General features: G+C 34.2%; 4 protein-coding genes across 15 annotated transcripts in view; 3 read left to right on the plus strand and 1 right to left on the minus strand.

Annotated features, from left to right (window-relative positions):
- Nucleotides 1-3,358, plus strand: part of LOC107920011 (serine/threonine-protein kinase D6PK) — a 3,779-nt gene extending 421 nt beyond the window's left edge. Inside the window, exons 1-3 of one of the 2 annotated variants that reach the window (XM_016849490.2) lie at nucleotides 1-204; nucleotides 583-1,706; nucleotides 2,384-3,358. In XM_016849490.2, the coding sequence (XP_016704979.1) occupies nucleotides 808-1,706; nucleotides 2,384-3,248 (1,764 nt within the window). In that variant the 5' untranslated portion in view covers nucleotides 1-204; nucleotides 583-807 and the 3' untranslated portion in view covers nucleotides 3,249-3,358. The remainder of the gene's footprint in view (nucleotides 205-582; nucleotides 1,707-2,383) is intronic. The other variant, XM_016849489.2, reaches the window with a different exon arrangement.
- Nucleotides 3,359-25,721: 22,363 nt separating this feature from the next.
- Nucleotides 25,722-30,521, plus strand: LOC107920331 (phosphatidylinositol/phosphatidylcholine transfer protein SFH9). 2 transcript variants are annotated; one of them, XM_016849989.2, is made up of 11 exons: nucleotides 25,722-26,153; nucleotides 26,284-26,312; nucleotides 27,182-27,265; nucleotides 27,378-27,431; nucleotides 27,572-27,649; nucleotides 27,807-27,860; nucleotides 28,415-28,474; nucleotides 28,562-28,657; nucleotides 28,942-29,043; nucleotides 29,131-29,211; nucleotides 29,847-30,521. In XM_016849989.2, the coding sequence occupies exons 1-11, from the start codon at nucleotides 26,099-26,101 to the stop codon at nucleotides 30,165-30,167; spliced, it is 1,014 nt and encodes a 337-aa protein (XP_016705478.1). In that variant the 5' UTR covers nucleotides 25,722-26,098; the 3' UTR covers nucleotides 30,168-30,521. The 2 variants fall into 2 exon arrangements, with proteins under 2 accessions (XP_016705478.1, XP_016705479.1); XM_016849990.2 differs by having other exon boundaries at nucleotides 25,759-26,153; nucleotides 27,097-27,265.
- Nucleotides 30,522-30,645: 124 nt separating this feature from the next.
- Nucleotides 30,646-33,496, minus strand: LOC107920332 (WEB family protein At5g55860). The gene is made up of 2 exons (XM_016849991.2): nucleotides 32,633-33,496; nucleotides 30,646-32,472 (listed from the first exon to the last, which is right to left on the minus strand). The coding sequence occupies exons 1-2, from the start codon at nucleotides 32,831-32,833 to the stop codon at nucleotides 30,721-30,723; spliced, it is 1,953 nt and encodes a 650-aa protein (XP_016705480.1). The 5' UTR covers nucleotides 32,834-33,496; the 3' UTR covers nucleotides 30,646-30,720.
- Nucleotides 33,497-70,920: 37,424 nt separating this feature from the next.
- The window catches only part of LOC107920375 (transcription termination factor MTEF1, chloroplastic), a 3,573-nt gene continuing 2,404 nt past the window's right edge, over nucleotides 70,921-72,089 (plus strand). For all 10 annotated transcript variants that reach the window (XR_005922922.1, XR_005922924.1, XR_005922923.1 and 7 more), the window contains exon 1: nucleotides 70,921-71,261. The gene's annotated coding sequence lies outside the window, so the exon portion shown is untranslated. The remainder of the gene's footprint in view (nucleotides 71,262-72,089) is intronic.

Consider the following 72,089-nt stretch of genomic DNA (forward strand, 5'->3'; position numbering starts at 1 on the left):
CTTTTGTATTTTTGAGAGATCTCCATTGAATCTTCTCTACTTTGTTCTTATCTTCTCCTTTTTGGTTCATTGTTTTCTCTTTTTTCCTCTCTTTTGGAGAGAACTTTGAATCGATTACTACATTTTTGCTTGATTTCTTTTACCCCTATTTTTATTTATCTGCCCTTTCTAATCCTGGTAACTGAAAAGGATTGCCATCTCTAGGTAGATTTTTCATTTTTCTTGGTCTTTTTTTTTGTCGCTTGTTGGTGAGATATTGATCTGGTTTTGCATGCAATTCTATGTTTTTATTCACTTTTTATTGCTTTTTTCCTCTTTTTGATTTTCTGTTATCCTTAATATTGGATGAAATGGCAAAGTTCATCTAGGTAAAAATGAATTTCCAATTCCAATTTACTGATTTGGGTTGTTTCTGGTATTTAATCTTGTAAAGGGAGTTCTAATAATCTAGGGTTTGATCTTTATTTCATGTATCACCTAAGTTTTCTGATGTAATGAATCAAGCAACTGGTTGTGGTTTGTGGATTTTTCATATAAAGTATACAATATATTTTGATTATCTTGTGAATATTTTGTCTGCAGGTGTTAGTTTTCTGTTCTTTTAATTGTGCAAATCAGTTTTAGATGATGGTGAAGAAGATGGAAGTAACTAGGATCGCCTGTGGAGGGAACTTTTTGTTGATGATCGGGGGAGCGTAATGGGTTTCTGTGGTCCAATCTATGTAACAAGTTTGCTTTATTTTGACGGGCTCGAAATCTGGTGTTGGAGCTTCCCCGGGAAAGCAGAGGAAACCATCTGGTAGCCAAATGGCCACCAAAGGTGATTCTATTCGGCCTTCACCTATACAAATCTCAAAGACAAGCAAATTGGTGCCAGTTACACCAAAGACAGTACCAAAGGGTACACAGCAAGTTGCATCCGAGCAAGATTGTGTTGGAATGATAGATGAAATAAAGGGTTCGAAAACGTATAAATTAGGGGCCGTTGATTTGTTGACAAAGAAAGTAGATTTGGGTCTATCCTTGAGTCATCCGAAAGAAGTTCCCGGTCATGTTGGTTCTGAAGTTTGTCAGGATGGTGGACTACCAGAAGGTTCTGGTGAAGAAGAAAAGAAAGCATCTGAACATGGAATTAGTTCAGCTTCGGCTAAATCGAGCGATGGGGCCACTGGCCTTGTCAAGACTAGTGGAAGTGCTAAAGTTGGTGATCATCCTGATTATACTGAGAGTGGTAAGAGCAGTATGTGTAGAGGTAGCACAAGCAGTGATGTAAGCAATGAAAGTTCGTATAGCAGCTTAAGTAGCCGAATCAACAGACCTAATAAGACAAACGATATAAGGTGGGAAGCTATACAAGCTGTCCAAGGAAAAGACGGCGTATTGGGTTTGAACCATTTCCGACTATTGAAGAGATTGGGTTGTGGGGATATTGGAAGTGTATACCTTTCAGAATTAAGTGGAACAAGGTGTTACTTTGCAATGAAGGTGATGGACAAAGCATCTTTAGCAAGTCGTAAGAAACTACTTCGAGCTCAAACCGAGCGAGAAATACTACAATCCCTGGACCATCCTTTCCTTCCAACATTGTATACCCATTTCGAGACTGATAAATTTTCATGTTTAGTTATGGAGTTCTGCCCTGGCGGTGATTTGCATACACTACGACAGAGACAACCAGGAAAGCATTTTACTGAACAAGCAGTAAAGTATGCAAATTCCTCCTAGTTATAACATGCATAGAGTTAAATGTCTATTGGAGTTTCCAGAAGACTTAATTAATCATTGGTTTTAGTATTACTTTTAGTATCCTTGCAACATGCTGCATTGTAGGTTTATCTGTTATAACTGATAATAGGTATATGACGCAACATATAGATGAAACCATATAGTTTATTACTATGTTACTCCAACTTTCGTGTCTGGACATGGGTATTGGGATATGACCCTTCAAATACATTGAAAACTTAGAAAAAAATTACATACCCGTATGCAGTATTCACACTCGAGTACGAGTAACATAGGTTCATCTGTGATTTGTGGCTGATATATGACCAATTTGTTTGAATCTCTCTCTCTAGCTGAAGAAATTAATTTATTGTGATTGTTGCGAAGGGTTAGTTTATGACCTTACTGTCCCAGATTGTATTTACTTCTCTTTAACACATTTGTGGATCTGATCAATTGATTCTGATTAAAAGGATGAGTTTTGTATAAGAGAACAACCTTGAATTTCTATTACCCTGTGGTTATAAGGTTGATATTCTAACAGTTGCTGTTTTGCTTAAATCATGTGGCAAAGACCGATTTGTTTCTTTGTAACTCAATGGCAATAAGATGAAACTGAAGTCTGATAGTCATTGCTATGTTTTTCTTTAATATGCAGGTTCTATGTAGCGGAAGTTCTTCTTGCTTTGGAATATCTCCACATGCTTGGTATTGTTTATCGTGATCTCAAGCCGGAAAATGTCCTTGTTCGAGAAGATGGACACATAATGCTTTCGGACTTTGATCTTTCCCTCCGTTGTGCTGTCAGCCCGATACTAGTCAAATCATCATCACACGAGTCAGAACCCTTGAGAAAGAATCCAGTTTATTGCGTACAACCAGCTTGCATTGAGCCCTCATGCATTCAGCCATCATGTGTGGCTCCTACAACATGTTTTTCACCTCGTTTCTTTTCATCAAAATCCAAAAAGGACCGAAAACCCAAGAATGAAATGGGGAAACAAGTCAGTCCATTGCCTGAGCTTATTGCCGAGCCAACCAATGCGCGGTCCATGTCGTTTGTGGGAACCCACGAGTACTTGGCACCTGAAATTATCAAAGGTGAGGGACATGGCAGTGCAGTTGATTGGTGGACCTTTGGGATCTTCTTGTACGAACTATTGTTTGGTAAAACTCCTTTCAAAGGGTCTGGGAACCGGGCAACACTCTTCAACGTTGTAGGGCAGCCCCTGAGATTTCCTGAATCACCCGTCGTAAGCTTTTCAGCCAGAGATTTGATAAGGGGCTTGCTAGTCAAAGAGCCACAGCAGAGATTGGCGTACAAGCGAGGTGCAACGGAGATTAAGCAACATCCTTTCTTTGAAGGTGTAAACTGGGCTTTAATCCGTTGCGCGAGTCCGCCAGAGGTTCCAAAACCAGTTGAGGTTGAGCGGATTCCAGCTCCAACATCATCAGCTGGTAATAAACCTGCTGTTCCTGCAACCAAAGATCAAAATAACTATCTGGAATTTGATTTCTTTTAAATTATTCTTAGAACCATTTTCCTGTTTGTTTTTTTCTTTTTCCATTTCAGCAATGTAGAATTCATGAAATGTTGATGATGATATTATAAAAAGAAGATCAGCCATTGAAAGATCTGTCTTATTTCAGCATATATAATCCCTTAGTGCCAAAAACAGCTTTGCTTCCACATAAAAACTAAAAATGCATTTGATCACACAAGCTTTCTCAAAAGTTGCTACTACAGAAATTGAACTGATTCATTACTGGGAAGCGAAGGAGTAGAGCAAAACCAAAATGCAGAATTTAAAGTATTGGTGGTTATTTTCCACACAAGTTTTGGTTGATGCCATCCAGCACTGGAATAATCACCAAAATTGTATAGGCATTTTGATATTTTCAGTTTAAAAGATAAAAAGTATTCCGTTAATTTTGACTTGAATGATATTATTGACCATATGTATGACATCTATTTACTAATAATGTTTTAGTCTATCTCTTCGCTGTCTGTTTTTGCCTAGCTTCAACTTTTACTCCATTATTATATTCTCCTCCTATTTGTTAACAAAAGCTAAACCACCTCACCGTCACACCATGCTTCAATTTTATAGAAAAAAGAAGTTATTTTTCCTTTTTTAATTTTTAAACTTGTTTTTTTTGTCAAATCATCCTAAAATGAATGAAAAAGTTAATTTTTTTTTAACTTTACTGACGTGGCATACATGTGGATTGCCACGTGGATGACATGTCAGCATTTAATTAATTTTCTAAATTTTAAAAATTTTAAAAATTTATTTTAAAAATTTTTAAAACACTAATATTATTAAAATATTTAATATTTAAAAATTTAATTAAACGTTGACATTTCATCCACGTGACAAAACAAACTTTAATTTTTTTCATCTATTTTGAGTGATTTGACAAAAAAAATACAAATTCAAAGGATAAAAGAGATGAAAATTAAATTAAAGGCTAAAATAACTTTTTTTTAAGTTGGGAGGACAAAAAATGTCACTATACCTTAAATTAATAAAAAACTAAAAAATAATAATACACCTAATGTTAAATTTAGCTTTTAATTTTTTTTGTCACTTTTTATCTATTACTCTATGTACATTTCATAAATAATTCAAGAATTTATAAAAAAAATTCAACAAATTTTAAAAAAAACTCATAATAATTTTTAAAATATAATCCACATCAATAATGAAATGCATGTAGACTGTGAAACGAACTATCATATCAATATCATTACAATTCTAATAGTTTAGTAAAATTTTATCTAAAATAAATAATTTAACTAAAATTTAAAAGTTGATAGTCAAAGTAATCTCCAAAAATAAAATCAATATCAAATTAACAAAATAAATAAATATTAAGAATTAAATTTATCATTATGTTAAAATTATAACCTTATAAAAATAATAAACTTAATTACATTTGTTATACAATATTAAATGTGAGGATAAAAATTACACCATTTAAATCTGTCTTACATGAATATTTGGAAAAAAAATATTAATTTTCATTCAATACAAATTAAGAAAAAATTAATTACATTTTTTTTGTTTTTGAACTGCTGATATTTATATTATGAAGAGAGAATATGAAAATAAATACAGTCTTAAAAGTAGCAAAAAGAAACAAAAAAGATTGACTACCTAAACGGTGCCTTGAGAAAACAAAACTTTAAAGCTGTTCCTAGAAAATCAAAATCACCTAAAATAAAAAATGAACGAACATATGAACCCTTCATCTCCTCTCTTCTTCATCAAACAGCAAAACTCCCTTATCAGCCATTCAAGAGACCTCTTATCTTCCAAAATCTTACTTTCTTGATTTCACAGTCTCTCTTCAGAACACGAGTTCATCGGGCGCACCATCACCTCAAACCCGGACTCGACTTTTCTCTCATACCACTGTGCCTGTTATTTCTCCTTTCTTGATTTACCAGAAACTCTACTGCATGCGGTGCTTCCTCAATCCAAAATCAAGGATGCTCGTATCGTTCTCCATATTTCGCCATCGCATGAGCCACTTTATTAGCTTCCCTCGGTATATGCTTAAAACTCAGTCTTCTAAATCTACGTCCTTTTTCCTTAATCTCTTTAATCAAACTGCGGATGCACTACATTTTAAATTAAAAGTATGTAGACATCGAAGTGAACACAAGTTCTTACTTAAGAAATATTTTTGAATTGGGTAAACTATCAAAATAGTCATTTTTGTTTCCCTCAAGTTAAATTTTAGTCATTTATGTTTGAAATATTATGTTTTAGTCACTTACGTTAACGTGTTGTAACATTTTAGTCACTGAGTTGTTAACTGTGTAATGATAAGCTGACATGCCACGTTAAATCACCATTTCAAACAAAAATTTTAGGTTAAATTATACAATTGATCCTCATATTTTTTTTCGTTTTGAGCAATTTAATTTTTTTTTATTTTTATAACTTTCATTTTTTTCTCTATTTTCCATTCTCTTCTACTTTTCCATCTATTTTCTTCTCTTCCCCCGTCTCTTTTAACGTAAAATAAAATTAAATTAAATTGCTCAAAACGAAAAAAATATAAGAACTAATTGTATGATTTAACCTAAATTTTTTATTTAAAATGATGATTTAAAATATCATATTAGCTTATGTTAACATAATTAATTAAAATATAATATTTCAAATATAAATAATTAAAATATAACCTCAGACAGCAAAAGTATTTGGTAGTTTACCCTTTTGGATTTTGCTTACATTTCCTCCGCTTCAATTGCTTACATTTTGTTATGCTTATACCGAGAACTAAAATGGGGGACGAGGCAACACGTCTTTTGCTTCCACGTGGCAGTCTGTGATATATTTTTAAATTAATTTATTTTCATTGCGTTTAATAATTAAAATATATTAAATTATTTTTAAAAATTAACTGATTTAAGTTGTATAATTATACTTTCAGTTAAAATTTATTTTTAAAATTTAAATTTAAAAATTTTATATTTTAAATAAGTAAAAATATAGTTTTATTGTAAAAAAAATTTTGATTTTAAAATTTTGATTTTAAAATTCAATGAATAATTGAAATTTAAGTAATTATATAAGATAAGAATTTCAAAAATAAAATTTGGAAATTTTGGATATTGCTTTTTCTTTAGAATTTGAGTGAAGAAAATAACATTTCATATATAAAATTTGTTTTTTGTAAAGTAACAAATTTGATTTTTTTTAAATAATAAGAAGTTTGGTTAAAAATTAATACCAATTGGAGTTTCCAAATAAATTTTGTAATCATAAAATGAAGTAATTTTTTTGAAAAAAATATGGAGGAACATACTTTAAATTTCGAAATGAAAGGAAAATTAAATATAAAGAAAAAAAATAAAAGTATTTATAGAATACTTTCAAAAAAAATATTTATAGAATAACTGACTCTTCTCAAAATAATTGTGATAAATATAAATTTTCTTTATCTCAATATATGTCCTTTGTAGTTTTTAACTTTAACTATTTAAATCTAATTGACTAAAAAATATTTATAATACATAATTTGCAAAATTGTTGAAAAAATCACGTAAGAAAATATAAGTCCAAATCAAATTTGGTAATAATAAAGAATAGATGATGTTACATTAAAAATAAATAAATTTGATAGCATATTTTTTAAATAATTAAAAAGATAATTCTAAATTTTGAAATGAAATTGATTATGTATTTTTTAAAAGGTTAAATTTAGCCATTAATCTTATATTTTTTTGTCAATTTGGCTCTTATTCATTTTTTTTAACTAAATTTGACCTTCAACCTTTTAAAAGTAGTCAAATTTGACAATCAACTTTTCGAAAAAGAATCGAAATGATGTATTTTAATGAGAATACTAACTAAAACATTAAAATTTTAAATATGCAAGCATGCATGACAATCCACACGTATTTTATGCTTTTTTTTGAATTTTTATGAAATTTTTATGTTTTTTAATTTTGATTTATTTTTTTATTTTTATAAATTTTATTTGCATAACATATAAGACATATGGTATGATGTTAGCATAATGTGCACATTGATTACCACGCGAGTTACCATGCTAACAACATGGTAAAATCTATAACTTAATAGATTTTATATTTTTAATTTGAAATTTTGGTAAATATTTGAAAATTAAGTAGATAAAATTTGAAAATGTTCAATTCTATGTTTTTGAAACATTTTAATGCTACTTTTCAAATTATTTGCTCATGTGTCATTTAAAGAGGTCATTTAGGTAGTCATATACCTTGTTATATATATATATATGTATGTAAATATATATATTACATTTACAATAAAATCGACTTATTCTAGCTTAAAATCTGATGAGTGAATTTAAAAAAAAAAATTGGGGTGTGTTTGGATAAAAAAATTTTAAATTTGATCTATGTTTTTAAAACTTAAAAATTAAATTTTCTGTCAAATAGACTTTTGAAGATATATGTACTTTGTAGATCGGAGATCAGAAAAAAATTTTCTATTTATTTATTTTTTATGAAAAATATTTTTTCTATTATTAAATGGACTAATCCTTAAATTTCAACATAGATAACATTTAAGTGTTTGTTTTTCTAAAATAAAGAAGCTTGAAAAGCCTAGATTATAGTAACTGTAGAACTGCCCTCCAATTCCCATGCATCCTGGTGCAATAAGCTCATAACAGTGTCAGGAGGATCTTCAAACATTTTGGCAAAGAAATCAGCAACTTTATTTAGATTCCGATTTGTATGAGAAAAGATTCAGCTACCAGTTACGATTAGATAAAGCTTGAATCTAATCTAATTTCAGTCTCACCATTTGATGAAGCTACAAATTGTTTGAATTGGTAAGGCATTGTCGCTTTCAGCCTCCATCTTCCGAAATCTCTTTGACCAGGCCAATTGAAGCCCCTCTACAAGTGTTCTCGTTTCCGCCTAGAAAACAGTGGTTCCCGACGACGAATCCCTTAGCACGTCCGTTGAACTGTCCCAGTTAACTTTTATCCAACCAGCGTTGGGCTGTCTCCAGTGAGTTGAATCCACCAGATCCAAAACTGTTGTACTCGAAAAACTTCTGGCCTATAACACATTGGTCATCAAAATATCCCTACTATCATTAAAATTAAAATCATTTCAACTTTTCCAAAGCATCCAACAGATAATAGGAAATAAAGAGCTCCAATCGGTGCTCTCAATATTAAACGAGCCGGCGTTGTTTAGATTCCAAACTAATTAGTCCTGAGCTACAAAGCACAGTCGAACATAGAGAATATTACGCCTTATACCAGAAAGCAAACGGACAGTCAAGTAACACATGAAGACAAGCCGTCAATATCTTCCCAAACGAGGGTTTTTGCAATTTCAGTTCTCAACTCATTCATCAGCAGCTATGATGAATTTCTATTTTTCTTTCAAATTTTGTTTTAAGTTTTTCTCATTCTTTATTCGAAGAAGGGTATACGAAACACTTTAATGAAGTCAAAAATTTGTTTAAAAGGTCGAAATTAAAATTTAATTTTTATGATAGTAAAAATATAATTTTACTATTTTAATAGTTTATATCTTTATAATTTTTAAAAAATTAAATTAAAATTTTATCGAAGGGACTCAAGTGAAATTTTATTTTTACTAATTTAAAATTTTAAAAATTTTAAAAAATCTAAATGAAAATTTTTACATTCTATGAGTGCCCTGTAAACACTACACCTTTCCAATTTTGTTTTCATCAATATCTAGCTTTTTAGTTTATCCTGTTTTTTGGGTTAAAAAGTGTAGTTTTAAAAGTAATCCAAATATTTTATATAATATTTATATTGAGTTTATTTTAAACATATATCATTATATATTAAAATTTATAATGATTATATTTTAATAATATTTAAAATATAACTTTTATATTCAAACTAAATTTTACAAATAATTAATATTAATTTCTTTAAAATATTTAAAATTTATATTTCATGTATCAAAATATTAACAATTAGTCACATTAAATTATATTTTATATTCTTACTAAAATATTATAATATTAATGATTTTAAACATTATTTAAATGCATATTTTTATTTTACAACATCATATCTAAATAAATATTTTATTTTCTAAAAATATTTTTAAAAAAATATTAAACACTTAAATCTTAAATTAAACTTTTCAACAACATTTTCTTCACTTTCCAAAAACAAGAAGAAAGTAATCTTTTATCTAAAGCAGTGTTTGGGGAGTTGAGAGGAAGCTTTTTCGATTTCATGAGCGGTGATTGTGGGTGTTAATTGGATTTTTGTTTAGCTTTTGTGCTTTCAATATTATTGGTTTGGATTGTTGATCAATTTTGCTTGATTCTTAGGGTTTATGCTTCACTATTGATTATTTAGAGTGTTGATTGCTAAGTATGTTGTAAGGTTGCATGGGTCTATGAGTATCTGCCATGATAGTTCAGTAAGCATGAATTATCTATAATTCCATGGTATTGTTTTTATTAAATGTATGTAGTTCATGTAAGGGAAATATTGTCGAGTTTAGGTGAAGTTAGAAAGGGAAAATGGGATGATTCTATTAAATACCGTCATACGGTGTTGTTGTGTGCACCCATGATGAGCAAAGCTCCATGCCTTGAGGAGGGGATATTGCGGTGTTCGAGCATCAAGGTATAAGATGGTGAATAGACGAATGAATGGAATGCAAAGATGAAAGCAGATAAAAGATCATGGCTAGGCTATGTGTCCGATCAGAGGCTATACACCTAAAAATAAGTAAGACCATAGTTGAAAGATGCTATGGTATCACGATATAATTGAGTAAGACTATGGTTGAACGATGCTATGACATCATGATAAAAATGACTAAGATCATAGTTGAAAGACGCTATGGCATCCTAGCAGCCCGTCGGGACGATAAACATGAGTTAGATTATGTAAGAACATAGCTAAAACACATTATGGCATTATAGACAGTCTGATGGGAAATTAAACATGAGATAGTCCGATAGGACATTAAACATGGGATAGTTCGACAAGATATTAAACACAAGATAGTCTGACAGGACACTAAACATAGAGCGGTCATCTAGGATGGTAAACACGGGGTTATATCATGAAAGGTCATAGTTGAAAGACGCTATGGTATCGTAAATAGTCTGCCAGGACGATAAACATGGAGATCCTGAAGTGAAGAACCATAGTTAGACTATGACAACCAATGGAGTCCGCCAGGACATTAAACATGAGGGTATATTGTGTAAGTCCATAACACAACTATGGCAGCTTAAAGAGAGTTTGCCAAGCCAGTAAACACGAATGGAAAATTAGAACAGAAATCATGGGGTAACCCACAGACAAGGAAAAAGAGTTGAAAGGAAAATGCAAGTATGGATATGCAACAAATGAGCAACGGGTCGAAGGAATCCGCCAATTAATAGGAACATAATGAAAAATAAGAAATGACTACTAGAATAGTAGTCATGCAAACCAATAGGGCATAAGGACGTTAACCAACAGGAAGTATTCACGGGAGTTGACATACTAGTAAAGCCTAAGGTACGGGCGAACAAAAGTTGGTATAACCAAGGATCATAGATGAGGATCCACCATTAAGGAACGCTGAGGGTGTTTTGAGAAACCCTAAAGGTTATTGGCTTTTCATACATACGCCAATTAGTTCATAAGAAAAAGAAGGGTGAATTAGAACCCATCGATAAAGAAGGATACACTATATGACAAAAACGTTTGTTAAGACCATTCCTCTTTAAGGGAAACCATTAAGGATGTATCAGCCAAATGGCTAATTAGGTGGGGATGCTGATTGAAAAAGAAACCATGAACCCAAAGGGCCTTTAGTGATAGTTGGCTGATTTTGAATGCCAAAATGGTAAGAGTTTTGAACCCAGAGGTATCTCAATAGATGGGGTGACAGTGAGCCCATTAAGACTAGGATAATGTTAAGAGTTTGCCATGGACTATTCAAATTAGGAATTATTGCTAAAGGAAATATACTAAAGATCCTTTAGGAGGTAGGCTAGATGACCGCATTAATAGGGCATGAGGGTGAAAGGAATAGAACCACTTAGACATAAGTAAAAGAAAATGATAGAGTTCGCGGAGATGATGAATCATTAAGAGGAACTGCCAAGTAAGGTTGATAGAATGACTGGGGGATAATAACTCAATGATTTATTCGCCAATGAATAGGATCAGGAATAAGATAAAGTCTGCTACAACGAGTTTAAGAGAAATTTCCCATAATGATCAAGGAGTTTATTGCATCTAAATATATTTAATTAAACCCCTGCAATATGGGGTCTATTTTCATGTAGAATAGAAACTCACTAAGTCCATTCGAACTTACAACTGTTGGATAAGTGGTTGTAGGAATTATGGAACTCAATGAAGGATTTAAGGAAATCATTGTTGGATTTGAGTCATGCATATAGGGAGGGGGTACCTTTGGGGACTTTGCCAATGAGGTAATGATGTTGTATTTATTTAGGTTCCTTAGCATCCGTGGTTGGGATAGGAATCTTTATTTGGAAACTTGTGTCTTTGATGTAAGTTTAACTTTGTAAATAGGTAATATGATTTGGTTTTAACTTAGTATGAATGATAACCAAGTTCGTTTTCCTAGTTGAAATAAACCTCTACAATTCAACAAGGGTTCTACCTCCTCTTCCTATAAATAGATGGCACCAGTAAGGCTATTTCTTGTTTTGTGTTTGATTCAAATTATTCGAGCCTACACTCGAAGTAGTTCGTGGTACAAGAATAGTGGAGAAGACCGTTTGATTGAAAAACGAGAATAGAAAAGATTCATCTAGCTAAAAACATAATTTCGAATTTAATTTAGGGTTTATTGTTATAAATATCACAAACCAACTCGGTTTTAAAATGTTTTATTTCCACTGTGTAAGAAAATCGTTTTTGAGTTAGATTTTTTCCAAAAAGATTGAGTTGGTTGAGTGAACTTACAAAGGCATCATGGTATTGATTAATTGAGCCTTGTTGCTTTAGAAAGACCAATTTTTCCATTAGATGGAGGAATGAGCTAGGTCTAAATCTCTCTTTTAAACCCCGAGCATAATTGTCCTATGTGAGTAAGTGAAATCCTCCTTTCCTCTATGCAAAGAAATGGTACCAATCAAGAGCCTTCCTTTCCAAGTGTAGCATGACTATTCGCACATTAGCAAAATCATGACTCATTTAGCTTCAAAGTACTATTCCAACTTAAACCACCAACCTTTGAAATTATTCCTATTAAACCTTGGACATTCAAGTTTGTAAGGTCCTTGTGGTGCTTCTATACTGTTAGTGCGAGAAGGTGTTCCCATGCACCCTAGATCCGTTATGGGCGACACAATCATGGCCTCTTTTGGGGGAAGCTAGGTGAGGGACCTCCTAAGACCCCCTTCCCTTTGTCTTGAGTAGTACCAGTGGTAGACACAAAAGATGGGTGTCCCAAATACTACTCAAACAAGGTCTGCAGTTTAGATTTGATCTCCCCTTTGAACTCACCCTTGAGCTCCTTCAAGCCACAGTCAAACTTGGCACCCCACTAAGATAGCTCCACTTGAAGTTGAGCAACTTCTTGTTGAAGATGTCTCATCTCTTTTTGAAGTCAAGTTGTGATTCCTTCATTGTCCATGAAGGATCGAGCAACTCTGATACCTTTGATACAAAAGATTACATAAAAGAGAAAATAACAGAGAAGAGAAAGAAGAAAAAGAGGAGAACGAGAGAGAATGAGTAGGGAAATCCTTAATTGTTTTCATAACTTAATTCTTATTTCATCTTTCTATTTGAAGATGAAATCAACAACAAGTATGGATTGGTTTACAGGCCATTAGTTTACAATTTTATTCCCTCCCCATATGCACTATTTCATTTAAACGATTTACAAATAAAATGCGTTGTTTTTACCCTAACTTAACTTAATCTCCACACACCATTTTGGAAACATTTTAATCAAAACTTTGCGCATTACTACATCAATTCTAACCAAAACTTAACAGAAAAACATTTTCCTCCATATCAGAATATGAAAACCTAAAGTCTGATAAATAAATATTACATAAATACTAAGAAATCTTAACATTTTTTTAATTGTTCTATTTCTTCATTCATGCACATTAGGAATTCTGCGAAAATGTGACATGAATTAGTGAAAAGTTGAAGAGTGTTTTGGGAAACACAGTTTTTTGCCTATTCTATTAAGGCGCCAAATTGCTATTTTGAGGGTGTGATAGATGCCTAAATCTCAACTTATTTGTGATAATATTTCCTTTGAATTATTTTATTTAAGTTCTTAATTATATTATTTAGACTTATATTTTTTTTATTATGGATTTAGGGGAACAATTAGAGAAAAATGAGTTTAAACTTCATTTTTTTGCATGTTTTTATGGATTGGGCTTCCAACACTACACTACTTTAGTATTTTGGCCATAACTTGATCTACATAACACATTTTTGGGCCCATAATATACAGTTTCGAAGGAAATTGAAAGTTCTAACCAAAGTTATTCCACAACTTAAGCCCAAAAAATGTTGAAAATATGTCCAAAAATAGCCTAAAAGTTTGACGATAAATCTGTCAAAATTCTTCTTTATTTAATTAAGTGCACTTTTGTATTTTCTCCATTATGTGATTTTTCCCTATAAATAGACATTATTAGGTTAATAGCTAGATATAGTTGCTCTTAGTATTATTTTTCTTTTGTTTTCTTTATTTTATGGGTTACTTCTTTTCTAGTCAAAGGGATTTCAAAGTTTGATTCAAATAGTTTGTGAGATCTAATTGTTCTTAATCTTTTCTTTATTCTTTAGTATTTGCACGTCTTCTGATTTAGTTATAAATATTTAGTTTTGTTGAATATAAGGTCTATGTTTGATTGCTTAGAATATTTGATTTGTTAATTAGAATAATTGAATCGTAATTATTTGATTTATTCTAATATTAGTGACAAACAACATAGTTGGATATAAGCTAGGTATGCAATCTATATTGTGTGGGCATGTAATATAACTTAAATAAACCATGTTGTGTGTGTTTGCTGGTTAGGATTAAGTCTCTTTCGTTCTTAATGCTACTTGTAACATCTCATTTTTTAGTGGTGTCAGAAACAGTTGTTTCAGGGACCACAATTCTGACAAATTAGTCAGTAAATATTATTTATTTAATATTTACAAGTATTTATTAGTGACATATAAAAATTTGGTTAAAATTTTAACGTTTAGTTAATTAATTAAGCAAAAAGGATTAAATCGTAAATGCCACAAAAGTTAGTTTCTATTAATTAAATGTGTTAAACAGCTTTAGAAATTTAACTTGAGGGCCTTAGGTGGTAAATTTACCTATTTCTTTATTAGTGGATGGTTTTGGCATTGTTTTATAAGAAAATATGTTTAATTTTTAAAGGGTAAAATAGTAAATTAGTAAATAAATAAAATTAAAGTAAAATACATGACGAAATAACCATCATCTTTTTCATCCCTCTTACTCAAAAACTGATGCACCATTGTTGATAAGCTAGAAGTTTCGGCCAAGGTTGTTTTCAATGCATGATTAAGAATCTCAGCGATCAGGGGACGTACGAGGAAAAAGAAAAATTTACCGATTAGTCCTTGATAGTTGAATCACTTCAACAAGTAAGTTCATGCTACTTTTGTAGTTATAATTTTGTCATAAAATGTTGTTATTTATAGTTATATAAATTTCTGAAATTTGAATTGGATAATGTTGAAAAGAAGAAAAGTCTGAAATAATTCTGATGGACTAAGTAAAAGTCTCATATACGATATTTCTGTTTGATTTTCGACCTGGCTGAGCTTCAACATTTGTTGTGGACTTAGATATGCTTGTGACATAGGTTTAGGCTGGACTGGTAATCTGTTTCCGTTTTAAAGGTTTAGCTTGGACTGGTAACCTTACATGTATTTATAGCCCTGACTAGGCTATTTTTCTGTGTTGTCACTAGTTTAGCTCGGATGGGTAACCTAACACATATACTTATGTATATGATTAGCTAGAACGAGTATCATATGTTTTTTGCACTTGTGAATTGAGTTTTTTTACCAAGTTTCATCGAAAATAAAGGATGTACAGTGTGAAATTGTTTTATTAAAATGGATGAAATACGAACTTTGAATATCCATATGTTTGTTATTTATTAACCCGGAATTGTTGAACTATGTTGTGATAAGGTTAATACTTTAAATGGTTATATGTAGTTAACTATTAAATGAGTAAGGTAAGTTATTGAATTCAACTGTATGAACTTACTAAGTACTTAAAATACTTATTTCTGTTATTATTTTCTCTAGATTTTGGATACCTGAAGCGTGTTGATCGGATCAATGGAGCTCACACCTATCATCTTCTGACTCGGTAAATTTTGAAGTTTCAAACTGTGGTTACTTGTGACATGTATATAGGATACTTATTTTTCAAATGTTGAACATGTTTTGGTACTTTAGTTGTAAGTGCATTTATATGCAAATTTGATGTATGGATTACATATTTGGCTTTTTGGTAATCTGTTGATATAAGTCATGTTAGAATGGTATTTTGGATGATTATGTGGTAACAAGTTTTGGTGTGTTTAATGTTAGTTAGGATGCTAGAATAGATGAATTGAATGGTTAATAAATTTTTATTATATGTGGTGTCACTGAGGGCACATCGGTTAGTCACCTAGGTTGGATGATTTCGTATGATTTGGGCATGATTTAATGTATTTTGAATAGGTAAAAATGATTGGAAATGGTTTGGCTTGGTACCTAAGAAATGAATGATGTTATGCCTTATTTTGGAAGCCATTTTAGGTGCACACACCCTGGGACACGGGCTGTCACACGACCGTGTGACCTTATTTTCAAATCACACACGGCCTGACGACACGTCCATGTGACCCTATTTTCGAATTGAACATGGTTTGACCATACGGTCATTGTTTGTAACAACCTGTTTTCCAGTGGTGTTGGAACAATGGTTTCAGGATCACAAATTTTGACATGTCAATCTGTAAATATTAATTATTTAATATTTACGAGGTCATTAGTATCGTGTTAAATTTTGGTCCAGTAATTTTAATGTTTAGATAGTTAATTAAATAAAAATGACTAAATTGTAAATACTACAAAAATCAATCAATATTGAGTATTATTAGTTAATAGGGTTAAATAGTTAAATGTGGGGAAGCATAATGACAAATATACCATTAATATTGGTAGTGGATAGCATTAGGTAGTTTGGTAAGAAATTTTAATTAAAATAAGGTTAACATAATAATAATAAAACAAAAGCAAAATAAAAGTAGGGGGTTGTTATCTTCTTTATTTTTTTTTCTTTGGTTTGGCTAAAACACCATTTTCTTTAAGGCTTGGGAGCTTGATTTTTATTATTTTTGAATGCATGTAACCTTAATCCTTACTCGTTTCTTGTAATTTTTATATTTTTGTGATCGTTGTATTGATATCTAGCTAGTTTAGGGACTAATTTGTGAAGTTTTTAAAGTTTAGAAAAATTACCATTGATGTTCTTGAAGTATTCTTGATGTTTATTCTTGAGCATGAAACTTCATGATAATTTTGATCTAATTTGTAAAGTGATTTTTAGTAATTTTCATGATTAGGGATTAAATTGAAAATAAATTAAAATAGACATCATTTTTATTGATAAATTCATAATTATATGGCTATTTTAGAATGGTTAAAAATTGGGTTCAATGGGTTTAAAGTTTAATTATGTGAAATAAGCTTGTTTTGGTCTTAAGGAGCATATTGAATAAAATGTAAATGATTGGGGTCTAATGTGCAAAATTGTAAATAGGAAGTTATATGTATTAAATTGAATATTATATGAAATTGACGCTAATAATTGAAATAAAGTATATCATAGATCAAGAACAAGTAGATAACTGAGGAAAAGGGAAAGTAGCTAAATAGTCTTTGAATCTTTGTCGTTATTGCAGTTTAGCCCTGGTAAGTTCGTTTGGTTTATTTTGATATAAATTAGAATATAAATTGAATGAGGTATTGACTGTTGAAATGAATTTTTTATTGTTAATTTAATATGAATTGAGGTATTAAATTGCTTGGATCTGTGTTTTACAAAAATAACTCTTGAGCCGGATGAACGTAGGATAGAGTACGATTGGCATGCCAATAGGTTATAGTGCGTGCTGTTTGGGATTGGTTTGAGATAAGATGACGATTCATGTTTATTTCCTGTTCACTAAATATATCAAAGTTTAACATTTATTGACGACTATTGTGTTATATTTACAGTGTTTTTGGCGTGTTACCGGTGGCGGATGTAAAGTCTTCGGGCTTGGCACTTGATGTCGATGCATGTTATAGAAGGGATGTTAGCCTACGGGCTAGGCACTTGGTGCCGAGGCGTCTTACCCGTTAGATTGGCTCGTTAGAGCATTTGGTGTGTTTCAGATTGATAACTGTGTACTCATATCTGTATCGTTCATCGGGAAATGTTTCTTGTGTTAAATGTCTTGTTATTAAATTGTTGAATGATTATTTATGAATCTCTTGATAGCATTGTGGCTTGGTAGTGAATGATATTGTACTTGCTTATGTACAAAATCACATGTTATGGATTATGGTTGACAGGAGACTCTGACTTTTAATCTTGTTATTAAAATTTTTATATTTAATTCGGTAAGCTTTATCGTTTTAACCCTTGAACTTACTAAGCTCTACTAAAGCTTACTTGTGTTCTTTTCTGTTCCTTGTAGATAACGTTTTGTGGAGTCGGGCGATCGAATCAACTTAAAGATCACACTATCCAGATACATTTTGGTAGATTTTGATATGTTTATTTTGGGTTATATGGCATGTAATATATGGTTTTGTATATGTTTAGATACTTATTACAAATGTTATGTTCTAAGCTTGGTGCAAGCTTACTTATGTATGTGCCTTTAATCTTGGTGCGAAAGTATAAAGTTGTTTTGGTCATGTGATATAAACCTTATTTAAGTGTTTGAATCATGGTATGAATGAATGGAATGATTAAGAAAAATGATAAGTTTGACATGATTTTTATATATGAACTTATGAATTTGAATGTAAATTAGTTGATGTGTCATGTGAATTGAGGTTGATAATTGAATTGTGGTGTCAATGAGGACACATTGGTTAGACACTTAGGTTGATTGTTTTGGCATGTTTTAGGCTTGTTTAAATGTGTTTTTGAAGTATGGAAATGGTTGATTTTGATTTGGCTCGGAACTTAAGTGTTGGACGAAAGTTTTGCCTTGTTTTGGAAGATTTTAAAGATGCACACGACTTAGGCTATGCCACACGACCATGTGTCTTATTAATTTTTAGGTGCAACATTTTTCACACGGTCACAGTTAGTTACATGGTCTGGCCACACGAGTGTGTGGGGAAGCCACACGGCCATGTGTGAAGCCACAAGGCCTGGGTTATTCCACACGGCCGTGTGACCCCTATTTCTAAAATTTTTAAACTTTCGCATGTTTTTCTATTTTGTTTAAAATTAGTCCCTGATTGTTCCCAAACTATTTTTAGGGTTTCGTAAGCTCAGTTTAATACCCGTAAGTGTATTTTTACCCCGATTTTTATAAGCTATTGAGTGTTATCATTTATTTTATATTTTTGTTTCTGTTTGATGATAAATGTCCTAATTTGTACTATAACGCTCCGTAACCCCAATTCGGTGACGGAGATAGGTTAAAGTGTTACAATGTTCTTGTGCCACACGGCCTGGGCACACGGTCGTATGACTCCTGTTTTCAGTTTTCCTACATTTTTTTGTTTTGTTTGAAATTAGTCTCTGATTATTTTTAAATTAATTTTTAGGTTTCGTAAGCTCGATATAAGGTCCGTAACTGTATATATGCTATTAATAATGATTAGTTATGAATATTTGATATTTAAATTAATATTTGAATGATTTTATGGTGTTATTTGATTTGATATGTGTCGTAATACTCCGTAACCCTAATCTGGCGACGAAGACGAGTTAGGGGTGTTACAGTACCGATAAGCTAAATCCTAGGTGTGAAATTGTAGGGTTGTTTATTGGTAAGGAAAATAATTTCAACATTCTTTCTTTTGGTTATTGAAAAGGTAATTAGAGATTAGTTGTTAGGTGCGAAGTTGTGATACATGCACAGATGGGGTGAAATTTATTAAATTCCAATTACTAAAGCAGCCAATTTTCAAGCTTGGGAAATCAGTAAACTTGTGATGACTTTTTGGATGGGATCCTATCATTTCTGGGTTGAGATGTCATCATAACGTTTGAAGATCTATCTCTTAGCTTTAAAACGTATTTTGAATCATTCGATTTTAAGTTCGGGAACTCAAGTTATTCTTTCCTCCGTGCAACAAAATTCTTTGATGTCTAACCGATTTTGGATTCATAATGCTCTTAGGTTTTCTTTGTTAGTTTGATTCTAATATATTCTGATTGATTGATATCGACACTTTTTAAAAGACTCACAAGATTAATTCTTACCTTATTGAGAATTTGATTTTTCTTTCTGAGTGCATAACAGTGGGGTTTGCTTAATTTTTCTTTTATTGAGTGTTGTGTTCTTTTCAAGCTTTCATAATGATTCGCAATACTATGATTGGGAAATTGAGAAGGGATCAAGAGGTTTGAAATGCTCAAGATCAGCAACATGACACTATTTTAGACCCGATCAACAAAATGTTAGAATGTCTAAGTACAAAAATTGAGCGTCAGAATCATAAATTGGGAGATAAGATTGATCAGCCTCATCTTCGTGCCAATAATGCTCGACGTGTATCTCGTGCAAATGATGAGACTTTGGTTCATAATGACTGTAGACAATATTTTTTAGCCAAACCAAAGTTAAACATTCCACCATTTCGAGGGAAGTATGATCCCGAAGCATATTGTGAGTGGGAATCAAAAATTGAACTTATGTTTCGTTACTATTAATGCCCGGAAGAGGAAAAAGTTCAATTGGTGACCCTTGGATTTTCAGATTATGCATTGATTTGGTGGATTCAACTTGGAATTGATCGTCAAAGAAACCGTGAAAGGGTAATTGAAACATGGGACGAGTTCCTTCTCATTACTATAGAGAGGTCTCAACGAGACTTCAATGCCTTGTTCAAGGTAATGGATCTGTTGATGAGTACTTTAAGGAGATGGAGATGCTTATGCAAAGAGCAAATATAAGAGAGGATGAAGAAACTACCATGGTGTGATTTGTAGATGGCTTGAACGTTTCAATAGTCAATGCTCTTAATCTTCAAACCTATATTGATCTTGAGGAGATGGTACACAAGGCAATTGAGATTGAACAACTATTTCAGCAATATCAATTTCGTCCATTTGGCGCACCACACTATTATTGAGGTACAAGTTCAAATTCTACTTTCAACAATTCAAAACCTTCTTATGCTATTAATAAGTTGCTGCTAGAAATGTTGAGATTAAACCTTTTGAGTGGAAAAGTAGGGCTCCTACAAAGCATTCTTCTACATGCTTTAAGCAGCCCATTTCTACTAATTTTTCACCAAAACAACAAAGAGCTCGTGACATTGAATGTTTTACGTGTAAAGGGAGTGGACACTATAGTCGTGATTGTGCCAACACGAGAATTTTGTTGATCAAAGAAGATGGCGAACTTTGTGAACCAAAAAAAAATGATAATGAAAATTCTTTCCTTGAACCTATAAAGTTAGATGAAATAGAAATGTCATCATGTTCTCCTACTAAGATATATTGTACTGAATTGAATATTCATAACACTTGTGAGGGGGATATGGGAAGTGAAGAAAAATCATGTGAAAAGATAGAGAGAAAAGAGACCTTTAGTGATAAAAGTATACTTAATGGTCCAAATTTGGTGAGTGAAAATCTAGGAGGTAAAATTGGAGAGTTCTCAAGTGGAAAAAAAGAGAGAAAGAAAAGCTAGAAAATACTCATACAAAAGTGAGGAATGATTATGTTTTAACTAAATCTAACTTAAATTTGTTTAGTGGTGTTTCTTCATTACAGGACTTCAAGGATCCATTGACAGACTTTCAATTATATTACTCTACCATCAATAGACGATTTTACTTGTGGGAAAAAGGTAAGTCGAATATTGATAATTCTCCACAAGTGCTACAAGGTAAAGAATGTAAGAAAACAATAGAAATTAATTTAAGAAGGCATACCTTGAATGTTTTTGATAAGTATGCTACTGATTTTGTTTGTCAAATACTTCCTTACAACATATTTTTTCGTTGGTCAAATTTAATTAAACATTGGTCTAAAAGGTCAATTGATTTGATGGGTTTATCTACCTTTGTAAAGGTTAAAAATAGTAATTCTATTGCATCAAATAGTTTTGTTAAAGCATTTTATATATTTCTTCTTGCAATAAAATTTTCTATCTTGACCTTTAACGATGAATTTTTACATAATAATATTAATTATTTTTATTTTTATAATTATGTGAAATTCTTGACTTATTGTTAGAAATTCTTATGGATAACCATGCATATTCAAAAAAAGTTACAGGTTATTTTTTACTTGAATACTCATATGCCTAGTATTTCTTTATCTAATGATGATGGTTTGTTTTTTAAGGAGAGATACTTGATCGATGTTGATTTGGTATATCAAAATCATACATTTGATCCTGGAGATAGTTTTGGTGCACAAGAAAGCTGAGGTAAGTATTTTATTCATTTTATTTTTATTTATTCTAATCCCCTTTCTTTTTGTGCAACTAAAGATTCAGGGACGAATCTTCTTAAGGAAGGGGGAATGATGCGAGTCTCAAGGCACAATTTTAGACCCATGAATGTCATGGGTTCACACTACCTCAAGGCCCAACAATAATGTCAAAGGCTAAGCAAATCAAATCAAGATCCGATCAAAGAAAATATTCGAGGATGAATCTTTTTTAGGAAAGGGAGAATGATACATGCATGAATGGGGTGAAATTTATTAGATTCCAATCACTAAAACTGTCAATTTTCAGGCTTGGGAAATCAGTAGACTTGCAATGACTTTTTGGATATGATCTTGACATTTTTGGGTTTATATGTCTTCATGACGTTTGAAGATGTACGTCTTAAATTTGAAACGCATTTTGAATCACTCGATTTTAATTTCAGGAGCTCAAGTTATGACCGTTTTAGTGAAGACTGCGCGAGCAAAATTTCTGAACGAGATTATGACGGGAATTACGAGTTTCAGGCTTTTAATTCGAGTTTAAGTCATATTGGGTTTGGGTTTTAGGTTTAATTTTTATTATATATGAGCCCGATATTGTATTTATCATCTTTTATTATTTTATCATTTTATTTTGAATTTTTGATAATTATTAAGTATTCTAAGTTATTTAGGAGTTTTATGTTAATAAGAAAGTTTAGTTTAAAACTACTTCTTGTTTAGATTAAATTAGAGTTCTAGTATACTTAAGAGTTTTATTTAGATGTATTTAGCTAGCCTATATATAAGCCTTTGCATTGTACACAATTTAGACAATTCATTATTATTCTATTTCTCTTTTAAGTTAATAAATTCTCTCTGGGTTTTTCTTTTCAAGAATTTCTCTTGAGTTTCTTTTAGAAGAGTTTTAACAATCTTTTTAGATTGTGAGGATCATCTTCAAACTTTTTCTTGCCAAGGTTTCTATCTTGGAGGGGAAATTAGAGCCGCTTGAAGGGGATTGTGGATTCTTCGTGTTTCCAAGGCTTCTTAGGACTTCTACACGCCAAGTTCTATCTTTTTATTTATATTCTTTATTTGCTTCCTTAATCTTTGATTTTTTATTTTATTTTAGTTATTTATTTTAATTGTTTTATCTGACTTTGACAAACTTTACGATCTGCTTCCGCGTTCATCCATATTATCCTTTATCAAGTTGACAACTATAACTAATTTAATAAAGAACACTGAAATTATCTTTGTATCAATGATCAAACTCACGAATCAAATTTGAGATTTTACCTTTGACTAGACTCTCATTATATTTATTTTCCTATATTTTATTTTGCAATTTCTTTTTACACTATTTTAATTTTAATTTTAGTTTCTTTTAATTTTTAAACCCCATTTTATTTTTAATTTATTTGTTTTTATTAAAGAAGTAAAATTATTATTGGTCTTTGTTGATTCGACCTTACTCATAGCTATCTACTAAAATTATATTTTTGAGTGAATTTGTATTTTTATGGGTATAGTCAACCTTACACGGTGGAGGTTAGAATGGTCATTCAGTATTTTTGCTAAACGAAACTTAGATGTGTTATTCCATTTATTACTAATCCCATAAACCAAACTAAGGAATAAGAAAAGCAACTGAATCAGTCGTGATTTGATTCACTATTATAGTCAACCAAATATATTGTTAGTGGAGGAGAATGATCTAATTAATGTATAAAAATTAAGTTATAACTTGATAAATGAAATAAACTTAAATCGCATCTTATATTGCAAATTTATACTCTCTAAAAAAAATCTCGTAAACATAAAAAAAAAAACCTTTTAAACTTCTATGTTATCACATATTTCACAACCGGATGTAGAACCGAAAGGAAAACCAGCCAACTCTCAAATTGTATGACAAAAATCACTTTCTATGGATAAAAAAATTATCAGCAAAATGTAAGTTTATAAAATATAGGAATGGAAATTGATTAAAATTGGTTTTAATTTATTTGTGTAATGTTTATTTTAAATTGAAATCTAAAAATCTCATGGAATTTTGATGAGTGTGAGCTTAGCATCTATTCTCCTCTAGTAACTGTTCAATTCCCACTAACCTCTCTTGTTGGGAGAATCAGAACATTTTTAATTTGCACCTATCAAACATGGCACAAATTGAAGCTTCAGAGAAACTTCCTACACAAAAGGTTAAGAAACAATAGCATTGTTTTATCCCCATTTATATTACTTGGTTTTTTCATATCCCTCAAACATATGCGTTCCATATTTCTATTCGGCATAGATACATATATATTTTTTTAATTTATATATCAATATTACATTATATTATGTCTAAAACAAATTATTATAAATAAAATTTTTGGTAGAATAAAAAATTATCCATGTTCCTAACAAATCTTTATCATTAATCTCGGATTTCATTTTTAGTCACTAAGCTTATTTTTAGTTTTTTATTTAAATATTTTTTATAAAAGTATTAAAAAATAAAAATTATTATTATAATAATATTTGTTATTTTTTAAAGAAAAAAAAGATAAACTACACAGATAGTCATTCAACTATAAAATTTTTCATTTTAGACACTTAAAATAAAAAGAAAGTTTGCAATTTAAGCACCTACGATACATAATTCGGTCATTTTGGTCACTTCCATTAAAATCAGCAAGCTGATGCGGTAGCTAAAAAATCGATATAATAACAAATTTAGCTCTCAACTTTTAAATATTATATTGATTTAATCATAATTTTAAAAAATTAACCCTCAAAGTATAAAAATATTATATTAAATGAAATAAACATAATTATATTAATAATAAATAAAATAAAAACCTCCCACTCCAGTGGACCTCCCCACCACCATCCCGTCCCCCCTAAACTTATTACTATAATTATATTTATTTCATATCAATATAAAAATCCTCCATGGGACGGGAGGTGGGGTGAAGGCAGGACATTTTTTATTTTTGTGTAAAACCAACAAATTCATGAATAATATCTTTAAAATATGAAATTGAAAATTCTTTTGTGTGTATGTGCGGGTGAAATAAGTTCAGCAATCCAAATGATATTAGGTTGTGGTATAGAAATACAACTCGAATGGGAAGGCGAATAATACTAGCAGCCCAAACTGACATCATCTCTAGGGAACTTGGTCTTTAGAAATAGAAACATCCACATACTTTAAAGGTCAAACATTTCGTCCTTTCAGCCTTACAACTCTTAAACAAATAGCTATGACTTTTAAATTTTAAGAAATAATTACTTATATATTTCTAATTTTTGTTTCAATTTATATAATTATTTTAATTATTATGGCAAGCTGATGAATCATGGTCATCATTCGACCTCCCAACCGACTATTGATTCAAAATTGGAAGGTGACACATCAATGGCTAATTAAGTGGCATTATTATAAATGGGTCAAATCAATAATACAATCAAATTAGATCTTCACTTTTCCATTTATGTACCAAAAAACCTTTTATAATCTAACCATTTAATTCATTTATTTAAATATGAATCAAAGAATCAAGGTTTTGTTTTATAATATTTTTAGATTGAGGGAATTCCATATGGGAAACTCAAAATAGTTTAAATTATATTTATTATTAATAAACAAACTTAACTATGTTGTTTCCCACATTTAATTCAAAATAATATAATTTTTATTAAAAAACTATAATTTTCATCATTTTTTAACACAAATAACTTTCCTTTATTATTATTATTATTATATATTTTTAATATTAATTCTAATATTTATTACGTGTGAATCCAGCAGTAGCTACCCCTCTTTAATATGATCATTGAGTTTCTTTTTTCTTAAACTAAAAAATGAATTTTTATTTTTATTTTTTTAATTACTTCAAATTCAATTTCTTTTCCATTTCATAAAGCTATGGTTGCTTTTTAACAATTATGTTCTGAAGCAGCTGACAACAAAAACTCCGAGATTTCATTAGTTTCAATTTTATTTTATTTTTGTTTTTTCTGTCTGAAAAAAAAAACAGAGCTTTCTCCTTTCTTATTTTTCTCTCTTTTGATGATTCTTAAGCATAAATTTTCTAACTTTAAGCTATAAAGAGAGCAAGAAGGGGAAATCAAGTAGAACTAGAGCTTTATTTAGTTGAAGGTTCAGTTTTTGCTGACGAAAAATTTTCTTCTTTATATTCCCTTTTTGTTAATTTGTGAGAAAGGATAGACAAAATGAGCAATACTCATCAGGAAGCTATAAAGCAATTTCTGTCTTTGATGGGAAATGGTGAGATTTAAGTATATAATAAGATTGATTTTTTTTATCTTCCCTTTCTTGGGTTTCTCTTCCTTTGATCTGCAAATCACTAACAATTTTTCTTTCTGCTAATTTTATTTTTGTAAAATTGGACTTACAGTTGACGAGAAATTGAACGACACATTTCAGGTTAGTTTTTTTTTTGTGTGTGTGTGGGGGGGGGGGAATTCTTTTATTTGTCTTTGTACTTGGATGCTGAGATAAGGGGCTGACGATAAGAAATAGGAACTCATATATAACTTTAGTAATAATTTGCCAAGTTTTTCTAGTAACTAGGTTTTGTGCTGTGGACTTGATCCGATTGCTTGCCTTTTTGCAATTTCATTGTTTAGGAGGTTCATGTTCTTTGCTGGTTCTGATCTATCTCTTGCTTGATTTATCTCAGTTAAATGTTCTTTGTTCTCTGAAATTGTAGTAGATTTGATTTGGAGCTTTGTCTGTTGTAACTGTTTTACTAGTTTCCATGGTCGATGTTGCTCTGATTCATTTTTCTTGATATACACGACACATTTTGGACATAGTAAATGGGGTGTGATCCCTCAAAACCCTCTAAATAAATGGAAAAAACTTGGAAAAATTAATATACACGTGGCAGGTTTGAAACACTCATCCTACTCTGGGTAAGTTGCATAGTTGTGGAAATTGGTAGCTTAGTTGGTACTTGCTAGTTTAAATCTTTTTGAATTGTAAGATCATCGTTAAGGATTTGCGGATTTGATATTAACCATACAATCTGTAGATGAAAATTTTACAAGTGCCACACAATATCTAGAGCCATATGTATTGGTATAGATAAACAAAATGCAGATGATATGATTTTCCTTCCCAGTAAGCCTACTTTGTATAGATATTTGAGCTGTTATGAAGAAGTTTTGTTTATATGTACCTGTTTTTATGGACTTGTGTGGATCAGATGGATGAATACAGCATTTTAAATCCGTCTTTTATGCTATGATCTGCCAAAAGTTTAGTTTAAAGTTGAATCCCTTGGTCTGCAGAACATGCACCATGGGTATCCAACTGAAACTCTAGCGCGGTTTCTGAAAGCGAGAGATTGGGATGTTCCGAAAGCCTATAAAATGGTGAGATTCCTCGGATGCACTTAAGCAGTAATAAAATTTGGGGACCAAAGATTTCTTCTTATTTTTTTCCCCATTTTCCAATTTATTAATTCCTAGTTTGTGCCTGCTCCAGTTAATTGATTGCTTACAATGGAGAATACAGAATGAGATTGACAACATATTATCAGTGAGTTTTTCTGATTATAAACTAATTGATTCCTATTTTTTATCAGCTTATACTGCAAAACCATGCTGTTGAAACAGCATGATTTATTGTGGAAATTGGCAATCTTTGAGATAATTGATTTACTTTGTTTGATTATATAGAAACCAATTATTCCCGCTGACTTATATAGAGCAGTGCGAGATTCTCAGCTTGTAGGATTATCTGGTTACTCGAAAGAGGTATTTACTCTTTTCATTAGGAATTATCTTGATATTCGTATTTATTTTGATTGCCCTGCTAGTGGATTTTGTGACTCATATTTGTTTGGAAATTTTTTGTTACATTCGAAAGTGGTTCCATGGTGATTAACTGGCTTATGCCTTTCGACATTTCCAGGGTCTTCCTGTCATTGCTATCGGTGTTGGGCTTAGCACATATGATAAAGCATCCGTAAGGGCATTTGAACTGTTTAACTTTAAACTCTGCACTGAGACTATAGAATCTGGTTTGATGCTTAAAACTGCTTTGAAATAAATCTTCCGAAGACTTGCTATTGAGCTTTTAAGTGGCAATATGATTCTTTGAAACATTATCTTGGTATAACTTATTAGAAGAACAGAAGTTATATTCTTTTTCTGAAATGCACTAGATTCAACTGTTTAATTCAGGGCATCAGATACTTGAAGTTCACTATTTTCTCCCAGAAATTGACTGTTGCCATACAATGATTCCACACTCAATTTTCTTCTTGCGGACTTGTTCCATTAATAAGTTGTGCCATGGTGGAAAGCATCTTTTTGCTATGTTGCTTTGACTCTTTATTTTTCTTGAAGTCTTCATTTTCAACACATATCTGAAAGTGGGTATATACAGATATCTGACACTCACACCCAAGTCCGAATAACATAGTCTTTTTGCACTTCCAGATGCATGTGTATACTTCAGCTTGCTGTGTATGGAGTTATTTCGGTGATACTTAAATTTGTAAATCTTTTGTGTTCTAGGTGAATTACTATGTACAGTCACACATTCAAATGAATGAATATAGAGATCGTGTAGTATTGGTGAGTATGGACTGTGTCAATTTGATGTTTCTTGCTTTACTTACGTACCTACTTTTTATATTGTCTAACATATTGCTTTTATTACAGCCTGCGGCCACACAGAAGTATGGAAAACATATTAGCACATGTTTGAAGGTATTAGATATGACTGGCTTGAAGCTTTCGGCATTAAACCAAATAAAGGTATGTTTTTAGTATCATATCACACGTGCTCCTTACCATCTCTTTAGCTTAATTTCTCTTTCTCAACCTAGCATCATTAACCATCAACTTAATCGCTTATTTGATTTCAATGTAATTAGATCAATGTTAGTGATTTATCTATTCCTATTTTAATAGCATTACACATAAGTCTAAATGTTGCTCCTAAGTAAATAAATGAAAATGACCAAGAATTTCTGCTCATTACTGTGCCAACTCTCCTCTATGTAATACTGGTCGGTCTCACTGGTTGCTTGCTGATGCAGCTACTGACTACTATATCAACAATTGATGACTTAAATTATCCAGAGAAGACGGAGACATATTATATTGTCAATGCACCATACATATTTTCGGCATGTTGGAAGGTTTTTATATTTTGTAACTTTCTTCATCTCTCAGCTTACTTCTACAAAAAAAGTAGAATTCTAATGCTTTTCTGGAAATGTTGACAGGCTGTAAAACCTCTGTTGCAAGAAAGGACGAAGAGGAAAATTCAGGTGCTTCAAGGTTGCGGAAGGGACGAGTTACTCAAAGTAAGAAAAACACATCCTTGCATGTTTGTAAGACTCTTTTGAAAGCATATTTTCGTTTTAAAATGTCAGCAATACTTGTCCTTTCAGATGCACTTTCCATTTTTATTTTTGGTGCAAAACCTCAGCCCAGGAATAGGTAAAGGGGCTGCAAAATGTTGGGACTTGAATCTCTAATCGGCTGAATACCACCTCTTATTGGTGGTTGTATGAACTAAGAAAGCTAAGTTTCGGGTTTCATATATGCCTTTTCCTTGCACTCATGTTGAAATCACCACTTCGATTCGCAAGTCCACTATTTCATATCAAGCTCCCATAATGTGAAGGGTATTGTAGTTTGTCTTTAGTTTGCATTCAATCATATTCGACTATTAGTCCTTTCAATTTTACAAAAGTTCTTTTGAACTCACTTTTCTTTCCCCCGACCCAACTAAACTTCCTTTTGTAATTTTGAATTCTATTTCAATATGATGTATGAAAAGATAGCTTGATTGAATTACTTCTCTCGGTAGTTCCTCTTAATGAATATGGATAATTCAAATAACTTCACCACTCAATTGGTTTTCTCGTGTGATTTTGCGGAGCAAGCCGTTTTGTTTGTTCTTACTACATATGATATGTTCATTCTGACCATGCAGGTAATGGATTATTCATCCCTGCCACATTTTTGTCGAAAAGAGGGTTCCGGATCATCACGGAACAGAAGCAATGGAACCATAGATAATTGTTTCTCATTAGACCACTCCTACCATCAACAACTTTACAATTACATAAGGCATCAAGCTAATCTTATAGAGAGTGGTAGGCCAATCAAACAGGGATCAGTTCACGTAGAATTTCCCGAGCCAGATCCAGAAGATACCAAGATTGCAAAGACCATCGAATCTGAGTTTCAGAGGCTTGCAGACCAAAATGGTATTTGCAACTCCCTAAATGGGCTTAAAGTAAATGGTGACTAGATCCTACGATACTACTGATTTCATAAATTGTTGCCAATATGTTACTTGAGAGTCAGCACTTAGACCGGAAAAGGTTAAATCAACATTAGAATGAGAGGCTTTTTGGTCTTTCAATTATCAAATGTAATAGCAGAGCTTTCTTGCATCGGGTTGAATCCGGTGCTGTTTTAGCAGACAGCGACTAATTTGATGTAACTCAATATGCCACCTTCTCAGGGTGGATAATAGCTCATTATTTTACCAAATTTTCTGTAGGATGCATGGCATTGCTTCTGGAATAATTTTCTTGTCAGCGTTCTCTGAATATTTGCTCAAACATAGTTGCTTTAATGGGGAAATTGCTGCTTTGAGGAAGCACCCATTCTTACATTTGATAGTTCAAAAGTTATCTTACATGGTACATTCAGTTCTGATAAATATTTGAAAGCTTTCAGGAAGGCTAATTAGATGCAGAATTAACCGAAAGGGAGCTAGGTCAATAAACTATTCAGTGTCAATTCTGATATTTTTAGCCGAGCCGATCTATTGATGGAGATCTGGTTGACTGCAATGTTCACACAGACTTCTCACCAGGCCAATATGATGGAGATCCGCTGTCGATTTGGTTGTTTCTTTGATTCAATATACTGACTGGCTTTTCGAAGATGGATGACTTCGATTTTTCTAACTTTTGAACCTGAACAATTTTGTCCGGTGGGTTCTGTTTTTGTTTTCTGCCATGCTGTGGGGATGATTCTGGTAGAATCTGTGCTGTTACTTTGGCTGCTTTCTTCTGTTCCCTTTCACGCCATCTTTGGAGCTCTCCTTCCACTGCCATCTTCGCTGCTTCAGCCACCTCTGCCCTCTTCAAAGCATCCATGTTTGCGGCCTTCACGTCTTCAATCTCTTTCTGAATCGCCTCAATCCTCTCGAGAGCCTCATTTTCACTAGCCTTTACTGCTTCTACCCGAGCCATGGCAGCCTTTACTTTCATTTCAGCTATATTATTCGACTCCTCAGCCGTATGGCTCAAAGACTCGAATTCTTCCCTAGAGATGGTGATATCAGCTCCACATTCTGGGGTTGAAGCACGGGCAGCATTTATTCTCTCGGAAAGCATCTTTATCTGATCAAGTGCCCGTGTCTCAGCTTCTTTTGCAGCTTCATTTTCTTCAGAAACATTTCTCAACTTCTTATCTGCTTCCTTGAGCCTAACTCTTGAGGCTTCAGCTTCCAACTTCAACTTCTCAGTTTCCTTCTTCATCTCTTCTGCTTCTCGTTGTGTGCCTTCCGTTTCAACAGATAGCTGTTGGAGGGTTGAAATCATTTCTTCGTAGGCTCCTCTTGTTTTGGATTCCTCTGCAAGGAAAACTTCAAGATCATATTTACTTCTCCGAAGCTTGACATGCAGATTCCCTGCAATGGACTCTGTTTCCGCTTCCTTCTCCTTCAGTTCCGAATGCTCTTTCTTCACATTCTCTAGTTCGACCTTAAGAGACTCCACCAAATTCCTCAACAAGTTTTCCTTGTTAATGACTTTTTGCTGTGATCCTTTAGCACCATCGAGCTCTGAAGTAACAGCTTGCACGGACTCCAGATCAGAAGCCTTCGCATTTTTAATCTGTTTCTGCAAATCCGCAATCTGATAGACAGTTTCGCACAGTTTTGCCTCAAGATTTCTTGCAAGTTCAATGTCAGATTCGTTCTTTAAAGCAAGCAACCTCTTTGTGGACTCTTCAAGCTTAGCTTTATATAATTGCCTCTGGGTATCCTTTTCGGCATATGTTTTAGCTTGTTCTTTCTGTATTTCAAGAGATGCAAGCTTAACATTTCCGATCGATTCCTGTACAGCTGAAATCTCCCTGGAGAGTGCTCCAACCTTTTCAATGTTAACATTAACTGCGTGTTCAGCTTCTCCTGCTCGGTTGAAAGCAGCAATTTTTGCTTCTAAGGATGCATCACGTTCCTTGCGAGCCTTGCTCAGTTCTTGTTTTGCAGCATAAAGTTCGGTAATCACGGTTGTGTATTGTTCATTCGCAGTCTCCAAGTCTTGGCTCCTAGCACCATTGGTTCCAGGGAGATCACCGGAATTTGTTTCTTCAAACTGCTTTGCCTGATCCTTTGCAGCTTCTGTAGCCTTGATCACAGAATTCTTTGATTCGTTGGCAGTTTTGAGTTTGTGAGTCAGTTCCTCGACTGTTGTTTGAGCCCTTTCGAGATCTTCAAGTGCTTGAGACTTAGTTGTCTCGGCATTTTCGAGGCGCCCCTTAAATTTGTTCAATACGTTTTGAGCCAGGCGAAGCTGAGTCTCTTTTGCCAACACTCTCTGCAGCTCAACGACAAATACATCCGAAAAAGATAAGATTTAAATGTTACCGAACACGCAGTTCCCCTGCAATCAGTCCTTGAAGATAGAATCACGTAGTTCATACTTAGGCAATGGAAATACTAATAAATATCATATCCGAGTCTCGAAAATTTAATACCTCTGCAGGGCGAGCTTTTGCTGCTTTCATGGTGGGGTTTTCCCCAGAGAAAGTAGCTTCACTGAAACGAGTGACAGCATCTTTAACTGTTGTAAAAGGTGCACTCGTGTCTACTTCTCCGACCTCCACTTTTGGAGAGACGGTGGCACTTGAGCGTCCCATTGCGACCATTGCGTTTTGCTTGTTTATTCTCTCTGGCATGAATCAGGTAAAGGAAACTGTACTCTTAAACAAACTGTGTTTCTCCTATATGGCCTACTGATTCTTCGGCATTATTACAAATCTCCGCTTTGACGTGTCGATAGAACAAGTTGTCAATCTGCCGGTAAAAGTCCTCGGAAAATTCAAAGGGCTGTCAGGTTCAGAAGCAAAATGAGGGAGCTTATTGTATAAATCTGCCCTACATTAAGCAAATAATACCTTAATATAAGCTTCATGTCATGTTTACAATAAACAACTAATACGCATGGAAATGCTGTCATATTTGTGTCTTTTCGTCTTTGTATAAATCATCAAGATTTCGACATAAAATAACCTTGTCAATAATGTCAAGTCCTTAAAAGCTTTAATGTTTTTCCCCAGAAATTCAAGCCAACAAAACCCTATTTGAGCATCAAAGAAAGATATTTTCTTTCAAAATTTTCTATAATTCAACAACATTACAAAATTGACATCTCAAGAAATGTCACCTTATTTAAAAAAGCTCATCAAAAGGTCAAAAATTAATCAATCTTCAAATCCTCATGATCATCTTGTTTGATCTTCATACTTTTCATTCTTTCATTAAAATACCCTTTTAATCTTTCAATTAAGAGACCAAAACCCACCAAGAAAAATTCCAAACTTCGACAATAATCTCCCAAGAAATTTCTCCGATCAGTGAGGGGCGAACACTGTTTCCTTGTATTGAAAGAGGTAGACAAGTGAGGGTTAGCTTTGCACTTTAGGACAGTAATGCCTTACAATGAAAGGATGGTTTTGTCTGAAACATACAAGCAAGATTAGAAAAGAAATGGTGAAGGCCATGTTAATGTCTTTGCCTGATGACAATAGTGACAAATGTCAAAAGAATTTTGGTTATGATCCCAAATCCAAATGATTGTAGTTACTCTTTTTAGTTCCGAAATTCGTGTATTTAGTTTTATATTTTTATAAAAGAATTAATATTTTATGTATTCACATGTTTAAAAACTGATACAAATGCATGGATTAAGATATGGAGTATATTCATGTTATGATACCCAAAAAGAAAAAAATACAAATAGACGGAAAATATCAAAATATCAGTGATACCTTTTCTCATATCCAAACACGAATATCTCTTCTGCTTGGCTTGCTTGCCAGGAAATGCCAATAAACAAACACGGTTGCAGTAAAGATTGGAGCAGACGATGAATCATAGGTGGTGTTTTATCCAAGGCACTCCATTATTGAATTTCTTGCCAAGAAAGTATGGCAGCAGAAAAATAGTGCAGCCAGCAACCCATAGATGGTTGTCGAAAGCTTCGCAAAAGGATGAAATATCTATCAATTATTCCAAAAAAATTATATAAAAGAAGGCATCGATCCATCAGGAAAGAGACGTTGAGGAACAAATGAGTTTAAAGAAAGCCGGGCTTGAATGTGGTTGCGAACATAGATAGAAAAAAAGCTTTAGGAGGACCAACAAGCTAAAGAACTGTATATGGTCGGGCTACTCGTTCAAACACGAAGGTTCGCTTGAAATTTGAGAAAATTAGGACAAAATATTATACTAAAAAAATAGGCTTCAACAAAAAATTAGGTCATTTTAAAATATGAGTCAAGCTTAAGCCTTAAATTTTCAAGACCAACCCAACCCATTTTAAAGTTAGTAATGTTTTAGGTTATGTTATTTTTATATATTATGTAATTTATAACACATAAAAATTAAATCTATAATAACATATAATACTACTAGTATGATGTAAAAATTGTTAGGGTGTCTATATGTAAAACTTTAATAAATAAAAATATATAAAATTATTAAATATTAAATTAATAATATTATAAATATATTTTTAAATAATATGGGTAGATTTAAAATGGGCTTATGTTATCCATTTATAAATATGGATATGCTTGGGCAAAATTTTAGACTCATATTTTAGGTCGGGCCGGACTGGGCTTAGGCAAACATAAGGTGTGCTAATATAATGCATAAGCCCAACCCATGAACACTTTTAAATAAAATCAACCTATTTTATCATTCCCCATACTGTTGGTAATAATAGTCATCAAATTATTGCCTCCAAATCAACTACACTTTTAGACGTGACTTTCACATGCTCTAAAAGTTCCACCATGCAATTAAGATTTCAACCATCCACCTATATATATATATATGGTTGTTGATGTACTAACGTAAGTGAGTAATTTTATGTGAGGGTCAAAAAAATTATAAAAGTTTGAAGTTTAAAACCACAATTGTGTGACATGTTATCTAGTGTTGTCAATAATTGGTATCAGAATCTTAGTGAAGAAGTGTTAATTTTTATTATTAGAGATTATTCGTGGTTCCTCGGTTATAGTATATAAGTGTAGTTGAATGAAACTATATGTCTAGGAAAGATTTGGGAATGGGAATTTATGTAGAAATCGCAATACAAGATTGCTGAATGCAAACCGTTATGTGCGAAACTCTAGGCCTTAAAGAGGGAACACTACGATGTTCAAGCATCAAGGTTAGGAATGGGCAAATGGATAGGGAAAATGGATTGCCTGCTAGATACTGTCATACGGGGTTGCTGAGTGCAAATCGTGATGTGCGAAGCTCCGAGCCTTGCAGAAGGGACATTTTGGCTTTCGATCATTAAGGCTAAATGAGAAATGGAATGATATCGACTGGTCCTTCAGGGTGACACTATGACAACAGTAATTAGGTTTCTTATAGCAACACCACGACGGTGGTCAGTAGGATTTATGGGGCGACACCGCGACGGCAATAAGGTCTTATGAGGCGATAGCTCAAAAGAGGTCTAATGTGTAATACTATAGTTCGGCTATGAAAACCAATATAGTCCACCGGGACAGTAAACATGAGGTATTCCGTTGGGACAGTAAACATGGGGACATCCACAAAGACATTAAATATGGGATTTTAGGTGTAAGACTGTAACTCGACTATGGCAACCAACAGAGTCCACTAGAACATTCACATGAGACCATACTAAGTGAGACCATAGCTCGACCATGGCATCATGTATAGACCGCCAAAAAAGGATGAACTCAAAAGTTGACATGAAAAGGTAATGGAGGTCAAGGTACGACTCGGCCAGAAGAGAGCGCGTGAATGGGGAAAATCAAATATTCCTAAACATGTAAGAATAAGGAAAAATGGGTAGAAAAGTTTGATGTGGTAGGTAAACCTCTTAAAGAGGATTTATGGTGTCAAGTTATGGAGAATTCACGAGTACGAGGCTACAGATTTTTGGTGAATAACCTTGAAATGGAAGATATAAATATATGATTGAGCAGAACCTAAAGGTCCACAGATAAAGGTCAGCCAAAGCCAGACAAGTTCGCCAAAGCCCATACAGAGGTTAAGTCACTCAGGCTAATAGAAGAAGGAGGTCGCCAGGGACTAACTTGGGAGGACAGTTCGTCAAAAACAATAGAGGTTAAGAATCCGAAACTCGAGGAAGTAAATGAAAGACAACTAACAATAGACATTGGAATTCACATCCAAGGTTGTGAAGAAAAAAGAAAGTTGGGTTGAGGTGGAATCAGTCCTGTATCACTAAAAGACTGTTACCTTAAAGGACTACGTGTATGTCTCAGATAGAGAATGAGTTCGCAATGGTAAACTACGAAAAATGGGGGCATTGATCTCGTAGGTGAAATCTACGGAAGGTTAAGAGTATACAAGGTGTTTAAATTCTCTACTTTAAATTTTTATCTCTTAGAAATTTTGAAACATGATTGCTACCTTATTTCATCGAATCCCGCTAAGTTCATCAGAACTTGCTATTGTACTGCCTTGGCTACAAGGTTAAAAATTAATATAAAGGTTGTATGAGAGGACTAAGCCAGACTCCGCCAAATTAAGGAAAAAGAGAGTGATAGCTATAACGTGCGTATAGAGGGGCACTCCTAGAGGCTACACCTCGGAGGTTTAGTCAAAGTCATGGAATTTTAAAGTTTTAAATTCAAAATTTTAAATATGGTTGTAAGGCAGTAACTTTTAGAATATGTATATGATACTATAGTTTAATGTGTATATTAAACAGTTGAAAATGAAATAAGATTTGATTCAGATATGTTAGCCAAATATTCAAGTCTTTCTATCATCTAGTACTTGGACTTGGTGATCGAGTCGAGCCTAGGGTGTTAAAATCCAGGGGCATTTTTGTCCAAAATTTTGGGTTGTAATCAAATATTAAAAGTTACTTTTGGTTGAGAACTGAAGAGAGGTTGTTCACTTTACTTTCTTTTCATCTTTTTAGCTTTCTAGTTAGCTTTTTCCTTTCTAGGGTTTAGTTTCAAGCTTTTTCTAGTTTTAATGTTAGCTAGTTAGTTAGTTTTTACTATAGCTTGGTTTTATTTACACTTTAGTACTCCAACTCTCTTTGTATTTTCAGTTTAATCCATAGTCATTAATATAGCTCAACTCCATTTTCTTTTCTTAGATAAAAATATGAACTTTAGTGTTATTTTTAACCACCATTGTTCTCACATTCATCTTCTCCAAGCAACTATCAAGAAAATTTTAAGATTTCTTTAACCGTCTTTTTGTGCTTATTTTAATGCATGATTTGAATGTATATTAGGTTGTTGCTTGTATGGAAATGATAATGAGTAGCTAAATTTATGGTGGTTGGTTGATGGAAATGTTGTTTGGTTAGTTATTTGTATAAGGACTGAATTGAATAAACTTTAAAACTTAGAGTTGGCACCTTTAAGGGAACATATAGATAGGTGATCGAGAGGAGATCTTATTGAGCATCAACTCGTTTATCACGAGTTAGTTTAATGAAATCAAGAGATAAACCAGACTAAATTGTCTAATTTGGTAAAATGATGACCGGAAGGTAAATTTGAGCTAATTAGAAGTTTAAGCTTCTTAGATCCCTAACTAAAAGACCAATCGGCAACATAGAAGTCAACCAACCACTGTCGTTTATTAAATTGTTAAGTTCATAGTTTTATGGTTTTACAATTTGGTCCTTGTTAGTGTTAGGTAGTTCCCCTTAGCTTTATTAACTCTAATAATGAATTACCGTAAAATAGAAATTAACGAGTAGTTAGCTAGACTTTTTTGTTGTATGCTTGTCAATGAGGAATCACTTAGTCCCCAAACTCTTTTGGGTTTAATCCTTGGAATACTCGAGTATTTATTGTAACACTATAAATATTACAACTCGACCTGTCACACTTGCAGTACACCATTACATAGTCGTTACAATTGACTATTAGTTTCATTATATGCATCTAGTAATTAATGTGTATGTAGTAAATTCATGTATCTTAGATAAATACATTCATGCAACTAGATTTCTTAAACTCATCCATTTAAACATACCGATTACATACACATATTCATGACATCACATTATCCTCCTAAATTTGTTTTAAAGAAGAAAAACCCAAAAACGTAAATTTATTTTTTTTAATTAAAATTTCTTGTTGCAATTATTGCCTTAGTTTCATGCAAATCTTATTCCTTTTCTTTTTGACATTCACAGTTTGGATCTTTTTGTGAGTTATTTTCATATTTTCCTGCATTTTCTTAGACATTATCACACTAATAGATCATTCAATTGTAATTCTAATTCACCCTTTTTCTTTTTTTCTTCAATAAATCTGGGTTTTCCTTTGAAAATTTCCTAGTATCAAAAGGTTTTTATGATGATGGAGCGTTTTAATTTGAAGAGAAAGAAAAACGAAGTGAAAACTCTCTGGGACTGAAATTTAATGACATGTTGTGGAGAAAATCTTTTAAGAAACCTGTTATTGTTTGTGGAGAAAATCTTTTAAGAAGATATTTTTTATTTAAACTTATTCGTTTATCAAGTTGCATAATTGGGATTCATTGACATTGTAAATTGCAGATGAAAATCGGATTCCTTGAATTTGTAGCTGTTAATTGATTGCATCATTGTGTAGCTTAAATGCAGTGTTTGAAATTAGATTCACGATCACTAAAGAGGAATGCTTTTCTCATGATGTTAAGTATGAAGGAGATAATATTCATGTGTCATTCGTCGTCATTAAAGTTAATTCGGGTTGGCCTTCCACTCATGAGGGTGTTGATCTGGTGGTAAGCTTCCTCTTTCTTTATTACATTCGATTCCATATGTTTTGTTTTGATCTGGATAAGTTGGATTCCAAGAATGGGGTCATAAAAGCTTATACTTACCAAAGTCTCATCGAGTGTTGTAATATTGATCAGGTGAAGGGACCTTCAGGTGATCAGATTCACGTTACTCGTGACAGGATAAGTGAGAAATTCTCGTTTCTTGCTAATAAATGTTAGAGTAGTTACTAAAATAGTTAAAACTGTTATAGTCAAGAACGGTTGTTAGCTGTTAGTTGACTGTTAGTATGTTAACATCAGTTACGTTAGTTACGTTATGCAATTTTCTATAAATGCATGGTCTCTGCATGCATTGAATAAGATGAAGAGAAGATTATTTCTTTCTCTTTGTGTTTTGTTCAATAGTTTAACATGGTATCAGAGGTCAATTGATTCCTGGTGTTTTTCACTTGAATATTGCTGATCATAAGCAGTATGGCTTCCGGTTCTGTTGATGGCGTTGTCGATAGTAAGTTCTTTTCTACAAAAAAGATTAGCGTTTTTCTTGATGATAGCAACTATTTGCTATGGCGACAGCAGGTACTCTTGGCAGTAAAAGCACATAGGCTTCAACGCTTCTTGGATGAGCATCAAGATCCTCCCAATTAGTTTCTTTCTGATGGCAGTGGTGATCGTTGTGAGAATCCGGAGTTTGTGCACTTTGAGCAACAGGACAGTGCGCTTGCATCATGGTTACTATCTTCTATCAGTTCATCTGTTCTCCCTCACCTTATAGGCATGGATACAAGTGCGAAGATCTGGAAGGCCGTTGTCACGCTGTATGGCAGTAAAACAACTTCCAAGTTGATGTTTTGTCGACGGACGTTGCACTCCCAGCGCAAGGGTGAGCTGAGTATGAAAGAATTCTTGGTCAAGATAAAAGGATGTTGCGATCATCTTGCTAGCTGTGGTGAGATTATTAGTGAGCATGAACACATCACTGCAATATTAAATGGTCTTTCTCCCGACTATGAGTCTGTTGTTACTATTGTTACGTCAAGCCAGGTGCCGTACACAGTTCAAGGAGTTACATCCATGCTTCTGGATGCTGAAGCTCGGCAACAGCTTGTGAGTACTGAAGTCTCTAGTTCTGCAAACATGGTGTCTCATCAATCGTCCGATTCTACAGGTTCAAATGGTTCGGTTCCTGTCTATCAACCTACGTCTACAGTTCGAGGGCAAATGTCAGGGCGTAGGCGAGGCCGTTCTTCTCATTCAAAGATTCAATGTCAGTTGTGTGGGAAGCCTGGTCATCTTGTTGATCGCTGTTATCATAGGTTTGACTCGTCCTACAAGAGTAACAACTACAGGCCTCCTCCACAAGCAAATGTTTGCATGGTTGGGTCAAGTCCTTCAGGTACACCCTGGTTCCCCTCACAACCTCAATGGAGTTCACCAGGTTGGTGTTTTCCCACTCAACCATCATCTGTTTGGAATAATCCGTTTGTTGGTAGCCCTTCACAACAGGTTCCAATGCCTTCTTCTGGTGCGACAACAGCCCTACCTCAGGCATATGTAGCAACACCTGACACTATAGCTGATAATTCCTGGTACCCAGACTCAGGTGCCACACATCATTTAACAAATTCAGCTAGTTCTATTGGTGATAGTGAATCATTTAAAGGACCAGGTAAGGTGTTTGTTGGAAATGGATCAGCTTTACCTGTTTTGTCTACTGGAAAATCATTCTTACTTACACACTCTCGACCTTTGTACATGCGATCCTTGTTGCTCGTTCCTGGAATTACTAAGAACCTCTTATCTGTATCCAAGTTTGCTAAAGACAATCAGGTCATGTTTGAATTTTTTCCTAATCAGTGCCAGGTGCGTGATTTGAAGACAAGGAAGGTTTTACTTCGAGGCTCCATTCAGCATGGGTTGTACAGACTTCATATTAATCAGCCTACTAGAGCTCCTGTTCTGTCCAAGTCTGCTCAGTGCTTCTCAACTAGTGTCAGACTTCCTCTTAGTGTCTGGCACTATCGCTTAGGACACCCATGTCGGGCTAAACTTACAAAAGAACTTATACGATGTAATGTACAGTTTTCTGATAACAATAAATTTGTTGATTGTGTTGCATGTCATCTTGGTAAGGAATGTAAGCTTCCATTTCAAAAATCAAACACTACATATACATCTCCTCTTCAACTGGTTGTGGCAGATGTTTGGGGACCAGCTCCAGTTACTTCTAATGGTTTTCGGTATTATGTTGCCTTCACTGATGCCTATTCTCGGTATACCTGGCTGTATTTTCTGAAGAACAAATCAGATGTTTAAACTGTGTTTCCACAGTTTCATCGACAAATTGAGAGAATACTTGGTACAAAACTCAAGTTTTTACAAACGGATGGGGGAGGGGAGTTTCAGGCATTGAAAAATTATTTGAGTCAACAGGGTATTGTGCATCGTCTCGCTTGTCCTTACACGTCTGCTCAGAATGGTCTTGTTGAACGAAAACATCGACAGATTGTTGAAATAGGTCTTTCTATGTTAGCTCATGCTTCAATGCCCTTGACATTTTGGAATGAAGCTTTCTGCAGTGCTGTGATCTTGATCAACAGGTTACCCTCTCATCCTCTGGGTGATGTTTCACCATATGAAATGCTGTTTCAGGAAAAACCCGATTACACTTACTTCAGAATTTTTGGGTGTTTATGCTTTCCCAACCTGCGACCGTTTACCAAAACAAAGTTACAATTTAGGTCAATACCCTGTGTTTTTCTAGGATACTCTTCCTTCCATAAAGGTTACAAATGTAGGGATCCCAATGGTAGAGTGTATGTTACCTGTCATGTCACTTTCAATTTCCTTACAAAGCTGCTTTGTCAACAGTCACATCACCTACATCTAGTCAACACGTTAGTGCTAAACTCTTAGTCTTACCTTCCCCTAATGAACCGTGTCCTAGCAATCTACCTACACCTCCACCTAACAATCTACCTACACCTCCACCCATCACGTCAACTACATCTACTACACCGACTTCTTCACAATCAATGTCCAACACACCGTCTACCTCTCATAATATAATACACAGTCAACCTACTCCCTCTATGTCACCTATGCCATTGTCCCCTGAACAACAAGCACACCCTTCTCAAATTAACACCCACAACATGGTTACCAGAAGCAAGGCTCGAATTTTTAAGCCGAAAGCATACCTGAGCACATCAAGTTCGTTATCAAAAGATGATCCTTCTGACATTCATACAGCAATGACGTTTGAGTGTTGGCAGACAACAGTTTACAATGAGTTACAAGCCTTGGCTCGCAATAATACATGGACCCTGTGTTCTCTTCCAGAGAATCGAATAGCAGTAGGGTGCAAGTGGTTGTTTAAAGTTAAAAGAAAGTCTGACGGATCTGTTGACTGATATAAGGCTCGGTTAGTCGCAAAAGGGTTTTCTCAACATGCCGGGGTTGATTTTCGTAATACATATAGTCCGGTAGTTCGTGCTTCTACCATTCGCACTGTTCTTTCACTTGCACTTATGCAGGGGTGGCCTCTATGTCAAGTCGACATCAACAATGCCTTCCTTAATGGCGAGCTCACTGAAGAAATATACATGGAACAACCGCCTGGCTTTGAAGTTTCAGGAGTTGCTGGTCAAAAATTGGTGTGCAAGCTTAATAAAGCATTGTATGGTCTGAGACAAGCACCTCGCGCCTGGTTCCAGACTCTTAAGGAATACCTAGTAACACGACTTGGTTTTCTTATGTCCAAAGCTGACTCCTCTCTATTCATACGAGTTTCTGAAGGGAAGTATCTTCTTCTTATGGTATATGTCGATGATATTGTGATCACTGGTAGTCATGAACAAGATATAGAAGATGTTGTGCATCGTCTTCACAGCAAGTTTGCCCTTAAGGATATGGGAGCACTTAGTTTTTTTCTGGGCATTGATGTTCAGAGGACATCCCAAGGACTGATGCTGAGTCAGAAAAAATATGTTACTGAACTCCTTGAGAAAACCGGAATGCATGGGGCTGCATTCACACCGACACCTATGGTAAACCTGCCCAAGCTAGTAGCTTCAGATGGCAGTCCTCCTTTCCCTGATGTGCACCTATATAGAAGTGTTGTGGGTATTCTACAGTATGTTTGCATTACCCGACCTGACTTGTTTTTTTGTACCAATAAACTCAGCCAATACATGAATGCTCCAAGTGAAACTCACTGGAAAGAAGTCAAACGTGTCTTAAGGTATTTTGCTGGCACCATCGATCATGGATTGTATTTTCAAGCAGGACAACGAGAGCTGGTGGCCTATTCTGATGCTGACTGGGCATCATCCATCGAAGATCGGCGTTCTACTTCCGGATATGTGATATATCTTGGTTCAAATCCTGTGGCGTGGTGTTCAAAGAAACAATCGGTGGTGTCCCGATCATCTGCTGAAGCAGAATATCGCAGCCTAGCGAACTGCGTGTCTGAACTATGGTGGATTCAACAGTTGCTGAAAGAAGTTGGAATACCATTGACTAAGGTGCCAATCATCTGGTGCGACAACTCCTCAACAGTATCAGTCACAGAAAATCCCACACATCATGCAAAGATGAAGCATGTTGAGATAGATCATCACTTTGTTCGTGAAAAGGTTCTTGCTGGTTGCTTACAAGTCAATTTTATTCCCTCTGCTCAACAAGTTGCAGATGTCTTCACAAAACCGATCACCCTAAAGCTATTTTCATCCTTCAGACGTGCACTTCAGGTTCTGACGTCAAGGGAACTTTGTGATCGAAGAAACAAACAAGCTGGGGGAATGTTAGAGTAGTTACTAAAATAGTTAAAACTGTTATAGTCAAGAACGGTTGTTAGCTGTTAGTCGACTGTTAGTCTGTTAACGTCAGTTACGTTAGTTACGTTATGCAATTTTCTATAAATGCATGGTCTCTGCATGCATTGAATAAGATGAAGAGAAGATTATTTCTTTCTCTTTGTGTTTTGTTCAATAGTTTAACAATAAAAAGGGAGTCTATCGATTCTGATTCAGAAATAAATCTCCTAATCAAGAAACAGTGGATTTCGATGTACATGAAAGCCATTTATCGTACTATGATCGCCATGCAAAAGACGGTAACCTGCACTGTTATTCTCATGCTAGAACATTTGGAGCCCTTGTTCGAACAATTATCAAAGTTATAGGAAGCTCTTTTTAACATTCAGTTCGAACAGCACTGGTTGGAGGTACTGGCGGATCGTCAGTCCACATGTACATATTCGCTTTAACTGGACTGAATATCTATCTCATGAATGCTTTGTAGTTGTGTCCTCACCCTTCAATTTATTTTTATTTTTATTTTTTTGCGCAGTAAATGAAGGAATGAGTCAAAAAGCAGTTCACAAGGCCTTATATGAAGCGGCAGCACTAATTGGAGCCAGTCTTCTGCAAGTTTTCCTACTCCGACGCCTATTTGACTGGAAGCTTGCGATGCCCCGGGTTTAGTTTAGCACCGCAAGGCAATGCTTTATTAAGCTGTTTGATTAGTGCAGGTTATTTTCATCTCAGGCAATCAATATACATGCATAGAATCCAATGACATCTTTAGATTTCCCAAGGTTGAGCTTTAGTGATATAAAATTTTTGCTTAAATTGTTTGTGTGATTCGATGTTCATCAGCCTTAATTTGGAGAAAAAAAACATACTTTTCCCTTTTGGCTGAAATTGTTACTCATGCAAATGAAAGACAGGATAGTCGAGTTCATATAGAAAAAAAAATCTAATTTAACTGATACATTAATTCATTCAAAACTGCGTTCACAAATGATGTAAAATTGGTCCATGACACTTAAATGATGTACAACTCATTTTCATTTGATAGTTCCTTAGGTTTTTCTTACACATTACTTACTTCTTCTACCATGACTCTTTTAAAAATATAATATATATATATTCGAACTCGTACCTTTTTTATTACTGTAATTACAATGATTTCAATTGAACTTAAACTCAATTGATGTATCATATTTGATTTTTTTCAATGTAGCAAAATACCCACAATAATTACACCGACTTGATATTGGTTACTCTCAATTGATGGACAGCTATTCCTTCGCATCATCGACAAAGACTGAAAATTTTGTAAGACTCGAAATTAAATTGTAATTTTACTTTTATTAATTTAAAATTTTAAAGAATTTAAATAAAAAAAATTTATTTAAACATGTTATGTGATGTTATTTCGTTTTATGATCTAATGAAAACTACGAAAGAAACTAAGTTTCAACTTCCAGGTCGTCTCCTTTCATTTTGTTTCTTTCATATTTTATGAAATATGAATATCATTTGACTTACACATTTTTCATTGATGATCCTTAGAAATCCGTAGTTGGATTTGAAACCACATGAATCCGACAAGTCATTACAACAAATAACTATAATACAAGCTACATGGGTATACTTTCATAGCTTCATCCTGAGGGCACTATCTGGTGTTGGAACATATGTTGTCAAGTTGCATGATGAAGGTGGTAAAAAACTTTCAACACTAGAAGTTTTTGGAGGTAACTAATTAACATCCATTGATGACCTTCATTATATCAGAAGAGTTATGACTCATAACATTTGAATATAATATAATATAATTTTAAAGGTGAGCGTTGGACCGAATCTAGTAAAAAATCTACGAGTTAGTCAAGTTAACGGGTCCTATTTTATCACCCTAATTCAATTTAAAAAATTTTCGAGTCGAGAAGAGTGAAATGAAATTCGAATTGAGTCAAATCGAATGAATTTATTCAAGCTAAATTAAAAAACATTAAACATGCCAAATTAAAAATATTTGTTATAATATAACTAATTTTATGTTAGAATGCATAAATTTGAAATAATATATATTTGAAAATTCTTTTACAGCAAAATAAGAGCATGACATAAACTTGAATTGGTAATTTGCTTGTTTGAATTTTTTTTGGAATTTTTTTTAAAAAAATTAACCCTTTTATTTATTCTTTAGATTTTTTTAAAAAAAGAAATTTTGAAATTTTAAAAATTATTTTGATTATTTTTTAAATTTTTTGTTGAAAGAGACCAATTTGTTCATTTTCAAAATTGACAAGGACTAAAGAGGTATTTACACCAATATATTAGTCAAGTTATTACAATTATAAAATTCAACTCAACTCGAACCTAATAACCCAACTTACTTATTCTAATTAACCTAAAAAAACCTGAATATGATTAACTCAAAATTAAATTATTTATTTTTTCAAGTGAATCAAATCTTACTTACTCATGTAATATATATATATAGATATAGATGTATGTATGTAAGTTATAGATTATATTGAGAAAAGTTGAAAAGAAAGGAGTTATAAAAATATATGTGTTATATCCTTGTAACGTAAATCACTAATAGCAAAATCTAAAACTTTTTGATAACAAGTTGAATTTGTAGGTTTAATACGTCTAATTTCGGTAATTTTTATTATGAATTTGTAATTTTTATTTAACTTTATCAAGTACGTAGTTGGAGTATCAAAATTCAAAGTTAACAAGTAAATCGAGCTAAATTGAAGTACATGCAATTAAAGGGGGCCAAATTAAAATTTTGGAGAAATTTATGGCTAATCAGATTTTTTATTTCACTTTGTAAAAGCAATATTTAAAAAAAGATATAAAATTTGATTTTATGTGATAGGTTATTAGATGAATTAGGCTAAATTTAGCATATGAATTGTATACAAATACCTTATATTGTGGCTTTGAAAAATACACTTGAAATTGAATAAAAACAATTTATTTATTTTCTCTTTCCTGCGTCTGTAGCAAGTTTGTGAGCAATTTGCCATTTCATTTTATTTTCCTTATTTCTTACACTTTTGGTTCAATTGCTCCCTAGGTCCTTTCTCCTTCCCATCCTCCATCATTACCATTAAATTCCTTCCCATAAATCATCAGAGCATGATTAGTTCCATGCTCAACTAATTTCCTTTTAGCATAAATCAACAGAGCATGATTAGTTCCATGCTCAATTAATTTCTTTTTAGCTTTAGCCTGGTTCTCATTTCGAAAATAAATCGTGAGATATGAACCACACTAAAAATACCTTTCAACATAGTATTCATTATTTCTCCGATATATGGGATAGCCACAATCGTCCCTTAAAGTTGATTCAATTTCAGCTCAAAGTGCATGTTGGGTGGGAGTTGTATTGGAGTACAGTTGGGAAAATGAGACAATCATCTACTGAGTTTGAATTCTCGCGAATAAGTTGGCATGTTCAATTGGAAAAAGCTAGTTGGATTCCGTCAAAGGAGATAGTGATCAAATTTAAACGACCCACGCGGTTGAGGCCATTAATTCGAGTTGATTTTTTCTAGATCGCAACGCTGCCGAGATCTTAAATTGCGGACATGTATTATGTGTTTAGATAATCGGTAAGAGTTGGTTTGCAGGTCGTACTGGAACCAACTACACAAGGAAAAGTTGGCGATTGGGGCATCCTTGATCACTATAACCAACTTATCGTTTGGAAGGGAAAATTCATTTTTCAACCTTCGATTCGATTTCAGAGTGTATCGAGATTGAGGCTAAGCATTAATATATTTGATTCACCGATTTGATTTTATTTCCTTAATTTTATTTTGCAATCATAATTTGTTTTTATTTTATTTTAATTTACTTTATATTTGTTTATTTTATTTTCTTTATCAACTAAACCTCCTTTTTTTATTTATTTTACAGCTTTGCACGCACAAGGCGAGGGCACAACAACTGTCTAGACTCAAAAATATGGTCGCATAAATAGGAAAATTAAGAATCTCAGTCCTTGTAGAATCAACCCTACTACTCTATACTACTATTTTATTAAGTTAGAGCGTAAGAAATTATATTTGGTGGTTTTGATGCCCATCAAATTTTGGCGCCATTGTCGGGGATTGGAAATTATTCTAATTTTCATTTATTTTACTTATGACCAGGTCAGAACCGAGAACCTTAGAGTTTAAACTAGAAATCGAGAAATTAGCTCGAACACTTCGAAAAGAAGCTTTTCGGTGCGGTAAACAACCGCAAGTGAGAGAGGCCAAATACAAAACATTATCTTACACATAAACAATAGACGATACACTCAATGAATAAGAAGAAATGGAAAATCAAACCATTCGACAACTCGCTGCGGCACTAAATGAGAAACAACCGCTATGCATAACTTATCTGATAGGAGAAACACCATTTGAATTAAAGTCGGGCTTAATTCATTTATTGCCAACTTTTCATGGTTTGAAAAACAAGAACCCCCACACTCATCTTAAGGAATTCCACATGGTTTACTTAAGCATAAAACCACAGGGAGTAACTGAAGATCAAATTAAACTCTGAGCTTTCCCTTTTTCGTTAGCCGACTCTACTAGAGAATGACTATTTTATTTACCTCCAGGGTCTGTTAATACATGGTCAGATATGTCTCGGTTGTTTCTTGACAAGTTCTTCCTAGCAACTCGAGCAGCCAAATTAAGGAGAAGTATTGTCGGAATACAAAAAAAGGAGACAAAATCACTTTATGACTATTGGAAGCGATACAAGAAGTTGTGTGCAAGTTACCCACAATATGGCCTAACTGAATAATCGCTTCTTCAATATTTTTATGAGAGGTTACTCCCTATGGAAATGAAGATGGTTGATGTCGCTAATGGAAGGGCACTTATTAACATGACTCCTTAAAGCGCAATGGAATTAATTTTGACCATGGCTACGAATTCTCAACAGTATCGACCAACTACAGAACCCATAAAAAGGGTTCATGAGCTAAGTACTCGATCCTTAATAGGTAAGATTGACGAGCTCACTAATGTAGTTAAAATTTTGATTACAGGAAAAACGAACCCAGCTCGATTGTACGAAATTTGCGCCATGCCTGATCATCCAACCGACTTATGTCTAATTTTACACGAGGACACAACAACATAAGTAGATGTCGTTGGGAACTTTCCAGGGCCACCTCAAAGGAGTTATGATCCACATTCGAACACTTACAATGCAGGGTGGAGAGACCACTCAAATCTGAGCTATGGGTCAAACCCTCGATGCAATCAACTGTATTAACCAAGGTCATATTCGCCTCAACAGGATCAAACCCCAAAGTCATCTTTTGAAACCATAGTAGAGAGGTTAGTTGTTAGCACCAAAAAGTTCCAACAAAAGGCTAAAGCGTACTTCTAAGAAATATATCAGCAAATAAGTAAGCTTGCGCTTACAATTAGTCTTTTGGAGACCCAAGGGAAATTGTCGTCTCAAATTGAGCCAAACCCACGACAAAATGTGAGTGTTGTAACCATAAAAGATGGAACGATTTTAGAGTCAGAATCTGACACGAGTCATGATCACGACTCTGAATGGGAAGAAAAGAAACTTGAACCAACAGCTCCCGTCGGCACCACCCCCATTACCTGGAAATCTCGTTCAATGTAAAAGGGATCGAGAAGAAAAAGAGATCTTTGAGACGTTTCGAAAGATAGAAATTAATATCCTCTTACTCGATGCAATAAAGCAAGTTCCACACTTTGTGAAATTTTTAAAAGAATTATGCACTGGTAAAAAGAAACTTCAAGGTAATGAATGGGTAAATATAGGAGAAAACATCTCTACAGTTCTACAAAAGAAAATCCCGCCCAAGTGTAAGGACCAATGTATGTTTTCTATATCTTGCAAAATAGGTAATGTTGGCATAAATAAAGTTATGTGTGATTTAGGTGCATCTATTAATGTTATGTCTTTATCTATTTTTAAATTACTAAACACGGGTCTTTTGAAAGAAACAGAAGTGGTCTTCAATTGGCAGATAGGTCAGTTCTGTATCCATAAGGGGTGTTGGAAAATGTCATTGTCAAGGTAAATGAACTAATTTTTCTTGCAGATTTTTACATCATCGACATGAAGGATGACAACTCGAAAAATTCCTAGGATATTTTACTCGAAATACCATTTTTAAGCACCTCACGTACAAAAATTGATGTTCGAAGTGGAACTCTAATTACGGAATATGACGGTGAAGTGGTCAAAATTCAATGTTTATGAGGCGATGGGACACCGTAGTACAATGACGAATGTCTCTAGTATTGATATTATTGAACCCTTGACAACGTTACATTTTGAATATAATGAAGAAGATGAATTACAAATTGTACTTTGTAGTAGTTTAGATATCGACACTTTGGAAAAACTAGAGGAATTAGTGGCGATCGAGAAACCAATTCGTGAAGTTTTCATTTTCTTGGAGGCACCACAGTTTCCCAGAAGTCAAGGTAAAAATTTTGAATTGTCTCATTTGTAAACTAAACTTTTGTCTTCCATTTTGCAAGCCCCGGTGTCGAAACCATTTTTAAATTTGAAAAAAGGGGGATCGACTTTGGAAATAAAAAATGGGAGTCGCCACCGATCTTTCATTAAGGTGTGATCGGATCACCTAGAAAATAATTTTAAGTCTGCGAATTTTGAGAAAACAAGTTTGGGAGTCGGTTACACACGAGGATGGGTTAGCACCCTCGCAACGCCCAATATTGGTACCGAATTGATCATTTTATGTCTTAGTGTTGAAACTTTGAAAAGCTTTTAAAATATGATCCTTCCCCTTTCTTATTAGTGTTAATTTTATAAAAGATGCATGGATAAATCGATGTGAATACCAAAGACCTCCTTATCTTAGAGTAATAAAATGACACACCCAATACATTAGGGCATGACATTTTTAGTCCTCGAGAATAAGTTTGTCTTTTGATTTTCAAAACTTGCGTGGTGAGATTTAAAAAGGATATTCAATTGCTTTAAGTCCGATGAAAAATCGAAACCAAATACGTTAGGGCACGATTTCTCAAAGTTCCGAGCATTGAATATTGATCTTATTATTTTTTTTAAAAATCCTCATTTCGAGAAAATGACGCGTCACATCCAATACATTAGGACACGACTTATCGAATTCCCGAGAGTGAGTTTTATGTATTTTGATTAAAGAAAACTTTTGATTATTTAGATTCAACGAGGAGAAATAGAACCCAATACATTAGGGCTCGATTCTCTCGGGGATTCCAAATATCGAATATATGTGTTATTTTGAAAGGCTTTTGTATAAAATAACTTTGACATTTGTAATCTTTTGAATAAATAACAACGATTGCATAATAGTGTACAACGCGAAATGATAATTTGTAAACTAAAGCATGCATTAATGAATAACAAAGATTCGATATATGCGAATAAACAATATCATATATGTAAGAGCATCAATTTTATACCCTACACTATGCATATACTAACATCCATATTAGCAAGCAAAAAGAATTAAAAGATTAATCTAAAAAAATACAAGCGAATTAACTAAAATGTAACAAGCTTTTTTTTTAAATACCAAAAAGGTAACATGAAAGAAGAAAATTTACATATTAAAATAAGTTTAAAATAATATATATGTGAAAGTTTGAAATATTCCAAAATATAGTTAAAAGCAAATAATTTGAAATCAATAGTATTTTATGTACATACATATGTATAATAAAAATAATTTAATATAAGTTATGTACATAAAAAAAATTAAATAGGGATATTATCAGATAAATCTTTAAAGATGAAATATATAAAAATGGCTTTTAAAAGTATATTATAAAATAAAAGTTATTAAAATATATTATAAAAATAATTCATCACAAAGTTAAAATAATAATGTATGATAATAATAAAATAAAAGAATTTAAAATAAGTAACTGAAAATGTAATCAAATATAACAATAATGAAAATAAAAAAATAATAATAAATTAATATTAAACTAATTAATAAAACAATGGGCTGATTTGGAATTAAAGCAGAAATTTTGGGATAAATCTGAAATAAACAAAAGGAAAAGTCTAAATTGCAAAACGCGAATAACATAGGGACTAAAATAGAAAATATTCCTTGCCCACTCAAACGACACGCAGCAAATGGGCTAAAATGAAATAATATCGAAAATATGGGGGAAATTTTGTAAATAAACAAAAAAACGAATTAAATTAAAGAAACAAATCAGGAGGACTAAAGGCGCAAATATCCCCTCCTAGACCAAAACACACAGTTCTAGCCGCATCTGGGTCGGGTCCTCGGGTTGTTGCCTAAACGGTGTCGTTTGGAGACCATAGGATTGGCGTCAACGTCTTAGATTGCTTAAAAACCAAAGAAGAAACCTAAAATATCAGCAGCACTCTTTTCTTTTGAAAAAAAAACTAGGGCAGAGAGGCGCTCCCCCATGCGCTGCTCGAAGAACCAGCCGCTCAGAGACCTTCCGACCTCTCGCCCAACTCCGATAATGGCAGAGTGATCGACAGTTCGGCAATCAGGTATCGCCCACCCTCTAATCTCTTCTTTTTATTTCTTTTCGAACCATCAATCACACGAAACACACAAAAAAGATCAAAAGACGAAAAAATAAAACAAAAGTTTGAATCACCTTTGGTATTTTGAGAATTTTTCTCTGATTTTCTATTTCAAATTTTTGTATCTCTCTGTGTAACCCATTACAAAGGTTCCGCCTTTTTTTTTATAGGCCGGAAAAGGTAAACAAAAATGAAAAAAATACAATTTTTGTTGTCTGCTGCGTTGTTTGCATATCATTTGTAGGTGTACGGGGGCAGAAGTCGACGTGGAGGTACGGAGGCGAAGCGCGTACGTACGGAGGCCTGTCACGTGTGAAGGGGAGGGCCGAAAGCGTGTACGGAGGAGACGCACGTGCGTAGAGGCGCAGCACGCTCGGGGGAGCCTTGGGTTCGACTGCGGCACTGCTGGCTGCTGAAGGCTGGCCTAGGGTTTGTATGCTGCTTTGGTGTTGGTCCGTCGGGCTAGGGTTAGCTAATTAGGCTTAGTGGGTTAGGTTTGTATTGGGTTGAGATTTGGGCTTGGGCTGGTGTTGGGTTTGTATTTCAGGTTAATTTGGGGCTTAATGGGTTTGTTGTATTTTGAGTTTGGGTAAACTAATCGGATCTGCTATTGTAACAAAACTGGACATTTATTTATTTTTTATTTTATTATTTTATGTATGTGGGTCGGGCATAAATTGGGTATTACAGCTGCCCCTCTTTACTCGTTGTCGTGTAACCAGAACGGAGCAAAGACTCTAAAAATGGCCAATTTTGCCCGGTCGTGCTTGGACTTTGGTGCTCATGTTCTTCAAGTAGCTTCATTCCACCTTACTGCTTCTTCAGAGGTATAGGAGTTGCTTCGATCTACTCCACTGCAACATCGGGGAGATAGGATTAGTAGCTTGTAACTTTTGAAAGAATAACATTTGCTATCTCCGGTTGGCAAGACTTGATGCGATCTGCTCTACTGCAACTTCAGAGAGATAAGATCAGTTTCTTCTGTCTATTCCACTGTAATCTCAGAGAGATAAGACTTGATGCGATCTACTCTACTATAACTTCAGAGAGATAAGATCCTTTATTTTAATCCGCTCCACTGTAATCTCAAGGAGATAAGATTACTAGCTTCAATCTGCCCCGTTGTAATCTCAGGGAGATAAGATTTCTGGCTTCGATCTGATGCGATCTACTCTACTGTAACTTCAGTGAGATAAGATCCTTTATTTTAATCTGCTCCACTGTAATCTCAGGGAGATAGGATTGCTAGTTTCAATCTGTTCCGCTGTAATCTCAGAGAGATAAGATTTGATGTGATCTACTCTACTGTAACTTCAGAGAGATAAGATCCCTTATTTTAATCCGCTCCACTGTAATCTCAGGGAGATAGGATTACTAGCTTCAATCTGCTCCACCACTGCCAGGGAGCTAAAACTAGAGGCTTAAATCTGTTTCCCTACTCCTGGGAAAGATGAGATTCGCCGTCTTCGATCTGCTCCGCTACTGCAAGAAGGCAAGATCTACTATATTCACTAATCTGTTCTCTAGGGAACATGACCTATATAATGAACCTAATTATGCCTAATGATTAGGATGGCATGATCAAAATGAGTCAAATACTCCTAACTAGACATGTGTGAATGGTGTTTGTATGAATGCATAATTTTATTCTTCCGAGAATGATCCCGCTTAGGTTGTCATTACTCAAAGTTTATTAGGGCTTTAACACTGATGTGCTACAACACCTTCTTGCTCGGCTGGCGTCTCCAAGAAAACACTTAACCAGATTGCCCCCTCCACTGTAAACCTCCAAGTTGGACCCACTGGGATGCAATAATTTGTACCATCATTCTCCCACTGTAATCCAAGGGTAGAAATATGTGGTTTTTCCTCAATCCTTTCCTATCACAATTCGAGGATATAGGATCTAAATCTCTATGGTTCCTTACACCATTTCTAAGGTGTCATACCAAAGGCTCATAGGCAAATGAAGGTTTTCTTCTCCGAGGAGACCTCTTCCTATTGCCTGGTGATCATTGATCGCTTGTTTATTTAAGCTTTATCACCAACACGGCATCTTGTCAATCAATGCATTTGACAATAAAATCCAAAGAGAAAGTCCAAATTTAGACTTTTCCTTCTCAAATTTTCAACCTTTGAATTTGGTGTATTCTAAACAATAGTCCTGTTTCAGGTTCCTATATTATTTAGAAAAATTTCAGAGTAATATGAAAAACTTCCTTTATGAAAGTTTTATTAGTCCATTAATCATTATTCCAATGCAACATGCTTGCAAAAATGGTCATAGCAATGAATAAGGATAAAGTTAGTTCTAGGCATAACTCAAAATGAATAAATTATCACAAATAGTAAAGAAGGATAATAAAGAAGTTGATTGGAAATGTATATCTTGGAAAAGAAAAGAAATATTCCAAGAACAAAAGATTCAATAATAGGAGAATTGGGTGCCCCAGATACCGCAGCTTGAACTTCTCTGTACAAACTTTCTAAAGGTCATTCTGAGATTTGACATGTGTTTAGGAGATCTACAGTACTTTGTCAATCCTCAAAGATGTCGCATACCCTTCCCTGTTGATTTAGGTATAGCAAGATCGCCACATGCCCCAATCTGATTAGGATTCGAGTTGCTCTGATCATTTCATGCCCCATTCTGATCAATATTTGAGCCGCCCTTTTCGGGTTTTCAACTCAAATCCCCTTTGGTCTCAAGGCGCCCTTTGCAGGTTTTCACCTTGGCCTCTCCATTTTTACTTTTTCATCATCATTCATTTTTTTTAGGAATCAAAGCGCCCTTTGCGGGTTCTCACTTTGATCCCTTTCCTTCAAGTGAAGTATTTCTTGATTGAGTCTGAGTTTACAGGATTTGGCAAGTTTTTTCCATCCATCTCACTTAGAATCAAAGCTCCACCAGAAAATGCCTTCTTTACGACATAAGGGCCCTCCCAATTTGGTATCCATTTTCCTCTGAAGTCTTTTTGTATAGGGAGAATTTTCTTCAACACTAGATCCCCTTCGTGGAATTCTCTGGGACGAACCTTTTTGTTATAGGCTCGCATCATCCGTTTTTGATACATATGACCATGTTTGATGGCTCTCAACCTTTTCCCTTCTATTAAGTTCAACTGGTCATATCGAGACTGAACCCATTCTGCCTCATCTAATTTCAATTTAGCTAATACCCGAAGAGAAGGAATCTCCACTTCAATGGGTAAAACAGCTTCCATCCCATAAACTAGAGAAAAGGGTGTTGCCCCAATAGAGGTCCTAACAGATGTTGGGTAAGCTAAAAGAGAAAATGATAGCTTTTCATGCCAATCCTTGTAGGTTTCTGTCATTTTTCCCACAATTCTCTTAATATTCTTATTGGACGCCTCCACTGTACCATTCATTTTTGGGCGATATGGGGACGAGTTATGGTGACTGATCTTGAACTGACTAAAAACTTCCACTATTGTGTTATTATTCAAATTCAACGCATTATCAGATATGATTCTTTCAGACATTCCAGATCGACAAATGATCTCCTTTTTCAAGAATTTACTAACCGCCAATTTCGTGACATTTGCATATGAAGCAGCTTCCACCCATTTGATAAAGTAATCAATGAGCACAAAGATGAAACGATGCTCATTCAAAGCCTTTGGTGATATCGGCCCAATAACATCCATACCCCACATGGAGAACGGCCGCGGAGCAGTCATAGCATGCAGAGGTGAGGGAAGTACATGTATCTTATCTCCATAAATCTGACATTTATGAGACTTCTTGGCATAGCTAATACAGTTCCCTTCCATAGTAGACCAATAGTATCCAAATCTCATGATCTGTCTGGCCATTGTAAAACCATTTGCATGGGTTCCGTAAATGCCCTCATGGATTTCCTCCAGGATCTTCCTAGCCTCCATGGCATCTACACATCTTAATAGCACTTGATCTTTCCCTCTTTTGTACAACACTTCCCTATCTAAGACATACTCAATGGCTATTCTTCTCAGCATTCTCTTGTCGTTTTATGTCACTTGATCAGGGTATTTTCGATTCTTCGCATACTGTAGTATACTCTAATACCAAGGGTGATCATCTTTTCCCTCTTCTTCAATACTGTAGCAATAAGCCGAAACTTCGTATATGCTCATCTGAATAGGCTTCATGATTTCTAACTTGTTCGCCTTAATCATCGAGGCTAGAGTAGCCAGTGCGTCAGCCATCTGGTTTTCCTCTCGTGGGAGGTAACAGAAAGTGATGGCATCAAACTCGTCAATCAATTCAAGAACCAGTTCTTTATAATTGATCAACTTAGGGTCTCTGGTTTCCCAGTCTCTTTTGAGTTGGTATATCACCAATGCGGAATCTCCATACACTTTAAGCACTTTGATTTTACGTTCAATGGCCGCACGAACACCCATAACACATGCTTCATATTCTGTTGTCTTTGCGGTGATATCAGTTTCGATTTTCACCTCTTTTCCTTTCTCTAGGCTCACAATTTCTAATGATTCCTTATGAGGTAGGATTTGTTTATCCTCTTGTTCCACCATTCTCAACAAGTCCGGAGATACATCACAGTCTTCGTCATTTTCAAAGTCATGAGATCCTTCCAAACACATGTCTTGCTTAAAAAGAGACTCCGTGTTTGAAACAACATCACTCATGTCATTGATATCTGAGGACCTATGGGGATACACCAAAGAAATATACAAAGTATAAATTTATGAATAATTATTGGTACGATCAGGTTATAAAAAAATATTTGGAAGACAATTAATCAAATGGAAAATATTTACTCGCTTGGAAAGAATAAAAGAATAATTGCTCGAAATGAATGCAAAGATGTATTTTATTAGGATAAAGATATTCAGACTTAAGCCTATTTCACAAAGGATTTCTTATCATTCTTAGGCTAAAAACAACAATAATATTTTGAACATTACTCTGAATAAGCTCTAAAGACTACAGGTATTTCTTCCGCAGTCCAATTGTTTAGCTCACTCTCAGGTTCGTAAGGGCAAATCTCCAGCAAGGACCTTCTTTCGGTTGTTTCTATAGCATTGATATAAAATTTTTCCAACATCTCTTCAATGCCTTCCCTTCTGGACACCCCTCACTCAGGGTAAATAAACCCACCCGACACAAAGGATTTAGATATGTGAGGGAAGGTCAAAGGCTCCCACTTGACTTCCTCTCCGATAAACGTGCCCTTCTTCTCTCTTGCCTTTTTTCCACTTCTTTTCTCCTTTGTTTCATATCTGGCTTGTAACCTAAGCCAAAACGATCAAACTTTCCATTCAGCATGGGTGCTTCAACCCTTCCTTGAAGGTACTTTCCCAACCCTTTTCTTGGCGAAGCTCCTCTTCCTACCATCAACTACAGACCCATCTCAGTAGTCTTAGATATCTTTGGTACCGGGATCCTATTTCTTTCAACGATAAACGTTGCGTTTACAAATTTCAAGGACCGGAAAGAACAGTTCACTGCCTCATCATTGGTCTCTACATAAGGTGCATCACTCGTTACCATCGCGATAATATCCTCCTCCGCACTTATTGTTACCAATCAACCCTCTGATATTAGCTTCACCTTCTGATGTAACGATGAAGGTACTTCCCCTACTGAGTGTATCCACGGTTTCCCTAGTAAACAATTGTAGGAAGGCTTAATATCCATTACTAAAAAGTCCACCTCATAAGTAATTGGGCCAATTCTTAATGGTATTTCAATTCTTCCTATAACCCTTCTTTCCGTTCCATCAAATGCCCTTACTATATTCTGGCAGGGTTTCATATGTGAACTGTCCACAGGTAAGTGATTAAGAGTGGACAAAGGCAATACGTTCAATGCAGATCCATTATCGATCAAAACCCCCAATAATGTGTCCCCCTGACATCGGGTAGTAATGTGTAGAGCTTTAGTAGAACCCCTATCTCCAGACAGTATTTCATCATTGTTGAAGAAGATAAAATTGTCAGCACTTATATTGTTGACCAAGCGATCTAATTTATTGACTGAAATGTCCTCGGCCACATATGTTTCGTTTAGTACTTTCATCAGCGCACTTCGATGACTTCTGAACTTAGGAGCAAAGCTAATACAGAAATGCGGGCCGGTTGTTTGTGCAGTTGCTCCACAATACTGTATTCACTGTGTTTCAAAAACTCTTTTTCTTCTTCTTCTTTTATTGGTTCATTAACCAATGATTCAGATTCCACCGCCTTTCTTTTCCTCTATTCCATCGTCGGAGTCTTTTCTCTTGGCAATTCTGCTCGAGTGTCATAACACTTCCCATTACGTGTATAAGAACCCCTTTCATAGTATTCTTTTACCATATTGCCCTCAACTTCTTTTCCTGGGATTGTCACATTGCATCCGTAATTCCATGGGACCATTTTGTCATCCTTATATGTGAAACTTGACGGTTTTGTTATTACAATTTTTGGTGTTACCTGAACCCCAGCCTCGTTACTCTTAGGTCGTGAGATAATGACTACAGGATGATTTATTTTCGGGGTCCCTGTTCCCAACTCTGTCGCGTATATGCTCCTCCTTTCTTCCGCATCTTCATAGAACCTCATCTCCTTATTATCCATCATGCTTTGAACCAAAGCCCTGAATCCTTCACATTCTTGGATTTCGTGCCCTGTTTTATGGTGGAATTCACAATAATTTCTCATCTCATACCCTTCCTCCAAATCTGAAATAACTAACCCTCTTTTTGCCATATCTTTCTATACCCGCTTCAATGGAGTTCTTACTTCAGCGATGTCAGTCTTGACTTCTTCCCCCGTACCTTCGCTCAACATATTCACTCCCTTATCATCATGATTGGGCAATAGACCTTCTGTGCTGGGTGAGTCATCAAATTTGACAACACCCAATTTTATAAGTCCTTCTACAACATTCTTGAAAGTGGTACAATTTTCTATTGAGTGTCCTGAAATCCCCGCATGGTAGTCATATTGTGCGTTCGTGTCATACCATTTTGGTTACGGGGGTTGTAGAGGATTCAAGTAACGATGAGCAACAACATGTGCATTAAATAACTTCTGATACAGCTCTTTATATGTTATTGGAATGGGAGTAAATTGGGGCTTCTCAGTATTTTGCCTCATTCCCAATTCTTGTTTCGATGAGCCTTGTTGATTAGCAAGCATCTTCCCTGGTTGATTCATTGTGATTGATTTAATGTATACGTTCATATTGTTTACTTCACCTTCTCTTTTCTTTGAAGTTGACCTTCGATTATTCTCCCTACCATCTATTTTTCCACTTTTAATAGCATGTTCAATCATTTCGCCATTCATGATTATATCCACAAAGCTCTTCGAGGCACTTCCTAGCATGTGTGTGATAAATGGCGCTTTCAATGTGTTGATGAAAATCATCGTCATTTCTTTTTCCAAGAGTGGTGGCTGAACTTGAACTACAATCTCTCTCCACCTCTGTGCATACTGTCTAAAACTTTCGCTTGATTTCTTTTCCAAGTTCTGCAAAGTAATCCTGTCAGGTATTATTTCAGATACATGGCTGTACTATCTCATAAAAGCCTGCGTCAAATCCCTCCAAGTGCTGATTTTGGCCCGGCTCAACTGGTTATACCACTTAGACACCGCCCCAATAAGGCTATCTTGAAAACAATGTATTAACAGCTGATCATTGTTAATGTACCCAGTCATCCTCCTACAGAACATTGTAATATGGGCTTCAGGGTAACTGGTCCCACTATATTTCTCAAATTCCGGCATCTTAAACTTGTAAAGAAGTACCAAATCCGGAACTAGACTCAGATCTTTTGCATCTATTCCACAATAACTTTCAATATTTTCTATTGCCTTAAACTTCTCTTCAATCCATTTCCATTTCTCCTCAAACTGTTTTGGCAATTCTTCTTTTTCTTTATCCTTCTCAGCTACTTCATCGAAGTTTGAGACAGCAAGATTAACTGGATTTCACCAGGGTTAGAACCTGATCCAGCTTGGGAGTTCATCGGTATTGGAGTAACGGCTTGAAACCGCTAAGGCCTTATTGAAACAGAGGATCTACGTGGCTGCACCTCAGTCTGAACCTGCGCATGCGGAGGCGTAAAGCCTGGAGGATAGGTGGGTCCAGTCTTGTCTTCTTCTTCATCATTGATCATAAGGCCTTTCCCTTTATTTAATCCTTTTAATAATTGCATCAACTTAGTCATCATGTCCTTTTGAGACTTCAGCATCTTTTCTGTCATGTCCTGTTGAATTTTTTCCAATTGTTCCTTCATTTACATCTGTAACTGATCTTGCATTTCCTTTTGAAGTCGCCCCAACTTTTCCAATCATTGATCCATAATTTTTTATTTTGCACGGGTACCATAGCGGTGTTTGGTTGATGAGTTTTTATTGGTTTCTAGATTAACTGTAATGATTAATCAATTAGGTTCTTTCAATAGACCTTAATGCATATGATGCAATGTAATGCAATGCATGAATGCAAAGAGGCGTCGATTCTGATTTAATTTCATTTAGAAAACTTTCACTAGAAAACAATTTTTTTTACATAAAACAGATTACATATATGCTCTTGCCCTAATGCTTAGAACTTTAATTTTCCTAAGTAATGAAGCTAATTCATGTCCTCGAGTTGATTCCAGCTCATACTTTATGCTCAGCGCATCGACTTGTACTGTCAAAGTCTGCAGGTGATCAGCTACCTCCCGGATCTGAACCACGGCTTCTCCATGATACGATCTCTATTTTCAACTTGATTCTGAAGATAGTAAAGTTGCTCATTCTGACGGCTTTCGTTGGTTTCCAAGTACTCAGTCTGGATCTCACAACTTTGCAATGCTGATTCCAACTCTTCTATTATTCCTTTCATTTCTTCGATTTTTCCCAAGCTCGCCCTTAATTCCATCACAGAATTTCGACTTCGATACTGATGAAGAGATCTTTCCAACTCAACCACTTTATCTTTTAGTTCGCACTTTTCCTTTTAGCTTCTTGACAAACTCCTTTCTAAAGCTCCATTTCGCGTCTGAACCTCTCGAGCTTTCTTTTCCCATCCATCAGCCTTGATCTTTTCTTCCCGAATCTCTTGACGCCATTGTTCTGGAGTTTTCCCTAGCCCAGCAGTTCTTATTGATAACCTCAACTTCTTGTAGTTTGTCTTCAAACTGTCCAAGTCTTCCTCAGCTTTGTTCTTTCCTTTTCTTAATTTCTCATTCTCTAACTTTTGAACATCCACATCTAATCCCAAGTGCATCGTTTCTTCTTCCAACTGCTCGATCTTCTTTTCAAGCTCCGCATTTCTCCTCTCAAAATCGTGCTTCATAATTTCCAATTCGGAGGGAACAATCCGCAAATGTTCTTCTATTGACTGACTATCTCCTTGACTTGGCCTTGGGATGTTATCATTGATTCTTCTAACCCATCATTCATTATATTCAGGAGTCGTCGTCGGGCTTACAGCTAATCTTTTCATCTGTCGAGTCTTGTCCCATGCACTGGTTATCTCTCGAATCTTCTTTTTATATCCATTGTTTTTATATGAGAATTCAAACTCAGCTAAGCCTTGGGTTGCAGGTATAAACTACCTTGACCTGTATTGTCTTAACGCCATCAATAGAGCATAACCAACCGCTCCCTAGATTCCAAGTAACGGGACCCAATCAAAGTTACCACATCGATACAAGATTTCATTCGGAAGCAACCATGGGCTCTCCACTCGACGTCCTCCTCACGAAGATTTTGAAGAATGACCAACCATTTCTCTTCCGAGATGTCATCTCTCTTTGGTGTAGCTGCTATCTCCTTTAACGGCGAATAATTTTTAAAAAAAACTCGATACAAAACCTTATCAATTTTCCAAAAATGATTGTGGAACCATGCAAGTAGAAGCTGTACACACCCAATGAATCTGCCTTCCTCTGCCCTTCGACATGCATTCAATGACCTGAAGGTTTCTGCCAAAATTATCGGAACAGGTGTAACCCTCTTATCAAGTCAGTTAAAGAGATTTGAGGCTGCTTCATCTACGTGCCCTAGTGCCTTAGGGAAAATTACTAGCCCATAAATGCTCAGAGCAAAGGCATCGACCCTTTTCCTCGCATCAGGGTGCCCCAAAATCAACTCTTACAGGCTTTTCCAAGGGATACATTTGCTTTCCCCCTTCTGCTTGATCCGCGCCGTGACCCATTGCTCACTCATTCCAGTGATGTTCATCAACTTCTTTATAAAGGTTGGAACATTAACGGCTCTGGAGTAGATTTTATCAACTTGAATCTTTGGACAACATAGCAAAGTTGTATATTCTTCTATAGTGGGCACCAAATCAACCCTTCCAAAGGTAAAGCAATCATACGCGAGGTTCTAAAACTGAGCGATGGCCCGGAACAAATGTACGTCTACCTTAATGTCGAGTAGATACGACAAATCTTCATAACTTGAGTTAAACAATTGCTTAGTTTCGTCATTCCAATGGTCCCATATTACCTTTAATTCCTGAAGGCTATTTTGCGTCACACGAATACGGGTGTAGTCCCATAACTCCGACGTATACCCCCCGGCTAGACTATCTCCCTTTCTCTGATTGTGTTTTCTCTGACCACACACGGACAGCAGAATTGTCCTCTACTTTATCAAGAAATCCGTTTTCCATGCCAAGCTTTCTAATTTAGTAATTGAACCTAAATCGACACTCTTTTGTATATGAAATGACATGCAAACATAAAAAAACATAAGTTAGTGCAACAAAAAAAGCGCAACTTTAAGTAAGTAAAAAAAATCAAACACCTATCGGGGCAATCGCTAGGGTTTCCGCAGTACGATCAAGGATGGGCTCCTAGGTTTTTCTACATGCAGCTTGGTTCTAAAGTCGAGGTACACGAACCAGCAGATTCCTCGATCCTCACCCATTATAGACTCATACGGACCGAGTTCGGTTCAGGGGAATACATTTCCCTATGGTTGCACGGAGATGAAAATCTCACGAAGACATAAGTACGGATGTATCCCAAAAGCGATCCACTATCTTGCACGGAGGTGAAAACCTCACGAAGGAATAGCTTCTCACTCCCACTTAAAGGGGTAAGACCAGAATAGCCTTTGTGCAATATGATATAAAGATATTAAAACTTAATTTATAGTAATCATACAAACAAATGCAAAGAGGATCGTAATTTTTCAGATCAAATTTTTAATTTTTGAGAATGAGACAAAAGACAATCAATTTTACGGCTTGACTCTCTAAATGGTGTCCCGAACGGAGTCGCCAAGCTGTCGAAACCATTTTTAAATTTGAAAAAAAGGGGGATCGACTTTGAAAATAAAAAATGGGAGTCGCCACCGATCTTTCATTAAGGTGTGATCGGATCACCTAGAAAATAATTTTAGGTCTGCGAATTTTGAAAAAAATAGGTTTGGGAGTCGGTTACGCACGAGGAAGGGTTAGCACCCTCGCAACGCCCAAAATTGGTACCGAATTGATCATTTTATGTCTTAGTGTTGAAACTTTGAAAAGCTTTTAAAATACGATCCTTCCCCTTTCTTATTAGTGTTAATTTTATAAAAGATGCATGGATAAATTGATGCGAATACCAAAGACCTCCTTATCTTAGAGTAATAAAATGACACACCCAATACATTAGGGCACGAAATTTTTAGTCCTCGAGAATAAGTTTGTCTTTTGATTTTCAAAACTTGCGTGGTGAGATTTAAAAAGGATATTCAATTACTTTAAGTCCGATGAAAAATCGAAACACAATACGTTAGGGCACGATTTCTCAAAGTTCTGAGCATTGAATATTGACCTTATTATTTTTTTTAAAAATCCTCATTTCGAGAAAATGACGTGTCACATCCAATACAATAGGACACGACTTATCGAATTCCCGAGAGTGAGTTTTATGTATTTTGATTAAAGAAAACTTTTGATTATTTAGATTCAACGAGGAGAAATAGAACCCAATACATTAGGGCTCGATTCTCTCGGGGATTCCAAGTATCGAGTATATGTGTTATTTTGAAAGGCTTTTGTATAAAATAACTTTGACATTTGTAATCTTTTGAATAAATAACAACGATTGCATAATAGTGTACAACGCGAAATGATAATTTGTAAACTAAAGCATGCATTAATGAATAACAAAGATTCGATATATGCGAATAAACAATATCATATATGTAAGAGCATCAATTTTATACCCTACACTATGCATATACTAACATCCATATTAGCAAGCAAAAAGAATTAAAAGGTTAATCTAAAATAATACAAGCGAATTAACTAAAATGTAACAAGTTTTTTTTAAATAACAAAAAGGTAACATGAAAGAAGAAAATTTACATATTAAAATGAGTTTAAAATAATATATATATGTGAAAGTTTGAAATATACCAAATATAGTTAAAAACAAATAATTTGAAATCAATAGTATTTTATGTACATACATATGTATAATAAAAATAATTTAATATAGGTTATGTACATAAAAAAAATTAAATAGGGATATTATCAGATAAATCTTTAAAGATGAAATATATAAAAATGGCTTTTAAAAGTATATTATAAAATAAAAGTTATTAAAATATATTATAAAAAATAATTCATCACAAAGTTAAAATAATAATGTATGATAATAATAAAATAAAAGAATTTAAAAATAAGTAACCGAAAATGTAACCAAATATAACAATAATGAAAATAACAAATAATAATAATAAATTAATATTAAACTAATTAATAAAACAATGGGCTGATTTGGAATTAAAGCAGAAATTTTGGGATAAATCTGAAATAAACAAAAGGAAAAGTCTAAATTGCAAAACGCGAATAACATAGGGACTAAAATAGAAAATATTCCTTGCCCATTCAAACGACGCGCTGCAAATGGGCTAAAATGAAATAATATCGAAAATATGGGGGAAATTTTGTAAATAAACAAAAAAACGAATTAAATCAAAGAAACAAATTAGGAGGACTAAAGGCACAAATATCCCCTCCTAGACCAAAACAGGCGGATCTAGCCGCATCTGGGTCGGGTCCTCGGGTTGTTGCCTAAACGGCGTCGTTTGGAGACCATGGTATTGGCGTCAAACAACGTCGTCTCAGATTGCTTAAAAATCGAAGAAGAAACCTAAAATCTCAGAGTGACCGACAGTTCGGCAATCAGGTACCCCCTACCCCCTACCCTCTAATCTCTTCTTTTTATTTCTTTTTGAACCACCAATCACACGAAACACACAAAAAAGATCAAAAGACGAAAAAAGAAAATAAAAGTTTGAATCACCTTTGGTATTCTGAGAATTTTTCTCTGATTTTCTATTTCAAATTTTTGTATCTCTCTATGTAACCCATTACAAAGGTCCGCCTTTTTGTTTTATAGGCCGGAAAAGGTAAACAAAAATGAAAAAAAATACAATTTTTGTTGTCTACTACGTTGTTTGCATCTCATTTGCAGGTGTACGGGGGCAGAAGTCGACGTGGAGGTACGGAGGCGAAGCGCGTGCGTACGGAGGCCTGTCACATGTGAAGGGGAGGGCTGAAAGCGTGTGCGGAGGAGACGCACGCGTGCAGAGGCGCAGCACACGCGGGGGAGCCTTCGGTTCGACTGCGGCACTGCTGGCTGCTGAAGGCTGGCCTAGGGTTTGTATGCTGCTTTGGTGTTGGTCTGTCGGGCTAGGGTTAGTTGATTAGGCTTAGTGGGTTAGGTTTGTATTGGGTTGAGATTTGGGCTTGGGCTGGTGTTGGGTTTGTATTTCAGGTTAATTTGGGGCTTAATGGGTTTATTGTATTTTGGGTTTGGGTAAATTAATCGGATCTGCTATTGTAACAAAACTGGACATTTATTTATTTTTTATTTTATTTTATTATTTTATGTATGTTGGCCAGGCATAAATTGGGTATTACACCTGGAATTGGAACTCAAACCGTTACCGTAACATTTAAGGATTCTTATAGAGGAAAAGGCATATCCGAATGGAGAAGATCAAATACGCCTCAATCCACCGATGATGAAGGAATTTGAAAAGTGCTTCAAGGTCAATGGGCAAAGGTTGAAACCTTTTTTACGAGAACTTCCAACTCCACATGGTGGAAGAATTAATTCTCAAGGAACCAAATGAATAACACTTACGTCGTCAAGGCTAACGACGTTAAACAAAAGCACTTTTTGGGAGGCAACTTATAAATATTTATTTTAATTTATTTCATTTTGAATTCAATTTAGTTTATTAAAAAAATTATTATTTAATCTATTTTAATGTGTTGCTTTCTAGGAATAATGATGGAGGCTCAAATCTCAAATATCTTCACTATATTGCAAAGCCGTCCTTTCCACCACCCTCTGCCAAATTAAACATACATGAGGAGTACACTTGACCCTTCTCTTTCTCATTCTTTTAAAACTGCACATTGAGGGCAATGTGGGCTAAGTAGAGGGGATTTGTAGGACATGTCATCCTATTTCTTCTTTGCATGTGTTAATTCATATACTAAGATTATTCTTTAATTCGTTTCGAAAATGAACTTTCAATTCCTATGCTTAGTTTATATAAATAATTGGGTGATTCATGAATAACTATTGCTTACTTTGATCAATAAAGTATTTTGTAGAGTTGAAAATGTTAGGCTAAGTCAATATTTCATAAAAAAAATTTGGCTCTCTAAACTTGCCTCATAAAAGTACTCAATCTCATTTAAGTTAAAAAAAACAGAAGAAGAAAAAAAAGAGAAAAAAAATAAGTTAATGGCTTAGTTATGAGTGAAGATTTCAAAAATGCGACTAAATTGAGTAACTGGGATGAGGTGCTTGAGTTGTCATCTCATTTTGTGTAAAAAGATTTGAGTGACAAATCGAAACTTGTAACACTCTACTAACTGAGCTGCCTTGAGAAAAAAGAAATAAACTAATTGAGGACATGTCAAATGAGTAACCGGGGTGAAGTGTTTAGGTTGTCATCTCATTTCACGTAAAAATATTTGACTATGTCTCAAACTTGGGGAAAAAAAAATTATTAAGTACGATTTGTCTTGCAAGTTTGATTAAGCCTAAATTTAGTGAATTAGTTGAATTTTACATAATATTCGAAATTTTATAAAATGCTTATTGATTGAACCTAGCAATTACTTATTTTTGATTCACTTAATTGTTTGCACTATGCTTGACTGAGGAAGAAGATTTGATTTTGAAAAAAACTATTGAATGATTTTTAGTATAGAATACACATCATGCTTGAGGACAAGCATTGGCTAAGTAGAGGGATTTAATAACAAGTTGAATTTGTATGTTTAATGCACCCAATTTTGGTAATTTTTGATATTGAGATTGTAATTTCTGTTTAATTTTATCATGTACGCAATTGGAATATCAAAATTCGAGTTAACAAGCAAATCGGACTAAATTGGAGTACAAACAATAAAAGGGGTCAAATTGAAATTTTGAGAAATTTATAGCTAATCAGATTTTTTATTTGATTTTGTAAAAGGTAGATTTAGAAAAAAATTCGGATATAAAATCTGATTTGATGTGGTTAATTGTTTAATGAATTAAGCTAAATTTAGCATATAAAATGTATATAAATACCTTATATTGTGGCTTTGAAAAATACACTCAAAATTGAATAAAAACAATTTATTTATTTTCTCTATCCTGCGTCTGTAGCAAGTTTGTGAGCAATTTACCATTTCATTTTATTTTCCTTATTTCTTACACTTTTGGTTCAATTGCTACCTAAGTCCTTTCTCCTTCCCATCCTCCATCATTATCATTAAATTCCTTCCCGTAAATCAACAGAGCATGATTAGTTTCATGCTCAACTTATTTCCTTTTAGTTTTAGCCCAATTATCATTTCAAAAATAAATCGTGAGATATGAACCCACACTAAAAAAACCTTTTGACACAGTATTTGTTATTTTTCCGATATATGTGATAGTCACAACCGTCTCTTAAAGTTGATTCAATTTCAGCTCAAAGTGCACGTTGAGTAAGAGTTGTATTGGTGTACAATTGGGAAAACGAGACAGTCGTCTCCCGAGTTCGAATTCCCGTGAACAAGTTGGCGTGTTCAATTGGAAAAAAACTAGTTGGATTTCGTCAAAGGATAGAGTGATTGAATTTAAACAATCCACGCGGTTGAGGCCGTTAATTCGAATTGGATTTTTCTAGATCGCAAGGCTGCTACAATCTTAAATTGCGGACGCATGTTACGTGGTTAGATAATCAGTAAGAGTTGGTTTGCAGGTCGTACTGTAACCAACTACACAAGAAAAAGTTGACGGTTGGGGCGTCCTTGATCGATATAACCAACTAATCGTTTGGAAGGGAAAATTCGTTTTTTAAGGATTGATTTGATTTTGGAGTGTACCGAGGCTGAGGGTAAACATTAATATATTTGATTCACCAATTTGATTTAATTTCCTTAATTTTATTTTGCAATCATAATTCTGTTCTTCTTTCTATTTATTTTACAGTTCTGTACGCACAAGTCGAAGGCACGACGGTTACCTAGACTTATAAATTTGGTCGTGTAAATAGGGAAATTAAAAATTTCAGTCCCTGCGAAATTGATCCTGCTACTCTATGCTACTATTTAATTAAGTTAAAACGTAAGAAATTATATTTGGTAGTTTTTACTCCATCAATTTTTTTCCATTTGCTTTTGTTTTTCTTCAAATAAACAGGTCAAATGAGTTATAAAAAATACTTTAAATAAATCTGTCGAAGTTTTGCTTTAGCGATCAAGCCAACATAAAATTATCTTCTTAATAGAAGGAAATATAATCCCAAGTTTCCAACACCTTGAAAATTTGTCATTTTTATTTATTTTCTCAACAATCAAACAATTTTACACCGAGAATCTGATGAACAATCAAACTCAAAAATAATTTCCTCCCTTTTCTATTTTTTTGTCTTTTATTTTCTTATCAATCACACAGTTCGCTCATAAAGTTAATTCTATTTCACATGTTTGATTTATTTATTTTTATCATATCATTTAACATTATTTGTGAGCATTTAACAACAATTACTTTATTCTACTATTAATGTATTATATATGTGTTGTATCATGGTGGCCCATAATTCTGTCATAAATATTTTTTAAAAGAATGCTGTAAACCCTTAATAGTTTGGAAAAGATATATGGTGCTACTTTATTTTTTTTGATATAAATATATATTGTTTTGGAACACAATTTATTAAGAAAATTATCACCAATAACCATCTAATTTAGAATTTTTGCTTAGATTTTTGTGTTTTCTATATGTTAAGTTTATTCAACTTATTTACGCTTTGTACGGATATAATACTATAGGTATTTTATTAAAGTAGAATATGTCATATTTTTAAATTTTATAAAATATTAGCTCAATTGGTACGACAATTGTTGTCAATACAAGAGGATGTGGGTTCAAGTGCGCTGAATCGCATTATCTTCCTGTTGCCCGGTCTATCTTAATCACAGAGAAACCTTTCAACACCTTTTCTTTGAATGTTACTTTGCTAGAGCTGTTTGGTTTGGTTTGTCGTTATCTCTTCGCCCTGATTCTAATCATCTCCCTGCTGCCTCTTTTTAGATCCTCCGCTGGCTCAAACATATGGATATTATTACTAAGGAATCTAGAAGATTTTAAACTCTTGTTGCTAGTACCCTCTATTTAGAAATTTAGGAATGAGCTCATTTTCAATAATGGTTATCCTTGGAGCAATTATCAAGAGTAATGATTTTGCCCAATCTCTCATTATCTCTTTCAATGAAGACTCACTACTTGTCTCTCAATCAAGTATCTCTAAATCCATGAGATTAGAATCAAAGGCGAATCTAGGGGGCCGACATAGGCCCTGACCCCCCTAAAATAGAAAATTTTTATTTAAGCCTTTTAAATTTTTAAAATTTTAAATTAGTAAAAATAAAATTACATTTTGGCCCCCCTAAGATTATAAAAATTCAATTCAATCTTTTAAAAATTATAAATATATAGACTATAAAAAATTAAAATTTCATTCGACCCCTAAAAAATTGTTTTGGCTTCACCCTAATTGGAATCGCATCTTTTTCCTTGGACACTTTGCTTAAATATCTCCATTAATCGTCAAAGGTGGAGATTGTACAAGAACCTGATGGGTCTCAGTTGATTTTTGGCAAAAGCTATAAGCTCTAATCTTCATTTTGTTATCTATTCCATTATTACTCAAATCTAAAAATGTTGATCGTTGTGGTCTCCTCGACAAGGAAAATAAATAGATTAATTTAATTATTAAGCGCAATATTGCAGGTTGGAAGCCGAAACCAACTATTGAAGACATCCAATCGCTTCTCAAATCCATCACAATTCATCATCAAGCAAGGGACAATTGGTGGATCAAAAAAGAAACCAAACAGCGGGCAGTTTGTGCCTCTAACCTTTCATCTCTTTCTCATGGCCGTAGCTTGGTCTGCAAAATTTACCCCCCGAACAAACATTTTTTTTCGGTCAATAGTCATTAAATTTTTATTCGTCTCAAATATCAAGTTGAAAAAAAAAAAAACTCTTCCTTAAAGAAAAGGCTTTTACAAAATTGGGCTTATGGGTTGTAAATTGAACCAAGGAAGTTGGGGTGAAGTCAGATTGGCTTTGATGGCCCAATCAGGTAGGCTAAATTTGTCGGAACCTGAAGAACTGTCTTTAGAAATCCAGAATTTGAGATAGGCAATCTGGGAGACGATCTTCAAGTCATAAAATTTTTGAAGCCTTATCCTCTTTCTCTCTCATCTCTGTGTGTGTTTCTTCCCGAACCAGAAAAAGGAAGCGCCACTCACAAATAGCCGGCAATGTACACGCCCACACTCCATGCAACACACATTCCTTTCGCCGCCTAAAAACAATCCTTTCCCGCCACCCCCACCCTAAACACCATCATTTTCCCTTACTTTCCCTCCATTTTCTCTCTTTCTGTCTCTAAGAAGCTATGATTTTTATCTCTCTCTATCATCACAACAATAAGTTTTCTCTCAACAATTCATCTTGGTATGTAATCATTTTTGTTTTTAATTTCTGTTTAAATTTGTTCAAAAAAGGTTTAGTTTTGTTTTCCTTTTGTTTTTAATGGTTTTGAGCTTTTGGGATTGTTTTGATTAATGTGTTTGAGTTTTTGTGATTCTTGGTTTTATTGTATTTTCCCTTCCCTTCGAAAAAGAATCAAGCTTGATGTTTTTTCTAACTAAAGGTTTATTTTTCTGTGATGAGTTTTTCTGGAAACTGGTTTTGAGCTTTTTCTTTTGTTTAAACTGATGAATTGTATACCATTTGAGCGAATTCCTTGTGTAATAACTTGATTTCCATTAGAACTTCAGAAATTGGAATTTAGATTCATATTGAATGAAAATGGGATCCGTTACACGATTTCAGAATCTTGGTCTTATTAGGAACCCGAAAACTTTAATTAATTGTTGAAAATGTAGCTTACGCTATTTGTTGAATCCGGTCAGTAAGGAGTGAGCTTGAAGTTCTTTGAGAAGAGTTAGACTACGGGTTAGCTTTTGTTGGGATTGTTTGATATTCTAATCCGTATTTGATAGGTTGATCATTGATGTCATAAGCCTATAAATTTGTTCATATTCTGAAGTAGATGAAATTTTTATCCACCAAGTAATTAGAGTTCTTTCTGATATCTATGGCAATGTTTGTTTCCAAAGATGTGACCTAATTTATACTTGGATTTCCTTTACTTGACATTATTTTGATTGTTAATTATGTCATCAAGTTCGAATTTTTGGCCGAATTTCTGGCATTTAGAGGTTGGATTGTCTTAGTGATGTTATTTTTTATTGAATGTGTTGCATTCTATTCGTAGTT

Source organism: Gossypium hirsutum, chromosome D13 (genome assembly GCF_007990345.1).
Source record: "Gossypium hirsutum isolate 1008001.06 chromosome D13, Gossypium_hirsutum_v2.1, whole genome shotgun sequence".
NCBI classification, from domain to species: domain Eukaryota; kingdom Viridiplantae; phylum Streptophyta; class Magnoliopsida; order Malvales; family Malvaceae; genus Gossypium; species Gossypium hirsutum.

Bases quoted from the DNA above. Each gene is read 5' to 3' on its own strand.
- LOC107920331 (XM_016849989.2), top strand. From the start codon at position 26,099: ATGAGCAATACTCATCAGGAAGCTATAAAGCAATTTCTGTCTTTGATG. The intron at 26,154-26,283 runs GTGAGATTTAAG...TTGGACTTACAG, and splicing joins TCTGTCTTTGATGGGAAATG to TTGACGAGAAATTGAACGAC. The intron at 26,313-27,181 runs GTTAGTTTTTTT...CTTGGTCTGCAG, and splicing joins AATTGAACGACACATTTCAG to AACATGCACCATGGGTATCC.
- LOC107920332 (XM_016849991.2), bottom strand. From the start codon at position 32,833: ATGCCAGAGAGAATAAACAAGCAAAACGCAATGGTCGCAATGGGACGC. The intron at 32,473-32,632 runs GTATTAAATTTT...GTTGAGCTGCAG, and splicing joins CAAAAGCTCGCCCTGCAGAG to AGAGTGTTGGCAAAAGAGAC.